Genomic DNA, 72,089 nt, shown 5'->3' on the forward strand with positions numbered 1-72,089 from the left:
AGGTGGATAACCAGACACGAGCCAAGCTCAATGGTACCCTTCCTTCCAAGAGCATCGCTCTTGTGACTGGCCCAGGTGGATCGAGCTCTAACGCTAACTCTGCTCTTGAATTTTCTCTTGCCTCTTTGCCTTCTGTTACAGATGAGCAGCTGGAGACGCTGGGCGACGACGACTTGTGCCTCATCATCAGTAAGTTCCAGCGCGTCTACCACAACAGACAGAGGAAGAAGAACCCCGGGTGCTACAACTGCGGTGATTTGAACCACTTCATCGCCGATTGCCCCAAGAAGTCCGGCGGTGGCCAGAACAACCACTTCGACTACTACTACCACCGCAACCGCGACGAGGGAGGCTCCAACAAGGAGCGTCGGCGCCACAAGCATCGCAGTCGTGATCGTGGAGGACGCTTCGACAAGGAGTCGCTCAAAAAGCGCTTCCAGTACAAGGCCAAGAAGCGGGAGAATGCCTTTCTGGCGCAATTCAGCGACATCGACAAGAGCTCCGACACTGACCGCTCTTCTTCACTGACCTCCGATGACGACGACAAGAAGAAGAAGAAGCGGGACAAGGAAGCCACCGGCTTCATCGGCCTGTGCTTGGCGGCCGGTCGGCGCAAGGGTTTCTGCACCATGGCGGGCGAAACTGATGGTTCTCGTGCGTCTTCAGGTGGACATGCTACACCGACGCACACCGACTCTTCTTCTGGATCCGAGAGTGATTCAGAGTTAAACTCCACGATTGACCTGCTAGATACAGAGGTTAGGGAGTTGTACGCCGCTCTCGACAACCAGAAAAGGCTGCTTAAGGAAGCAGCTAGAGAGTGTAGAAAGCTTAGGGCTGAGCTGGCTTGTGCTAGGGAAAAATCTAGTGAGGATGAGTGCGCTAGCTGCATATCTCACATGAATGATCTTGTTGCTCTCCGTGCCAAGCATGATGAGAACATTGCGAACTTAGATGTTGCTAAGACTTCACTTGCTGATGTGTCTCATGATCTCGCTAAGGCTAAGCATGAACTTGAACTGGTTAAGGATGCTTCCATTGTTAGTGATGTGCTTGAATGTGATGAGTGTCGTATCTTTAAGGCTGATCTAGCTTCTTTACAGTTAAAGTTTGCTACTATTGTGTGTGAACTAGAGGAGCTTAGGTCTAGGCCTGTTCTGCTTGGTGCTTGTAAGCTTTGTCCCACGCTAAGGTCGGAGCTAGATGAGAAGAACGCCTTGATTAAGTCTTTGGGGAAGACTAAGGTCGTGGAGTCTAGTCCACCTATTGACTGCTCTGTTTGCCCTGGTTTGATCTCTGATTTGGATAATCTTGCGGTAGAGAAAGCCAACTTGGAGAATAAGAATACCTATCTTAGGGCGATTCTTAGTTGGGTTTCTCCTAGTGAGCCGCAGTTGGGCATGATAATTAAGCAGTTCAAGCGTGGTGATGGTTTTGGGGTCGGTTATACCTACACGAAGTCAGACTTTGACAGGTTGTATGTTAAGATTGGCAAGGCTGCTGGAGTTCAGAGTGCTCTAAACACTGCTAGTTCGAGCACGCAGCCTTTGCTTGTTGACCCCGTGGATGGTGTGCTGAAAGAACCACAAAAGGCACCTCCACAGAAGCAGGTTTGAGTTCCAAAGCCCAATGAGCTGAGGAATCCCCTCGACACGCTCCTTGCTGCCGCAGCTCAGGTTGCCCAGAAGAAGAGGGCTGCTCCTTCCCGTCCGCAGGCTAGGCCTCCACCTCCCAAGAGAGAGGTGAGGTACCACTGCGAGTTCTGTGACAGAGAAGGTCACCTGGAGGAGTTTTGCTTCAGAAGGAAGCGAGCTGTGAGGCGTGAGCAGGAGAGACGGAATGCGGACATGTACTCTGCTCGGGTGCATGGTCCTCCTCGGCGTGGTGATAGACAAGATGCTAGGGCACGCCGTGTAGGTGGAGGTCAGGGAGACGGTGGTGCTTACCGTGCTCCAGCGGGTGGTCGCTTTGCCGGTCGTGCTCCTGATCGTTCTCAGTACGGCTATGGACCACAAGACCGAGGCTTTGGAGGAGGTTACGATGCACCACTCTTTCCTCGCGGTGGTGGTCGTCAGCCTCGCGGTAGACAGGATAGGGGACACGTTTTTGATCTTACTAACCCTTTGTAGAGCAAATGGCTCGACACTGGTTTGCTTCTCACTTTGCTAACCCCAGTGTTGAGACATTTACTCACCCTTTGTCTCACTACTGATGTGCAGATTGGAGGCTTGGAGAACAAGTGGATCATGGACTCCGGTTGTTCGCGCCACATGACCGGAAATGACAAATGGTTCTCCAGCCTCACCCCGATGCGCGCAAAGGAGTACATTATGTTCGGGGATAATGGAAGAGGAAAGGTACGTGGACTTGGCGCTGTTCGAGTTTCTGATCGCTTTACCCTGAGAGAGGTTGCTTTGGTTTCAAACCTTGGGTTCAATTTACTCTCTGTTTCGCAACTTCTTGATGAGGGGTTTGAGGTTCGCGTCAAGGAGGGTTGTTCGCGTGTTTTGGATTCCAGGGGAGATTTGGTTTGCCGGATTACACCTTGCGATCGGGTTTTCTTGGTTGACTTTTCTGGAACTCCTCTTGGCCCTTCTCGTTGCTTGTTGGCTGGTCCTTCTTCTGATTTGTGGAAGTGGCATAGGAGACTTGGACATTTGAGCTTCGATTTGTTGTCCAGACTTAGCTCACTTGGCCTAATCCGAGGATTGCCCAAATTGAAGTTTGAAAAGGACCTTGTTTGCCATCCGTGTCGCCACGGGAAGATGATTGCCGCTTCTCATCCGCCTGTTAATCAGGTGATGACCGCTCATCTTGGAGAGTTGCTACACATGGACACAGTAGGTCCTTGGGTGATGTCAGTTGGTGGGAAGTGGTATGTTCTTGTGATCGTGGACGATTTTTCTCGCTATTCTTGGGTCTTTTTCATGAGAACCAAGGATGAGACTTTCGAGTTTGTTCGAGACTTGATCTTGAGGTTGAAAAATGAGCTACCCCAGGCCATGCGAGCGATTCGCAGTGATAATGGCACAGAATTCAAAAACGCTCATTTTGACGCCTTTTGCAGTGATCAAGGGCTTGAACACCAGTATTCTTCTCCCTACACTCCACAGCAGAATGAAGTTGTAGAGAGGAAGAATCGGACGCTGGTTGAGATGGCGAGGACGATGCTCGATGAGCATAGGCCTCCTCGCAAATACTGGGCTGAGGCGGTTAACACCGCTTGTTACGTGTCCAACCGCATTTTCTTGCGTGCTTTCATGCACATGACTTCTTATGAGTTGCGATTTGGACGCCAGCCCCGTGTTGACCATCTCAGAGTTTTTGGATGCCGGTGCTTTATGCTGAAATATGGAAATCTTGATAAGTTTGAGTCTTGCTCGTCTGACAGCATTTTTCTCGGTTATGCTTCTCACTCTAGAGCGTACCATGTGCTGATTATTGATACTAATATCGTCAGAGAGACTTGTGAAGTCACTTTCGACGAGACTGCACCGTGCAATTCTTCTCTCTTTGAAGTTGCAGGAGATGATGAGCTTGGCACCTCCATCTTTGAAGATGAGGAGGAAGAAGCTGTGGAGGGTGATGCTGAGGCTACCACACGTGCTGTGGACCCAGTCGCCTCCGCCACGAGTTCGGACGATGATGACGGCCCCGATCCGACTACGTCTACATCACGGGGGCCGATCGAGTAGGTGACTCAGGCTTCACCAGTTGCACCTGAGGAGACACCAGATTTGGTTGAGGAGGAGGCGACTTCGACAAGGGAAGCACCGCGACACATTCAACGTCGTCATCCACCTCAACAGATGCTAGGTGATCTCAATGAGCGAGTCACACGGTCCAAGGTAACAAGTATCGCTGGCTTTGCTCATTCAGCGTTTGTGCCTCTTTTGAGCCCAAGGATATTGGACACGCTCTTTTTGATTCTAATTGGGTCAATGCCATGCATGAGGAACTCGAAATTTTTGAAAGAAACCAAGTTTGGGTTTTAGTCGAGCCTCCACCTGCTTGTAATCCCATCGGAACGAAGTGGGTTTTCAAAAATAAGTAGGGAGAGGATGGTTTGGTTGTTCGAAACAAGGCCCGTCTTGTCGCCCAGGGGTTTTGACAAAAAGAAGGAGTTGATTTTGAGGAAACTTTTGCCCCAGTTGCTCGTTTGGAAGCGATTCGCATTTTTCTTGCATTTGCTGCTTCTAAGGGTTTTAAAGTTTTCCAAATGGACGTTAAATCTGCCTTCTTAAATAGTTTTATCGAAGAAGAGGTTTATGTGAAACAACCCCCTGGTTTCGAAAATACCAAGTTTCCAAACCGCGTTTACAAACTTCAGAAAGCACTTTATGGTTTGAAACAGGCACTGTAACACCCTAATTTGAATTCCAGCATTTATTAATAAATTTAATTGGCTTTATTTAAATTTCTAAGGTTTATTGTGTTTAGTATGGCATTTAATCCAATTTTTGATCCTCAAGTAATTAAAATTTTATCATAGGTTAAACTTCGTTGCTGCATTCATGCTGGAGCATTTATTTTATTTGCTTGTGTGCATAAGGTTGTTGAATTCAAATTTTGAATTTGAATTCGAATAGATATAATTTGAGTTGAGTTTGAATAGGGAAAAGAAAAAGAGAGAGGAAATAGAAATAGAAAAGGAAAACCCAGCCCAGCACCCAAAACCACAGCCTAACCCGCGGGCCCAGTTCACTCCTCCCACACCCCCGCACGGCCCACACTCCCGCGCCAGCAACCCAGTCGCGCGGCCCAGCGCACGCCCTCCTCCCATTTCGGCTCGCGACTGCGCTCTCCCGCACCGCTCGGCCCAAATCCTTCCACCGGCGCGTTGCCCACCCCGTCACGCACGCACGGCCCACCTGCCAGCTTGCGTCGCCCGCGCGCCACTGACACCGTGGCCCCGCTCGTCAGCGGCCTCCCCTCCACCTTCCTTCTTCCACCTCGCGCCCGAACTCCTCTATTCCGCTCTGCCCGCACCCCCCGCTGCCCGTGGCCCCGCTCCGCCCCGCGCGCGCGCCCGAGGTCCACTGGCCAGCCCCTCCGAGCGCCCTTCTGTTCTAGAAGTTTCCCCCACACGAGCCGGATTGAGCCAGAACCGTTGCCGCGATCCCTGCCCGTAAACCTCGCCGGTTTCCTACCTTGGCACGCACGCCGAGATCCCGCCCGGCCTTTAATTGGCCCCCACGGAACCCCTGCACCCTCACCCTCCACGCCAGTGCCGCCACTAAACCCTAGCCGCCCGCTGCCTTGCTCCGCCACGCAGCACACCCTACGCCGCCGCGGTTAAGTCGATCCCCACCGTAATTCTTCGCCACCGGCGTATCTCGAGCCAATCTAACCCCAGGCACACCTCCACAGGACCGCAAGAAGTCGAACTGAGAGGGCAAGAAGTCGAACTGAGAGGACCAGAAGGCCGGAGCTCCACCCCAGCGACCCCGTCATCGCGCTCCGCCCGTGCGACGCCGCCGGACTTCGACATCGGCGCCACTACATTGCGTCCCTACCCGACATGAACCCTCGGTGAGCACTAGTAGCGCCCTCCCTACCTACTGCACTAGATCCTAGAGTCCGTGGGCCATCCCGGTGGCCGGGACGAGGCTCGACGCCGTTCCGCCGCCGCGCGTGGTGCAGCTCCGCCGTGGCGGACCCGCTGCAACACCACCCCGCCTCGCATAGGCCTTGCTTAGGCTCGCTTTTGGCTTGCACACACACACACGCCCTTGCTGCGCCCCGAACCCGAGCCCAGAACCGAGTACACGGGCTCGCGACGGTGAGTGCCGCCGAGCAGGACCACCCCCACGGCTGCGCACCCCGCTCCGGCCATCCCTGACCCGCGCAAAAGGCACTAGTGGATCACGCATGAAGCGCTGGTCCTCCCAGGCCAAAGCCCCGCTCGGATTGACCCCCGGAGCGCCGGATTGGGTAACTCCGGCGAGCTCGCCACCGCGGAGACCACTGCTCCGGCGACAGCGCCACCCCGCACGCCCCTTTCACCCTGAGCCGCCAGATCTTGAATCAACGCGCATGATTAGTTTGAGTCCCCATCCAATCCGAGCCATCCGATCCAGATCCAAGCACCCAAATTCAATGATACCGCTTCGGCCTATAACTTTTGCTAAAGAGACCCTGCCCTTTCTGGATATCAACCCGCCATCCCTCTGTATGCAAAAGTAATTACAGTTAGGCCCCGGTTTTTACCAAAACCCCCCTGACCTTCCTAGTTTTAGCGCCCGCAGTCCAGAGACTTTGGTTTTGCACGTTAGCCCTTGGATCTAGCCGTTAATTACGTTTAGGCCCTCGGTTTTTGCAGAAAACCCCCAGGAACCTTAGTTTTCTTGCAGTTTAGTCCCTGAACCTTGTTTTTAGCCTAGAATATGCGTTTTAGCTCCGTTTTAGGTATTCTTTATATCCATGCGATCGTTGTAACGCATAGAATAGTTTTAGACTAGTTTAGTGTGCTGTTTCTATGTATTGATGTACTATTTCTTAGTTTTTGTTAGTGTTTGCTTGTATGCTTATTGTTGTGTATTGTTTTGGGCCATGTGTTCGTGAGTAGACGCTGATCCAGTTGAGGAGCCCCAGTACCAGTACCCGGAGCAGCCGTCTTCCGACCAGTTTGAGCAGCAACAGGAGCAGTACGAGGAAGACAAGTATAACATGAACACCACCTATCACTTTAAATACATTTTCATACTGCATTTTAATTCTGTATGCCTATAAGGATTTTCCTAGTCACTTTATTATCTTATATATATATCCTTTGGGTTGCATTTTGGTTAGTTGTGCTAGGTGCCGCGCTATAACACATAATGGTCCTTTTTAATTAATTTGATTAATGGTATATGCAACTTAATTCTGGGAGTGGCCCTCTGTGCTTCGTGCTTGGGTGGGTCTCGTCTCGTTAAAATATGTTTTGTTAGAAACTTGGTTTAGGGGCCAGCACGGTGCTTAGTGCTTGGTTGGCCACTCTCCATAAGGACATGTTCATAGAGCGACAACCTGGGACAACAACGCTACCACAAGACTGGAATGGGGCGGTCTTGGCGTAATAATTAGGTTTTTTTGGTTTGGAGTAACTTACCTGCGGGGCAGGGGCGGTAAGCTTCTATGGCCCTCGTGCTGAGTGGCCTCGTCTGTGCTTCGTGTCTTGACACCCACTAGACCTGCTCCATAGTCGCCGATCCACCCTCGCGGTTACTCATTACCAACGAGATTCTTTGTAAAGGCCTCGTAGTGAGTTTGCTAGTCATCTCACCTAAGGAAGTGTGATGAACAACTAGCGTAGCTCATGACTTGTGGGTAAAGATGTGCAACCTCTGCAGAGTGTAAAACTGGTATACTAGCCGTGCTCACGGTCATGAGCGGCCCAGATCCTCCTTTTGATTAGTGGGGTTATCTCCTTCCGACGAGGGAGGTGCCTCTCGGGGTTACCTTGGTGGTTTTGGTTTGGTTCTCAGTAGTAACATGATTAATCTTGATTAATTATTATGTAACTGGGTTTATGGTAATTCATCAACTCGTAGTAAATAGCTTTAATAAAATTTTGCCAACACTTAAAAGCTAATGCAGTTGAGTCAGCCAACCTTAGAGCCTCATAGTTTGTGTTATACTTGTTGAGTACAAGTTGTGTACTCACTCTTGCCTCTTCTCTACTTTTCCTCTTGGATATGCTACTGCTGCTCAGTTCCTGCCGACGTGAGGGAGTTCGCTCAGCGCTACCAGGACTACGAGGACTTCTAGGCGTTCGTCTCCCAGTCGACGTCCCTGTGGCGCCCTGCTCAGCTTCGGAGAGTTTTTATCATATTTGTACTTCGCTTCCACTGTATCAGATATTTTTGTCATTAATGTAATAAATAACATTCGTATTCGCTTTATTATATCTTTTTACGTGATATGTGCTGTGATATACTGTTCATTCTGTTGTATATACGTGTGACTTGATCCTGGCACGTATATGATTGCTCGGTTTATGTCCTTTTATAAACCGGATGTTACAGAGTGCCACCCAGAGCTTGGTATGATAGATTGAAAATATTTTTGCTGGCTCAGGGTTTTAAAATGGGATGTGCGGATAAAACTTTGTTCCTCATGCAGTCTGGCAACGACTTTCTATTAGTTCAGATATACGTGGATGATATTATCTTTGGTGGCTCTTCTCACGCTCTTGTCTCCAAGTTTTCTGAGCAGATGTCCAGGGAGTTCGAGATGAGTATGATGGGTGAGCTGCAGTTCTTCCTCGGGCTGCAGATCAAGCAAACTCCTCAGGACACGTTCGTCCATCAAGCGAAGTACACCAAGGACTTGCTGCGGAAGTTCGACATGAGTGACTTGTCTCCTCAGCCGACTCCGATCAGCACATCGACGTCGCTTGATGAGGACTTGGACGGCGAGGCGGTGGACCAGAAGGAGTACAGGAGCATGATCGGCTCTCTCCTGTACTTGACGGCGACGCGGCTGGATATTTAGTTCGGCGTTGGCCTCTGTGCGCAGTATCAGGCTTCGCCGCGCACCTCCCACAGGCAGGTGGTGAAACGCATCTTCAGGTATCTAAAATTCACCCTTGAGTTTGGTCTCTGGTACTCTACAGATTCTTCTCTGGTTTTGGTTGGCTTTTCTGATGCCGATTTCGGTGGGTGTCGGTTGGATCGCAAGTCGACATCCGGCACTTGTCAATTTCTCGGTACATCTTTGGTGTCTTGGTCCTCTCGCAAGCAGGCTAGTGTAGCGCTTTCTTCCACAGAAGCCGAGTATGTTGCCGATGCTAGCTGCTGCTCCCAGATCCTATGGATGAGACAAACCTTGCAGGATTATGGACTGAGTTATGATAGGGTTCCCATTTTTATAGACAACATGTCTGCCATTAGCATTGCAAAGAATCCTGTCCTACACTCCAGAACCAAACACATAGATATCCGGTTCCACTTCCTGCGAGACAATCATGAGAGAGGCCACATAGACTTGATCCATGTCCCGTCAGAGAGGCAAACCGCAGATATCCTAACCAAACCTCTTGAGCAGGACACCTTTGCTCACTTGCGAGGGGAGCTTGGGGTTTGTTACCCCTTTTGATCGCTGACTTTTCTTTGGTTAGCTTTGTAGATCTTGGTTGATTTTCTCTTAGTTTTCTAGGTTTGGTAGTTGCATTGTGCATATGCATTGTACATTTATGCATTTTGCATTGCTTCACTTGCACTAGCATTCTTGTATACATTGCTATGATCTCCTTGTGCTTGCTAGTGTGAGTTTATAAATTTGATCATGTATAGCTTGCTCCACTGTGTATATGACATCATCTGAGTTAAGCTACTTTGATTTTAAAATCTGAAAACACGATCACCCTCTCTTGGCTACTAGCATGTTAGGGCGTGTTGATATGCTTTGCTATCTCATTCATGCTAGTGTAGCCTTTTCGTTCAGCAGTTCATATTTGACATGATCTAAATTTGATAAAATTGCTTGAATTGTACTTGAAATGGAATGGAAAGATCCAGGTGGGATTGCTTGTCGCACTGATCGAGATTTCGGGACGGCTCACTTTGCACTTGTGAGAACCCGGGCAAGGCTGTGCATGACTGAAACGAGTGTCTTAAGCTTCTGATTGCCTTTGGCATAGGCTTGGCCTCGTTGCAAAGTAAAGCATGACAAGCTTTCAACCCCTGGCATTCATAATTGCTTAATTTGATTTGATTGAAAAATGAATGTTTACAACATGCTTTGGCTGAGATTGGCTCACCTGTATGAGTTTGATTAGCACTGATTTCCATTCCCTACATGCTAGTGCTAGATCAAGGGTGATGCTTTTATTTCTCCTAAACTGAACTTGCCTAGCTCTAGACTGATTTGATATACCCAGTTGAGCTAGATGCAGGTCTTGTTTATGGATGCACACAAGCTTGTGACTAGTTGATGCTCATATCATTGTATCCCTGAATGCTTTCACTTACACCTCCTGCATTGTATTCATTGCATACCATATGTTCAGGGGGAGTCTCTTTTTTAGGGGGTGTTTTAGGTTTGTTTAGCCTTGATGTGTGCATGTGCCAACAAGGGGGAGAAGTTTAGTGATCGAACAAGAGGGAAATTGTTTGATTTTTGAGAGAACCAAAACCAAAAACTTGTTGTGCACATGGCTTTGAGAGTGCATACATGTGGTGAGAGTTGCACTGGTAAGGGGGAAATGCATTCAGTGGGAGTTTCTGCTTTGTTTAGCTCCTGGTTTTCCCTTCGTTTCTGGCATGACTGTGTCGAGCCCTGCCTCTGTCTTTGAGGAGTCATGCTTGAGTTTGATCGATTGCGTCGAGCCATTGCCCTTGTCTGAGGGAATCGATCTTTGCTTGATCAAGTGACTTGTTCTTGCTTCTTTCGAGTTTTTGTCACTTGTTCAAGTTCTCTCTTGCTTCTTTGTTCTTCACTGTTTTTGTTTCATTCTTGGTTTATTTGGGGTGTGTTGACAATGCACTCATCAAGGGGGAGATTGAGAAATGTTGAGTACTATATCCTGCTTGTGATGAGTGAATTGTCAACCGTGCGGTGTGATTGTGCGCTTGGTCTTTGGATTGCAGGTACACGGGCGTCGAGTGTCGACGGAGAGTTGCCGAGGAGGAGCTCCGTCCGGGCGGCAGCTGTGGCGTCCACTCCTGGATCGAGGGCGCAAGCGGCGACGGAAGGCGGGTTTCTTGGTTTGCGTCACAAAACCAAGGAGGCGGACGACGGTTGAAGACGCTAAGTCGTGGAGGCACGGGCGTCGACGGCGTCGAGGGCCTCGCTGCGGGCGAGGAAGTGATGGGTGTCGGGCGGCGTCTAGGGCCGTCAGAAGGCCGAGGCGGGAACGGCGTCTAGGGCCACGACGTGGAGGCGGGAATCTTCCCGTGCGTGGAGTTTTGGAGGTTTTCTCAAAACCGGCCACATACCCGGGTTTCGCCGACCCCCAAAAACCGCGAACCGGATCTTCATCCACACGGCGGCATCGCGGAGAAGACTTCGACTTGAAGAAAGAACCTCGACCGTCGGATGAGTCCCTGTATCTTTTTCCAGTTTTGCCCCTACGGGCTTTCTAGTGTTTAATTGAGTCTAGGGGTAGTTCAGTCTTTTTGGGTGAGAGTTGTTGGGGTTAAAACCCCCCCTCACCCCCTCCCTCTCTCTCGCTCCTTTTCCCTGGCTTGGACAGCATGCAGCTCTCTCTCTCCCGTGACTCTCTCCCTCACGGTTCTCTCCCTCCTTCCTCTCTAGGCTTAGGATTTTAGGGATTGATTCTTGAAGTCTTTGTACTGAGATTGTGTGGGAAAGGAGGCCCAATCCTCCTTGTGCCCTCCGGGGTTTTGAAATCATTTCAATCTCATACGATTTGAGCTTGTTTTGGACGAATTTTGATTTTCCCTTGTCGATTTTTTTTGCACAAGATCGTGATGGTTCTTTGAGCTCCTTGAAGTGATTCTAATCCCTCTTGCCTAGTGCAAAACCTCTGGGAATCACGAGCTTTTTAGGATCGAAGATCTTGAAGTTTTCACATTCTTGAGAAAACCCCGTTCTAGCTCGGTTTTTCCTCGATTCCTCTCAAACAATGGAGTGATTCGTTGATTCTTTCCGTGGATGTGTTCACAAGTCCTTTGTGACCATGCCCTCAAAATTTAGTAAGATTTGGACTTGATTTGATCCCTCGAACATCGAATTTTTGACGAGGCGCGGGCTGAAAAACAGGGTTTTTGCGTCGGGCTGAGATTTTACTTATCACCGGTTAAACCGATGCTTTAAACATGGTGCGTCGGTTCAACCGGTGAGTAGGCTGTTCTGCGTTAGGGTTTTCGACCTTGGTTTTTGGTTGCACCGGTGCATTAGTAACTACATGCACCGGATCAACCGACGTTACTGAGGTGCTTGCTGTTTTGCCCGTTCAACCGACGTGAAGATTTTCCTTAACGTCGGTTTAACCGGTGATAAACCCTTTTCGATTTGACGCTCCTCTGGACAATTGCACCGGTGTTGCATTTGGATTTTGTCGGATCATCCGGTGCGTATCGCCGGTTGAACCGACGGTGTTCAAACCTGAACGTCGGATCAACCGGTGAACGTTTCTGTAGTGTTGCCGGCTCTGTGCACCAGTTAAACCGACGAGGTCCCCCTGTGCACGTGGGTTCAACCGGTGTATATACCGTGTGTGTTTTTCAGCAGCTTCGTCTCGCTGTTTGCTTCCGCATTACTTCGCGATTGTTCTTAGGGCTGTTTTGTGTTAGTGTAGCTCCTCTCTATAGCTACTCTACACTTCACCTAGGACTTGAGGATTGGGTACGAACTTGGGATCATAGGCCGATCTTTCGTTGCGAGAATTTTCAATCGGCTCCCATTCACCCCTTTGATCGTGAATTCGGTCCCTCAGTATCTTCGTGTCGCATCCGCCGCTCGTCGCGGCATTCCTTGTGCTTTTCCTCGGCCAAATCGTGCAATCCCTGTTCCATCAGCGGTGAGGCGCCTTGGTGTGCAGACGCTCGACGGAGCTCAGTAGGGGAGGTGTTCCTATGGCTTGAGTTTGCTGCCAGTTTTCCCTAACGTGTCGATATGATTCTGTTCTCTGCAGTTGATCAACCATTTTTTGTTATGAAGACCACGAAAAGCCTTGTCCGTCCATCTTGCAGTGATTCTGAAACTTTACCATCGATTCCCAGCACCTCCCGCTCCAAGTTGATTTTGTCTAGTAGCTCATGGCACCCTTTTTTGTTCGTCACCATTTTCAGTTCCGCCAACAGTTGCTAAAGAAAGCACAATGCTTTCCGTTGCCACACGAGGAAAATATATATGCCATAAATCAACTAAGAGCGCTGCATTTTTTTTTTGGTTTGTGTGTGGTGAGACTGTTGCTACAATAAAGTGCTTTCAACCAGCACACGGTACCTCTATCAAATGCCTGTATACGCCCATCCAAACAGTATTCAATTTCCTGCATATGTATAGTAGGTGTATGCGTAAATGATACTAAATGTATCTTTTTTTTTTGACTGGGTCGTCTTCCAGTTCCAACCTGAACAACATTGTTACATTGTTAACCCTGTTTTCTTGTTTGTAAAAATTTGGCATATCTCTGAATTAGTAGTAGGATTCAAAGACGAGTACTCACAGTCTCACTACAGATTGTATGCATGCGGCAAATAATCTATTCTCTATATCAGATGCCCAGATTTGATTGGATGTTTATTTCATAATATTTGTGGAGATTAATGGTTCGCAGACAAATTTCTCAAAACTCCGATGGATGTGGCTACTGCTTCTTCATGCATCTTTGGTAATAAAAAAGTTACCACTAATTTTGCTTATGCTCACAATGGATTGCTACAAAATTTTGCAGATCTCTTGAGAAGTGCACCACGGTATTGGAAGTGCTAGCTTCGCCACTCCTGTTAATCCAAGTTGATTTCTGGATCCTGATCAAATCCTGAGAACTCTTCTGCACAAGAGTGTCGGTCGTGATCTCCTCGTCCGCTTGTTTTTGGTACGCTCCAGCTTCTGTGTGATATGGTGGTTTATTTACAATTCCTGACGCCTCCAATTTCAACTTGATGTTATTGCTTATTATCCGAGAGAAAATCAGCCAATGGTCTCCGGGCATACACTTGTCTTCAATATTTCGTTCTACTACCAAACTCAAACACCTTCTCTTGGCTTTGGAATGCGAAGCTTCGAAGTTTGCTATGCCCTTTTTATCAGTGTGTGAGGCAATGGGCTATGCTCTTACCAATATTTGACAGACCACCAGCACGTTGTATTCAAGTCCTTAGAGGGGCATGTGCACAAGCATGCACTTCTGACTGAACAGGCAGAGGAGCAGCAACGGCCCCTCATTTTGTTTGTCAGTCCCAGATTGAATGCATCAGTCTTTATACTGAAATGCAGTTTGTAACACTGGGTCTGACGGCATGAATGTGCTAATCATCACATGTTCATATCTCTCCAATTAAAGTAAAAGAGTGCGAAATTGCTTGATAAAACTAAAAACATAACATATACATCAGCATCATATCAGATGAAGTGAATGCGCATCAACACTAGCTACAACAGAACGGGCCTGTCGTTTCCTAATGCCTGTCAGGACTCAGGATTCTCCTACTCATTGTCCTAGCAATTCAAGCCAACGGGAGCTCCATGAATTCCTGATGGTTTAACGGTCCGGCAATATGTCAGCCGGAACTGTCTCCGGCAGCCGGACAGAACTCCGGCGAACTCTCACAACTCTCCGGTGAACTGGTAGACAGTGATTTGGTGCCGAGCCAATTGCCTCGACGTTTTCTGTTTATAGCTTCTACTTATATACACAAGCTAAGAAAGGAAGTTGCAGAAACTAAGGAGCGGCGGAGCTAGTCTCGCGCCCTCCGGCATGCATGCCATGCGCGCCACAACCCTCAACGCGTGCGCCATCCCGCACGCCAGGCCATGCCGTGCAGCTAGCGGCAGAACTCGCCACGACGCGAAACAAACGCACGTCGTGGCCACGAATACAGGACGCTGGGGAGGATAGGAACGTCCAAGCCGAGCCCAACAAACTAACTAACAGAATCCAAAACCGAGCAAGAACACAGGATTACAACGCATGCTCACACAATATAGCTCCAGTTCTTTTATTATAGACAACAGGAGATGAATGGCTCTTCTAGAATCACGATGTTGCTTTTGCGATAAGCTAAGAGTGTCTCTACTATTCAGATAAGCTAAGAGGATTCGTCTCTAGGAGGACCACCGGAGTGAATTGCCTTTTCTGTAATCTTTCACTCTACTAGAACATAAAGGCGCGCTCTATCCACATGTTTCTTTTATTATCTATGAAAATTAAGTATGGTGCAATTGAAGAAATATTAAAATAAATATTAGAAATGGTAAATTTATAACAACGTCTTATGCAAATATCTCAACAACATTTGCACTGCTGACTGAATGACATATGCAGACTTTAAATTTTGTCATCTATTCCATTTAATGATCAGTACTGGTAGCTACTAAATATTTTTGTAGATAGTTTAGAATACCGGCTCAAATAAGAGTGGAGTACCAACTACCAAGACACTAAAGAGGAAGTAGGAAATAACACAAATTGCAGTAACGAGGTATTGAAAAAAGAGTTAATTGATGCTGAAAACATTAGGTTACAAAAGGGTTGAACAGGATAGCATAAAGCAGCAAGTATTCACATGTAGGTCGAGGTGTGTCTGCAACTGTGTAAACACAAAATGAGCTAGAGCAAAGAAAATATATAAGTGCACTTCAGCCACAGCAAAGAAGTTAATTTTAGACATGCTAAATTCTAAGAAATGTGTCCGATAGCTTAATGTTAAGTTCTTTTTTATAAGAAACAAAACAATTCCAAGCTATATTTCATAAAATAGAGAGCAAAGACTTTGCTGCAATTATTATAAGATCCCCAAACACTCTTACTCATAATTATTTGGTTGAACTACATCAATCTAGTTATGTGTGTCCAGAAGTTGCCTACTTAATTATCTTTCATTTCCATATGTATAGGCAACTGATTTAGAATGAATGCCTCATACATGGGCAAAGGTTTACGTATGCACTTTCAGTGAGCTACCTACCTGATCAGTATGCTATAAACAATAAGGGCAGCATGGAACGTACGCACATACGGGAGTTGCGCTATGCCGCACCGCCGGCGCTCTGTTCCGTGAGATTGAACGCTCCGGTGCAGCAGAGTACAATCCAACGACGAGCACTGTCTACTGAGAGACTCCGTGACCCTAGCTATGGCCTATCCAGCGGGAACGTCTATACGTAGTGAATGCATCTGCAGCTATCATCGTCGCAGAAAATCAGCCCACTACTTGGGTGTGTGCATGCACCGCCAAAAAGCAAGGCTGTCTAAATTCATGATAAAACTATTTGAGAACATAAAGTGTTATTCCAGAAATATTATTTCTAAGAAGAAACGCTCATCACATAGAAATGGTTCTGAATATAAAACAAAATTTGCAAAAAAAATGTTCTAAGAATAAAGAAAAGAGGTCTAGAAAAATATTTAAATATTTTTTAAATATAGACAAGTGTGATGTAGTTTCGAAGATCTCAACGTAAGGATTATTACGGTCACTGTTGGAGAAACGCACATTGGTACCAGCATGTTAGTGCCGGTCAAATAGGAGCCGGCACTAACGTGCATGAACCGTACAAAGCGGGTACGTTAGTGCCGGCTAGAAACTCCAGCCGGCACTAACGTGCCATCCCCCAACGGTCAGCCCGTCTGCCACAACGGTCAAAAGACACGTTAGTGCCGGCTAGTGATTCTAGCCGGCACTAACTTGGTCAATTGCATGTTAGTGCCGGCTAGTAAATCTAGCCGGCACTAAATGTCCACACTTAGTGCCAGCTAAATCCACTAGCCGGCACTAACTTGCCCCGTATAAGCCAGGCACTCCTTCTTCCCCAGCCCGACCATTTCATTTGGCCGAGCTCCTCCTCTCTCTCATGGCGTGTTAGAGGGGAGGTGCTGCCCATTTCCCCCCAAATTTGTGAGGATTTCACCCATCCAAGTGCACCAAAGGTTAGTAGCTTCTTCCACTCTTCTTTCACGGTGTTTATTCTTTGTTTCATGCTTTCTAGATAAAGAAAATAGTGATATTAAGGTTGAGGAAAAATGAGCATAATTTTCCAATTTATTCATTAATTTGAGTAAAATAGAATCGATTTGTTACTTTTTAGAGAAGTTTTCTAGATAGTTTAACTATGACACATTTAGAGTAATTTTTTTGAATTATTTCACGGGGACATGTGTATATGTTATTATGCAAAATTTTAAGGATTTTAAGGATGAGGAAAAATGAGCATGATTTATTAATTTGTTCATTAATTTGAGCAAGGTAGAATTGATTTGTTGCTTTTTAGAGAATGATTACTATATAGTTTGACTATCACACATTTAGAATGAGTTTTTTTGAATTATTTCATGGTGACATGTCTATATGTTATTGTGCCAATTTATTTTGCTATTTAGTTTAAATTTACTAGATAGGTGGTCTATGACACATTTACATTTTTTTTGAATTACTTCATAGTAACCTGTTTTTAGGGATAATGAGCATGATTTTTTTTTAATTTGTACAGATGGACCGGCAATGGATGCACGGAAGCCGGAGCACCTCGGCATGGATTCAGGGTTTAGATTCTTTTCTCAAAGCGGCAATGGCAAATAGGTCGCCAAAGGGTTTAATGTGTTGTCCATGCAGTGTTTGCAAAAATAAAAAGGAATTCCAAAAAAGAGATACTCTATGGAATCACCTGGCCTTGAATGGTTTCATGAGTAACTATAGTCTTTGGACTAAGCACGGCGAAGTTGGAGTTATGATGGAAGATAATGAAGAAGATGACGATGGTGATAACAATCTTCCAGATTGGGCATGGGTTCATGAAGCAGGTGGCTTTCAAGATGAACCAATGGACGAGGGTGAAGCAAATGTTGCACAAGAGGAGCCACCTGACGAGCTAGGTCAGGCGTTACTTGATGCACAGAAAGACAGTGAGACTGTGAAGGAGGCATTAAAGTTCGAGAAGATGTTGGAGGATCACAAAAGGCCGTTGTTCCCTAATTGCAAACCGGAGCAAAAGAAGTTGGGTACCACGCTGGAGATGCTGAAATGGAAGGCAACTAATGGTGTAACCGATAAGGGATTTGGTGAGCTATTAAAGATTGTAAAGAACATACTTCCTGAGGGTAATGAACTGCCGTCAACAACATACGAAGCTAAAAAGATGGTTTGCCCTCTTGGATTGGACGTGCAGAAGATTCACGCATGTCCTAACGACTGCATCCTGTATCGCGGTGAATACGAGAACTTGGAAGCTTGTCCTGTTTGCAGTGCATTGCGGTATAAGATTAGGCGAGATGATCCAGGTGATGTTGATGGGCAGCCAGTAAAGAAGAGAGTTCCCGCAAAGTTGGTGTGGTACTTCCCTATAATACCACGTCTGAAGCGCTTTTTCAAAAACAAGGATAACGCTAAGTTGATGCGGTGGCACAAAGAAGACCGTAAGGAGGATCACATGATCAGACACCCAGCAGATGGGTCCCAGTGGAGAAATCTTAACCGAGAGTATCCTCAATTTGACAACGACCCAAGAAATATAAGATTTGCTCTAAGTACTGATGGAATGAATCCGTACGGTGAGTTTGGCAGCGCTCATAGTACATGGCCTGTGACCCTATGTATGTTCAACCTTCCTCCTTGGTTGTGCCTGAAGCGTAAGTTCATCATGATGCCGGTGCTTATAGAAGGGCCAAAAGAACCTGGCAACGACATTGATGTGTTCCTGCAACCCTTGATGGATGATCTATTACTACTCTGGAAATAAGAAGGTGTACGTGTGTGGGATGAGTATAAACAGGAGTCCTTCAACCTCCGAGCTTTGCTTTTTGTATGCATCAATGATTGGCCTGCACTTGCAAAACTTTCGGGACAGTCGAACATGGGATACATGGCCTGCACCCACTATTATGATGAGACCGATAGCATTTATTTGAAACACTGTAAGAAGTGCGTATACATGGGCCATCGTCGATTTCTTCCAACCGATCACCCCCTAAGAACCGAAGGTAAGCATTTCAAAGGAGAGCCCGAAACTCGTCCTAAGTCTCTATTTCGTAATGGAAAGCGTGTGTTCTCGATGATCAAGGATGTGAAGGTAGTATTTGGAAAGGGTCCCGGTAGGCAACCTGTTCCCAAGGATGACCAGGGACATGTTCCAATGTGGAAGAAGAAGTCTATATTGTGGAACCTACCTTATTGGCAAGTCTTACAGGTTCGCAACGCAATTGATGTGATGCATCTGTCGAAGAATCTTTGCGTAAACCTACTAGGATTCCTGGGAGTGTATGGTAAGTCAAAAGACACATTGGAAGCAAGGCGCGACATGCAACAGCTAGCTGGACGAAAAGGCTTGCAACCCGAAAAGAGAGACAAAGGATGCCACTATTTAAAACCTGCCAGCTATAATCTGAGCAAAGAGGAGAAGGAAAGTATGTTCGATTGCTTGAACAGTATCAAGGTCCCGTCTGGGTACTCCTCAAATATACAGGGCATAATAAATGTGAAAGAGAAGAAAATCCAAAACTTGAAGTCACATGACTGCCACGTCCTGATGACACAACTACTTCCGGTTATACTGAGGGGTGTTCTACCGGAAAATGTGAGATTGGCAGTTGTAAAGCTTTGTGCGTTCATGAATGAAATTTCGCAAAAAGCAATTAATCCAAATAATCTAATAAAGCTGCAGAAAGACATTGTCGAATGTCTTGTCAGCTTCGAGATGGTCTTCCCACCTTCCTTCTTCAATATTATGACACACCTTCTAGTTCATATTGTGACAGAAATAACTATCCTGGGTCCTGTTTTTCTACACAATATGTTCCCTTTCGAGAGGTTCATGGCCGTATTGAAGAAGTACGTGCGCAAACGTTCTCGCCCAGAAGGATGCATTGCTAAGGGCTATGGAACAGAGGAGGTCATTGAGTTTTGCGTTGACTATCTTCCTGATCTCAATCCGATTGGGCTCCCCGTGTCACACCATGAGGGGCGACTAAAGGGAAAAGGCACACTAGGAAAGAAATGTAATATGAACATCTCTTGTAGTGAATTCAGCCAAGCAAACTTCACGGTTCTTCAGAATTCATCCAAGGTGGCTCCCTATATTGATGAGCACATGAATATTATACGGTCCGAAAATCCACAGAAGAATTTTGCTTGGATTACACGGCAACATATAAAAACTTTTGACGGCTGGTTCAGACGAAAATTATTGGGCAACAACACAGTTGATCAAGAACTTCAATGGATGGCCAGGGGACCATCAATAACCGTCCAGCAATACCAAGGGTACGAAATCAATGGGTATACATTTTACACGAGAGCTCAAGATAAAAAAAGCACCAACCAAAATAGTGGTGTCCGTATGTGTATAGTAAACAGTAATGGAGAAAAAAACAACTACTATGGTGTCATAGAGGAGATATGGGAACTTGAATATGGACCCATAGTTGTCCCTCTGTTTCGTTGCGAATGGGTGGCTGGAGGAGGCGTAACGAAGGACCGGTATGGGATGACCATAGTCGATTTTAAAAAGATTGGATATAAAGATGAGCCATTCGTTCTAGCCAAGGATGTGACACAAGTGTTCTATGTGAAGGACATGTCGAGCAAACCGAAGAAAAAGTCGGATAAGACGTCTCAAGCAGACAAGGCTGGAAATGAGCCGAAATGGCACATAGTTCTTCCAGGTAAAAGAAAAGTTGTTGGAGTCGAGAATATTTCGGACAATTCGGGAGATTATGACCAGATTGATGACCTTCCTCCATTCTCAGTTGACGTTGACCCCAGCATCCTCTTATCCAAAGAGGACACGCCTTACTTACGCCGTGATCATGTCCAAGGCACTTTCATCAAAAGGAAGATTATCAATGTTCCAGTAGATAATGATGATGAGTAGTACTTTTATATAAATTATATATTATATTTTCTCATTAAGTGATGTAATGTAACGCACCGCGTCGTATTTGTCTCAATTCTCGATACTATTCATCCAATTAGGACACAATATCATCTTCAAATAATATTATATTTTTGCATGGTATAACTATTATTTACTTTCACTAATTTTGCATTACTAGGAGGGTTGAAACATTAAATTACAAACAAATAATCAAGTAATTTGCGAATTGATTACATCATTGTATTGGCTATTACTGAAAAGACTTTTGAATATTTTTGCATGGATCAATCTGAAATTTTTTCGATTTATTACAAATAATAGAAGTATACTAACATATAAACCCTATAAGCTACACATAATTGATAATAGTAGCATATTTGTTAATTTACTTCAATTGCTATTGTTATTGTGTAGATATAATTACTATAATTATTGTGTAGCTAAAAAACTTAAGATATAAATTTTTGTTTTATTATTTTAATTATTAAGCCTATTATGAATAAATTTATGAATATTAAAAATTTATTGTAAATGGTAACTGGCGTGGCGAATTTACAATTCCCACCAGATGGGACACGTTAGTGCCGGCTGGTAGTTCTAGCCGGCACTAATGTGAGAACGTTAGTGCCGGCTAGAACTACCAGCCGGCACTAATGTGTCACATCTGACGTCACGGGGGCACGTTAGTGCCGGCTGGTAATACCAGCCGGCACTAACAGAGCCACGTTAGTGCCGGCTGGTAATACCAGCCGACACTAACCGAGCCACCCCCAACAAATTACTCCCTTCGCCGCCCAATTCAGATCGACGTTGCCCGCCGCCCCGACTTCTTCTTGCCGCCCCTGGCTCGCTCGCCCGCGTGCGCCGCCGCGTTCTTCCCCGGCCGTGCGTGGGTCCCCGGCCGGCGCTCGACCGTGGCCGCCCTCGAGGTCCTCCCCAGCCCGCCGTCCCTCCTCGTCGTCCCTAGGCCGGCCGCCCCCACGCCTCGTCGTCATCCTCGCCGGCCCGGCCCGTGCCGCCGCGTACCTCGGCGTCCTCGCCCGGCCCGCGCCGCCGCGCACCTCGGCGTCCTCGCCCGGTCCGTGGAGCCGCCCGTCGAGTCATCAGCGCCATCGCGGCCGCTCGGCTGCCCCCACGCCGCCCCGGCCCCGACCACGCCGCCCCTGCTTCCACGCCGCCCCGGTACCTCTTACAGTTTTTTACCTTAATGTTATTTCCTTGTTCACTTCTTATGCCAAAATCTACTTTGATGCTATGGCCAGACATTTCTGTAAAAGTTTTAGGATCCGCATACATACAGCCAATACACCAAAATTTGCCTCAGAATACTCGTTTTGTTTTCAACGATCAACAAGTATAACCTGTTCTGGATTGTAAAATACTTCAACAAATGGATATTCATTCCTTTGCCTTGTGAGGCAAAACCCTGGATACTTTGGGCACTCGACCTGACAGCAGAGAAGAAGAATGTTCACTGCCTATTTTGGAAGCAAGCATAATTTGTATTGTGACCACAAGATCCAACATATATTTGGAGGAAACAAAAAGTTGATAGACTGGTTTGATAAGAAATGCAGCCTTATGAAAATATAAGTAATCACTCATTTCTACCTTAATCGAGCATGTTTTTGTCAATCCTAATACAGAAGTACCAAAATGAACTATGCTATCTGCATGCCCAAGCTTTCCATCAAGCTGCTTGTCTAAGTAAAGCAGAGAAGAACATATGAAGAGAAATTTGCAAACATAGACAATGATGAATTTCCACAAATGAAGCTGAAAAGAACAAGTGCAATCATTAATAAATGATAGAGGCATCGAATCAGTTACACAGTATGGTAGACAATCAGGAAAAAATCTGAGAGTTTATTATCAGATAAATCATGGTTTTAATTCACCAATAAAAATATTGCAGGTTAGGCATAATAAGCTAAAAAAAATACAGTGTTAATACAGGCATTACGTAGTTATTGAAGCATCACAAGTTTACAGCCTTTTTCAGATAGTTCAGCAACTAGAAGTGATCTGCCAAGAATGCAAAATGGAAATTTTCGTGTAAACATAAATCAATAGTAGCTTACTCTGACAAACTTGATATGTGGATAAAATTTGGCAGCAGCCTCTTCCAGTACTTTATCAAGATGCTGTGTATAAGTGCACCTAAAAAGGTAATTTTTAGGATTGAAGTGAGTGAATACTGTCCTATGCGAGGATTTACTATTCTACTTAGTGTTTCAGAACGACATTACAGCAGAGTTTGTATACTTAATAGTAAAGGCAACAACTACAGGCCTTCCTTCATGCAATAGCTGCACAAACTGTCCCTCAGATGTAAATGGTATAATTCTTGATGGCCCTAGGTCCTTGGGATATCCAGTGTAGTACCTGTAATTATAAGTTTAGTATACGCTTACACCTTACACATGTATTACACCTTACATTCTCTTTTCCCTTTTCCCTTCCATTCTCTGCATGTACACTTATGCTCTCTCTTTTTATTATTTTGTTTCTCAACAGGTACTGAAAATTCTCGTATTTGGTTGAGATCTAAACTAGGCATAAGGTTAGTTTTTTACGTTTCTTAATCCAAGTAATTTCATAATCCAAGTAATCTCTGTATTGATCAGACAAGATATGCATTCTTAGAGTACATGTTACTGAGTATTTACAGTACTCGAGACTTCACATACATGATTTTTATTACCCATAATTTCATAACTAGGCATAAGGCATTTTGAAGTCTTTTACCAGAATCCGCTCGACCGCATCATCAATCCGAGACATAGGTACCTCCCCTGTCTCCACCAAGAACACTAGATCCTCAAGAAACTCCTCAAATCTGTAAGGTATCATATTCTGTAGATTGTTCAGTCTAGGCAGTATGATATAGTATGTGGCTTTAATAGATGCTTTGTAACCGCATATAGTATGTGGCTCCAGTATGATATAGTATGATATCATAACATGATATAGGAATCATAAGGAACAAACAAGATAACCTTTGATTTAATAGATGCTTTGTAACCTCATATAGTATGTGGCTTGCTGTTTTTTTATCGTTTCAGGTAGTGGAAATGGATCCTACGGACAACCAAGACGAGTTAATGCACGAGCTCATTCGTGGTAGTACTGGGCACATAGCTCCAGAGTTTGATGAGGACGAGAACGATGGCAGCCAATTTTTAAACTTGCATTATCATGGCGACGAGGAGCAAGATATTAGTGGGGAGGAAGAAGGAAATGTCGAGGAAGCCGAGGTATAAAAGTTTAGTGATTCTTTCAGGCATCAGGATAAACGTTTTGTCAATATATATGTTAGGAGCAAGATATTGTTTGTGACACATGCGACCCAGCTGCGAACTATTTGTGTTATGTTGCTAGCTTTGTTGATGATTTCAGTCCTTGTGTAAGGAGTCGTGCTCCAGCTAAAAATTCTTATGAATGTTTCAGTCAATAAGTTACCTAATATCATGATAATTTTCGATCTGGAACCCTTGCTTGCGGGTTATGAAGGTTACGCATACCTGCCGCGACGTCCACTAGTTGCTAGCAACCCGCTTGATAAATTTGCGATTCTTTCAGGCATCAAGATCGACGAAGCCTAAACGGAAACGTGGCTCCAAGAAGAAGATGGTAGGATGTACGACCATCACGGAGATCAACGAAGCAACCGGCGAGCCACTAGCTCCTGGTCAAATTAAGACAACATTTGTAAATCAATTGGGATATCTTGTTAGGGAATCCGTCCCCATAAAGTATAAGCTTTGGAAGAGAAATAAAGTCTCTGATCGACCTGAAGATATCGTGCCAGATTCAGAGAAAGATTTGTTATGGAAAGAGGTGTCGTTGCACTTCAACTTTCCCCCAGGCAAAGCTGACAAAATAAAGGGATGGGCATTTAAGAAGATGGCAATTCAGTTCGCCTCATTCAAGAAAAAATTGGTGGCAAACTTTGTCAACAAGGGCCTCACACCAGATTTTGATAAAGTCTGGAAGAAGCAACGAGAGTGGTGGAATGAATTCGTGAATTACAAGCACAGTGCTGACAGCATGGCAGCCTCGATTCAAGGCAAAATGAATGCTAGCAAAAAGAAAAACTTTCATAGACTTGGGCCCGGAGGTTATAAGGTTGCCATTCCGAAATGGGAAAAGATGGAAAATAATTTAATTGTAAAAGGAATCGTACCGCAAACCTTGAGTTGGTCTAAACGAGCAAGGTATTACTTCTATGCTCATGGAGGCACACTAGACCCCGACACTGGAATATTTGTGACTAGCGATGTACTAAGAGAGGCTGCCCAAAGACTCGAGGACGCAATGAGGCGTACCGAAGAAGGAACCTTCCAGCCCAACAGAGAGAATGACGAGCTGACTTACGCTCTTGGGAATGCGGAACACACTGGACGGACCCGAGGTGTGGGCGTAGTTCCATGGAAATATGGCTTTTCCGGAGATCTCGAAACCTACAGAAGCCAATGCAGAAGCAAGGCAGTAGTGGCTGAGAAGATTCATAGCCTAGAAAACCGGATAATGTCACTTGAGGCAGCAGTTGGGCAACGCTCGGACCAACCAGCTGCCAATGTGGAGATCAGCCCCTCTTCTCAGCGTCGTAGCAGTGTTGCTTCCACGGAGCACCCTAATTTGGGTGCCGACAGGCCGAGGGACCCCATTGACGACATCACCGTTAGGACCCAATGTGAGCTTCTGGTTCTTTATGGGAAAAAGCTTAAAGTTTGTGCTGAGGGTTATGCGGAAGTCCAAGAACAGGGCGGGACAATACATTGCCAGCCGATTCCTGAAGGATTCTCCAGAGTCTTTGTTGACCGAATTACTGAAGAATGCTGGGAAGACATGGACCTCCCGATCCCTATAAGTCCTGAAGAAACAGAACTACAACATGCCGTACACACATGGATCGCGTGGCCAAAGCGCGACATAAGATTGGTGCAAGCAGACACAGATTCCGCTCGGTGCTCAAGGCAAAGATCACCAACGCCAGCTGATAGGAATCCTAGTGTTGGCCCACCTTCTCCACCGCCTGCACGGGACCCCAGCATGGATCCGCCATCACCAGCCGCACAAAGCGAGCCAATTCTGGCATCATCACCAGCCGCACAACAGAATCAGAGTCAGCGACAGAAGTCATACACGGTACCTTCGGTCCAGCCATCTCATAAGCAGCAAAGAAAGAAGAAAAAGAAGGCACCAGAAGAGGAAGAGGCAGAAGAATCGTTTCAAACCTTCTTGCTGAAGCGCAAGCTACTGAGGGAGGCTGCGAACAAGAAGCCAGAAATAGATCCGGTTGCAAAGGCACACTTTGTGAAACACTTCATTAAAGATCCCACCAAGGAGAAAGAAAGAGAGTCGGATTATGATCGGCAGATTAGAAAGTGCTACAGCAACCCCAAGAATCGCCTGATTAATGCAAAGACCGTTCCCCAGCTCGGAGAGCAGTCCAAACAATCGATCCCTCCGTTGATAGTGCCGCATGAAGACTGTCCCGATGAATCAAGAGATCCGTTGACCATGGTTGGGATGATATTGCAAACTGATCTAACAAGGGCTCAATTGCTTGGGGAGGCCCTACAGAATGCCCGCGGCAGGAAAAAGTTTGTACTTGGTGAACCTTTGATATGGCCAGAGTTGCTACCATTCCTACCAACGAGAATTGCCGAGTTACACAAATGGTATGCCGTGCAATCTAAAGCTAGTAAATTAGAGATGTTCCTAGCTCGGATTAAAGATGAGCATTTCTGGCGGGGGGCAGATGATGTATATATCGAGTTTGCATCACTCTACGATTTATACCATCAAGATGCCCTTCACAAGTCACTCGTCAGTGTATGGTGCATGTAAGTATTGTCTCTCATTTCATTATTTTAGCCTTGAATGTTGATTGATCCCCGTTTTTCTTGTGTCCCGTAGGTCAAAAATTCAAATTTGCCGAAAGAAGAACTTTCATAACGTCGGGTTCTTCGACCCCGATATTATACACGAGAAATCGCTAGCGCTAAATTCTGGAGACATAGTCAATGTTATATACAGGGGGTTGCGTAAAAATAGCATATGTCCCTTCATTCTCTTGCCATACAACCATCAGTGAGTCGTTCTTTGTTAGACTTTTTTTTCAATCCCTTCGTATTAATAATACCATTTAATAACTATTATAATCAACATTAATTGGTTATGCGTATGTATATGCACAGTTTTCATTGGATATTGCTTTGTATTCGGATTGAGGAGCACAAGGTCTTGGTGTACGACTCGTTAAGGCAAGATAAATCAAAGTACCAAGATATCATCGAGGTGGTAAATACTGCATGGAGTCGCTACCTCCACAAACACATAGGCTTGCCCATAGGTGAAATCGAGCCTCTTCATTGGGTGACTGATTTTCCGGTATGAATATACTCTCGCTACTAATGTCATTCGCAATAAAACATCAAAAAAATTCTATATCGTAACCCACATTTGTCCATAGTGTTGAAGACAGGGCCAAGGAAACAACTTATGTGGATACTACGTATGCGAGTGGATCAACTCTTTTGCAAGTGAAAAAGGGCAAATGACAGTGGAGACATTCAATGTACGTGAGCACAATCACATCTGCTCATTATTTTAATTCATTATTTTTTATTCTCATGTTTTTATCGAAAAATGTGACAGCGTTGGCGGATGAAAGAAGAACTCATTGAAATCGCTCGGATCAGGGCAATTCAAGAAGCTATATGTGGATTTCTACTCGATGAAGTCATAAATCCTAAGGGCGAATTTCATGGCGATCTCCGTCTAAGCGTCGCCCAAGAAGATCCGACGACGAGGAAGCTGATACATTATTATAGTTGATGTAATATCTCATGTACTTTTGAACTCCTAAGTGTTCCATACATGACATATAATATATATATAAATATATAATGTTAGTGTAATATGCTGTTCTAATAATACTATGCAATGCAAAGAGTACGACTATGTAGTCACATACGCTAGAAATACGCATAGCCATACGTATAAAAACGAAAAGAAAAGAAACATAAAGAAGAAAAAACATTTAGTGCCGGCTAGTTATATCAGCCGGCACTAACCTTGCTGTCAGAACTCGGGCGGGGGCGGGCACGTTAGTGCCGGCTGGTATTACGGACCGGCACTAACATACGCACGTTAGTGCCGGTCAGAGTAGCCGGCACTAACGTTTGTCACGTTAGTGCCGGCCATTTAGTGCCGGCCACAGGGACCGGCACTAAGCCGTCCTGTGACCGGCACTAATGTGCCTTTCTCCAACAGTGGGTGTAATCAAAACTTGATTTGGATAACTAGTTTGCAAACTATAGTATTTTCAGTTTGAATATACATTACACGAAACTTGAGACATGTCAACCTCATCACCCTATCCACCACCGGCCTCTCCTTTTTTTTTTTTTGAAAAAGCACAAACACAACCGTTTGCGGCCGCAAGGCTTATCTGGACCGCTCACACGTGCCTTGATATTCGCACTAGTCAACCCAGCCTCATTCCTGCATTCCTTTCCCGCTTCCCTCATTTCCATTCCCGCCGTTCGTTTTCCCCAGCCGCTCATTCCGAGCTCTTTGCTTTTTCGACGCCAGCCGCGCAGCTGCTCCCCTACGGTCTCCTCCCATCCCCTGCCGCCTGTCTTCCTCAACCCCGGCCAGCTCTGGCCGACAGGAGCATGTACCAGACATAAACACAAGCATGTACCAGACATAAACTTGACTTTACAAACTTATTTCAAGAAACATGTACTGGCATCTCAAGAGACAGGAGCACTGTAAAATATAATGCACACAAAGAACTAGGACTTATCAATATATCATGCTTCCAGTGCAGCAGACATAAGCTTGTAAATAAAAATTTTAGTTTCATAAAGATATACTCGCATGGTCATAAGAAAGTGGAACCATATCGATGCAGATCCAGCTACTATGATTCACTAGCACACAACCTAAGAAACTTGGGCACTGCAAAGAAACAAGAACACTACAGGGTCAGAGGAGTGATAAAACAACGCACCTTCGAGGCTGCACGGCTGCCTCCAGCAACAGATGCGCCGCACCATCGTCCTCGATGGGTTCGGATTTGTAAAGAAACTTGGAAGCGCAGGGACGCTGCCGCCACCGCCATCATCAGAGAGAGAGATGACCGTCGCAACGAGTTGGACAAGTGGATGCAGAAACAGTTGCACCGGTGTAATCGATGACCAAGCACCGGTCTAACCGGAGGACTCCGGATAAACCGACGCACAGCCATCGGTGCATTGGACAGAGCGCATGAAAACCATGTCAAGAAATCTTGGTAGCACCAGTTGAACCAACGGTCAAAGAAATAAGTGTCGATGCATTCACCGTACTATATTGACCAGAGAGCATGTCAAGCGGCCAGGAAGCAGGTCTTCAGCACCGGTTGAACCGACGGTGCATCGGATCGAGGCGTCGGTGCAATGATGTCAGCACTATGGGAAGCTAAGAAGAAAAAGCTCAGCACCGGTTGAACCGACGAGGCATCGATGCAATGGACCGGTTTAAGCGGTGGCTACCACGTCAGCAATCAGAAGGCCAATGGCTAGTTTAAAGCTGTGTGTGTGACCAGTTGAACCGACAGTACCCCACCGGTTTAACCGGTGCCCTCACAGAAAAAAGAGTAATGGCTCCAAACGGCTAGTTCAACTTGGAGGTCTATATATATGACATCCCCCGGTCATTTGAAGTTTGCTGGAGTTCCTAGAAGTCACACTTATACCCAAGAACATCTCCAAGCCATCCAAGAGCATAGTGATCAAATCTTTAGTCCTTAGCACAACTTTGTGAGTGTTGTGCTAGGTTAGCTCTTAAGTGAGTGAGAGAGCAAGGTGTTGTGTCTTGTGCTGTGGTTCTAGAGTGAACCAACATTGCATCTCGGTGCGCCGGCCCCTTGGATTGGTGGCTCGCCGGCACGTCAACGACCCTCCGACTTGGTGTGGAGCGGCGTCAACAAATTTGTGCGGGGGATGTGGAGACCCCACCCTTCTTGGTGAAGCTCCTTAGTGGAAAGCAGGATCATGATGACCGTGATTGTATTCACGGAAGAGACTTGATTGCCGTGAAACGATACTCTTTGTGAGTGCTTCAACAATGTGGATGTAGGTGTGCCTTTGTGGCTAGCCGAACCACGGGATAAATCCTCGTGTCAAAGAGTTTGCTTCCTCTTATTCCTCCTTTAAGCTTCCAAATTTCATACTAGCAACCTTTATGTGCTTTTACTTTCATAGAGTAGCATCTTTGGCTATAGGTTGATAAACTCTTTTTGGATGGGAGTTTCACACTAGAAGAAATATAGTTGCACATTTAGATAGTATGTTATAGTTTATATTTTGTGCAAACTACACTACTACAGAACAGACTTTTGTTCCAAGCCATTTGTCCCGGCTGCCTTTGGGTCCGGGACAAAAGGTGGCTTTTGTCCCGGGTCCAACGGCTAGCCGGGCCAGCGGGGGGGGGGGGGGGGGGGACAGAGGTCTTTTGTCTCGGTTGGAGGCACCAACCGGGACAAAAGGACCCCTTTTGTCCCGGTTGGTGGCTCCATCCGGGATAAAAGGCCCAACCCTTTTGTCCCGGTTGGTAACACTAACCCGGACTAAAGGGTGACCCTTTTGTCCCGGTTGGTGTTACCAACCTGGACTAAAGGCCCCTCCACGTGATAGTTCAAAAAGAAATTATTCTTTACTGAGTCATATGTCCTACTTAGATTAGTTGGCAAGGAAGCCATGCGCCAGGCAATAGGTCTTGGGTTTGAATCCCGCAGGGCGCAAATTTTTTTTTAGCGTGAGGGACATTTTGTCTCGGTTCTAGCACCCGGGACAAAAGCCTCCAGAGCTTTTGTCCCGGCAGCCGAATCCCGGTTTCAAAACTGGGACAAATGGCCCTTTGGAACCGGGACAAATGGTCCGATCTGTAGTAGTGCTAGTTGGAGCCATAGGTTAAGATTTTTAGTTTGCCTAATTCACCATCTCCTCCTCTTAGGCTAGAGCATCCGATCACTTTCAGAGGTGAAAGTGGATTATTTTTATACATTATTCTATGGGCATCTCTGGTCCATCGAATAGCCATCCTTGGCATTGTATAATTTAAATACTAGTCCTGGAGCAGAATGTCAGCACGGCAAGCTCCTTATTATTCCGGATAATTAAACATTATGTAACTGAACTGCATATTAATTGGTGCTATATTCCCTTCAAATTTGGCTTGAACTTTTGGTCACAATGATTTCTTTAAAAGAAGGAATCAATTTTTTTAATAGCATATCTGCAGACATGCCATTGCTTGATTCGTGCACCAAACGACGTTGCACAGATAAGTGCTCCTAGCCGATGTTGGTGTTCTACGCATGTGCATCGGAGTTGTTGTTGAATCTGACTATCCTAACTCCATGCGCTATTTCACATGCAATGTTTGAGCCCTATAAAATTTTAGGTAATACCCATCTTGATGGACACATGTATGTGTGTGATGCACACATCTTTTCCATGGCAATGACAATACAGCCGCGTTTCTGGGCTATTCTGGGGTGTTGTGCTGTGCTGAGATGAGATAGCAAAGCATGGTTCCCTGGATCTGCTATGGCCAATTTCAATGCATAGTTTCATCACACGGTTATTTAGATAAAAAACTAGATAAGCGAGCCGGATGAGTTTTATAGGAATGAAACTCCTCTCACATCTCATGAAACTCTTCATTCTCTTTCCTCATAAATATCATACCACATCAGTAAAATTAAATGCCATGAAACTCTCATGAAACTCCGCTGAGACTGGCCTAATGAATCTCGAGTTTGAGCTGAACAATGCCCCTGTTCTGCAACTACCCTGCACTGCACCCGTTAGCTACGTACGCCACTATTTCAGTTGTTTATAATGACCTTACTGGCGTGAGTTGAAAGTCTGCATGTTGAGGTTTCCCATATTGGCCGCCGCCATGCAATTTGTGTATTCCCTAGATATGGCTGTGGGTACTCCAAACATTTTGAGTTGAATTCGACTGAAACCAGCTGCCCAAATTGTGCATTATTAGCCATTCTTTTTTTTTTTAACCCTGTAACTATGATAGGTCGACACATTCAGAGTCACGGCCGTAGTGATCGTGAGCCATCTACGGGTGATGAGCACAGAGGAGCTGGAATGAAGCTCGGCTAGTTCTTTTTTGGGATCGAGCGGAATTCTCGGATCGTGTGGCTGGGCGATTCCAAGGCGATTCTGAGGCCTCCGGCGACCATTCCTCCTAGCACGCCGGCGAGCAGGTCGCCTTCCGTCCATCCTCCTCCTTCACCAATCCAAAACCTCGCCGGCAAGTTTTGGCGCGCCTCCGGAAGTTCAGACTCGGAGAGCGACGTTGAAGATTTGGGAGATGTTGAGACTAATGGTAAATCCGTTCTCATTCCTTCGGCTCCGCCCATGAATACCTCGGTTGTTCAAGCTTCCGCAGGGTGGACGGAGGTGAAGAAGGCTCAGAAGAAAAGTTCGGCTCCAAAATGGCCATGGAACATTTCTTCGTGGCGTGGTCCCCTTCCGAAGCCAAGACAATCACCACACCTGACGCTAGGTGATTTCCTTCAGCCTGCAATGTCATCTCGTGGTGATGCTTCGTCGAAGTCCGCCGGCAAGCGATCCCGTCCGGCTCCGCACAAAAGCTCCAGTCCGGGATTTGTGAGTGTTGCTGATCAGATGGGCCGGAATACCGCTAATGGGCTTTCTCAGGCTGGGCCGCAGGAGCCCATACGGCCAAATCAGAAGGCGGAAAACCTATACATCTTCCGAAAATTAGTTTGCTATAGAACTTTCACTTTAAAATGCGTGCAGAAAAAAGCAAGTGGCTGAGATTCCTACAGGCCGAAGAGAGGAGCGGATCAGCGTGGACTGCTTCAACATTGGGGCAACAAGTGTCACAACAGAGTTGGTTGAGCGGGTGGAGGTTTAGTTGATTTGCTGTTTTAAAATGTATTTATCTCTTAAATCGTGAGTCTGTTTTCGATTCCGTTTGATCCATCGTGTTGCTTAGAATTAATGCAACAAAATAAAACCCCATATGAATATACTTTTTATTTTTTTTTAAATCAACATTTGGAATATATACATTCAACATTTTTTATATACAACTTCAACATCTCAACATAAAATGTTGAATTAGTTTATTGGATATTGTTGAACTAAGTCCGAATTATTGTTGAATCTTGTATATTAATATATTGAATCTGTTAATATAATATTCCACATATAATAGGTTATATGATATTTATAAAAATTATTGGCATAGATTAAAAGAAAAATAAAAAAAGAGCATACTTACCACCTTTGTTACACTGTGCTGTGTCTGCGCTGTCCATGCATGGCCTGTTGCGCCCTCTCGCTCCTTGCTTTGCTGAGGTGTCAGTTTTCACATGAGCTAGTAACATAACGTAGAGCAGGTGGATCATCATGGGCCGTGCGACGTTTGGCTTAACCATCTTCCGTGAAACATATAGGATGCCCCATCAGAAGGAGCCATCGGGAGCCAGGTAGCAGGCATCGGTGCTTCCGAAACAGAAGCTGTCGTACGCCGCAACAGTTGCGGAAACCTTTCGATCCAAGCTTTTCCGATCCAAACCGAAGACCTATCTCGAAGCTGCCTCCATGGCCGGCGGTGGTGGCATGCGAGCAGGCGGCTCTGGCGGCGGGCGAGGTCCTACTGGACTGAAGAATGGAGGTAGCCGCGGATACTGTGGCCCTTTTCGTCCCCGGTGTCGTGGCGGCGGCCGCAGTCGTGGCCGATCTTCCTCACCGGCGAATGACCTCGGTGGTCGCGAACCTGGACGGGGACGAGGAGGTCAGCATGGTGGTGGGACTGACCGGGGCCGGACCGACGTCCCGCCTTCCCCTCAACGTGATGCAGTCCCGGTTCTGAAGCAAGGTGCAACTACGTCTGATGCTACAAGGCTCACTCAGAATCAGGATACGGGTGACAAGAAGCATAAGGGTTCTGCTCTCGTGGAGGAGCCGAGGCTTAAGAAGAAAAAGAAACTCAAACTCCTTCGGTGTGAATTGTGTGCAGAAGAACATCACACGGCAAGTTGTGCCCTGCTTAATGCTCCTAAACCAACTGCAATTTTCGGTGGCTTAGCAGGGGAAGGTCTGGGCATTTTCCACATCGCTCATGACGGTGCAGCGAAGCCGGTGGTGCCGATGCGTGCATCGGCTACTGCCTTGGTTAAGGTAGTACAAGGGTCTGTCCCGCCCGAGTTAATCAAGTCTGAACTTGCTCATTTAATTCCTATTTAATGAGATTGGGTGGTGCGGGGGCATGGCAAGGATACTTTTATTGTCCCTTTTCCCAGCCAAGTTGAATTGCAGCAGATTGTGGCTTTTAAAACAGTCACAACTAAAAATAAAGAAGGAGTGTTGGAGTTTGATGAGTGGAACCATGAGATTAAGCCCAAGCGGAAGTTAGATAAGGTCTGGGTGCAAGTTTATGGAGTGCCACATGAGATAAGATCTTATTTATCTTTGTGGGCTGTGGGGTCGATCCTGGGTGCCACTCAAAAAGTAGATATGAAATATCTACGGAAGTCTGGGGTTGTGCGGTTGCTGGTGGCAGTGCTTGATGTTAATGTTGGAATAATGGGCTTGGCCCATTTATTCTAAAGCAATAAAAGAATTTAAAGCCCACTATTAATGCTAGGGAATCAATGTTTAATTCCGTACCGGGAATTGAGGAGGATCTCAACCGACTTAAAAGGTGGACTTCTTGTACACCACTTGTGAAGCCGGTAAGAGGAGGACGGTGAACCACACGCGCGCGCGCTCGCTCGCCTCGCCGGGCCGGGCCGTGGCCGAGGCGAGGCGCGGCGGGATGTGATGGCTATTTTGCCGTTGACAGCAATTAATCGTGCGATTAAACGTGCAATTAAATCTGTAATTAATGGCCATAACCGCATCACCTAAATGACTCTGATGGTGTCCAGGTTCAACGAACCTGAGCACCTGAGTCACTATATAAGGAGTGCCATGCCCCTCATCCATCCTGCACCAGAGCACTGAGGCAACTCGGCTCCTCTCTTCTCCCTCTCCAGTTGCAACAACTGAGTTCCCCAACGCTAATCTCTGCGCGCACAGAATTAGCGTGAGCAGGCCTCCGAAACCTTGCCGCCTTGAGATCCTGCACGGGATAGGCGGGCAATCAGGTTTTTGGGTAACGCTTTAGCGTGACTGCTCAAAAATACTAAGGCTTTGCCCGATTGTACGACTACTTCCTGGTGGACGAGCCGAACAACTACGTCGACTACATTCTGGTGGCCGAACGACTACGTCGACTACATCTTGGTGACCGTTCGTGGGACTGCACTGCGAACATCTTACTGCACCGATTTAGTTCGACTACTTCGACTGAGGCCAACCGAGTAGATATCTACTCCAGTTGGTAACAGCGCAGCCAATGCCTCCGGCAACGGCCCCGCTTTAGGGTACTCCCTAAAACTTTGGTTATTTATATTGTTTATGCTTATATGTGTGATAAGTATAAACATGTTCACATGTTTTCTTTTACTCCTTAAAGTCATAGAAATATTGCTAGTTTATACATCTAATTTTGGAATTAAAATATACCGAAAATTGCCTAGATTTCTAACAGTTAATTCTATACCTGATGATGTTGATATAGTTGTGGATGATTGCCTCTATGACATCTTCTTCCATGTCGAGTCTGTAGTCAAAGGTGATGATGAGCAACCTAGGAGTTTCTTTGGGTAGAGATGATAGTGAATATTTAAATTCTGTTGTTTCTCTTAAGAACATAGAAATTAATAGGAGGACAATCTTTTAATGAATTTGAGGAGGACAATCTCGATGCAGGCCTCAACCACTTTTGTGGTGATTTAAATGAGGAGGCATATGAACAGGGACTTGATCACATTTGCTGTGATCTAAATGTCACCCCCTAAAGAAAAAGTCCAACTCAAAGAAGAAAAATATGATGGATCACGCAAGAAAACCCATCACCCCGTCCAAACTGTGTCTCCAATGAAAGGAGTTTTTTGGAATAGCAATGGTCTTGCCGACCTGGCTAAACACAGATACTTGGCGGATTTGGTGCGAGAGGAGCAAATTGAGTTTATTGCCCTCATGGAAACTGGCCGGGATTCGTTCCCAGATGCCACTCTAAAACATCTGTGTGCGGGTAAAGATTACCTTTGGCACAGTATGGCTCCACATGGACGATCAGGTGGCATGCCGTTGGGTGTCGATTTGTCCACTTTTGATATTGGAGCTATTTCGGAGGGAGACTACTATGTCAAATTTACCCTTCATAATAAGTGTGATGGATTCAAGTGGGTGTTGTACGCGGTCTATGGCCCTGGACAACAAGAACATAAAGAATCCTTCCTTATTGAGTTAGCGAACTCATGCTCTCGTGAAACCTTACCATATGTCATTGGAGGGGATTTTAACATCATGAGACGCCCTGAGGACAAAAGCACCGACAACTTCGATTTTAAATGGCCTAATATTTTTAACCAGGTCATTGAAGTACTTGATCTCAAAGAAATTGAGATGTCGGGCCGCCAATTTACTTGGGCCAGTTACGGAGATAACCCAATTTTCGAGAAACTCGATAGGGTGTTGGTTACCACTGAATGGGAGGAAAATTTTCCTATTTCCAGTGTTCAATCGAGGGACGGGGGTATATCTGATCATACCCCAATTGTTCTAAATACTGGCGCATCTACTCACATGAATAACCAACCTCTATTCAAACTTGAAAGAGGTTGGTTCCTTAGAGATGGTTTCTTTGATATGGTAGCCAATATCTAGCAATCAGAAATCAAAGGTGATACCAACATGGAGAGATGGCAAAATAAAATTAGGGCCCTTCGCAAACATATTCGGGGAAGGGCCCGACATACGACTGGTCACTACAAAAAAGAGAAAAAAGAAGTTACTTTCTTTGATTGATTCTCTTGACAAGAAAGCCGAAGCCACTCCATTCTCTGATAATGAGATTACCATGAAACACTATCTCAAGGAGAGACTTGTCGTCTTACTCCGAGAGGAGGAGATGAAATGGTATGAAAGAGCAAAAGTGAATACTCTCCTTCAAGGAGATGAAAACACCCAGTTCTTTCACCTGGTGGCTAATGGCAAACATAGAAAGCAATACATCTACCAATTGGAACGGGAAGATGGTATTATAGTAGGAGACGAGCAGTTAAAGTCCTTTATTACAGACTATTATAAAGGTTTGTTTGGACCATCAGAAGACAATACCATCTCCCTGCAGAAAAATCTCACCGATGACATCCCACAAGTTAGTTCAGCAGAGAATGATATTTTAATATCACCGTTTTCTGAGCAGGAAATTAGAGAAGCTGTGTTCCAGACGGAGCATAATAAAGCTCCGGGACCGGATGGCTTCCCTGCTGAATTCTATCAAGTTTTTTGGGAGGTTATTAAGAAGGATTTGCTAGCCCTCTTCTATGATTTTTATGATGAGAAACTGCCACTCTTTTGTCTTAATTTCTCTAATATCAAAGACAAATGATGCAAAAAAAATTTACAGCAGTATAGATCCATTTGTGTTCTTAATGTCAGCTTTAAAATTTTTACCAAGGTTGGCACTAATAGAATTAATAAAATGGCGCAATCAATCATACAACTTTCTCAGACAGCATTTATACCAGGGAGGAATATCATGGAGGGTGTAATTATTCTACATGAGACTATCCATGAACTTCATACAAAAAAACTTAACGGGGTCATATTCAAAGTAGACTTTGAGAAGGCCTATGATAAAGTTAAGTGGCATTTCATCCAACAGACGTTACAGATGAAAGGTTTTTCCCCCAAGTGGTGTAGGTGGGTTGAAAACTTTATTTCAGGAGGAAGTGTTGGCATCAAAGTTAATGATGACATTGGACATTACTTCCAAACAAAGAAAGGGGTTCGGCAGGGGGACCCCTTATCTCCTGTTTTATTTAACATTGTAGCAGATATGCTTGCTTTGCTAATTAAAAGAGCAAAGAATGATGGACATATAAAGGGGATTATACCACATCTTGTGGAAGATGGGCTGTCAATCCTATAATATGCGGATGATACCATTTTGTTTATGGACCATGACATTGAACAAGCAAAAAATTTGAAACTTTTGCTTAGTATGTTTGAACAATTGTCAGGTCTCAAAATAAACTTCCACAAAAGTGAACTCTTCTGCTATGGAGAGGCAAAAGGATTGGAAGATCAATATGCGGAAATTTTTAGATGCAAGATTGGGGATTATCCTTTCCGTTACTTAGGAATTCCCATGCACCACAGAAAACTCCGTAATAGTGATTGGAAAATTATTGAAGAAAGATTTGAACGGAAGCTGAACTGTTGGAAAGCGAAATATCTATCTTATGGAGGCAGACTTGTTCTTATCAATTCAGTTCTAAGTAGTCTTCCCATATTCATGATGTCTTTCTTCGAATTACCGAAAGGCGTCCTCAAAAAGCTTGATTTTTGTCGGTCCAGATTTTTTGGCAAGGCAATGCATCTAAGAAAAAGTATCGTCTGGCTAGATGGGACCTTATATGTCGCCCAAAAGATCAAGGAGGGCTCGGTATAATTGATCTGGAGATCCAGAACAAATGCCTTCTTAGTAAATGGTTGTTCATACTGTTTAACGAAGATGGTATTTGGCAATCCCTGCTCAGCAAGAAGTATTTAGGCTCAAAGATGTTGTCTCAAGGGAGTGCTAAACCAACGGACTCTCATTTCTGGAAGGGTCTCCTCAATGTTAAGCATACTTTTCTCTCCTACACATCCTACAATATCAAAGATGGTTCCCAGATTAGCTTATGGGAAGATGTTTGGAGAGGAAATCGTCCATTCAGTGAGCGGTTCCCAAATTTATAACATGTTGTGTATAATAAGCGTGATACTGTGGAACAAGTAGTGTCTACCAACCCCTTGAATCTCTCTTTCTGAAGAACGTTGGTAGGGGTTAAGCTAACTGAATATATTAATCTTGTGGCTTATTTAAGGGATTTTAACTTCGCGATGGAAGGGACACTATTTCTTGAAAATTACATAATAATGGACAATTTTCAGTTTGTTCTATGTACCAAAAATTGATTAATCAACAGGTCCTGTTCCGACATAAATATATCTGGAAGTTGAAAATCCCGCTAAAAATTAAGATCTTCCTTTGGTACCTCTTGAAGGGGGTGTTGTTGACAAAGGATAACTTAGCTAAAAAGAATTGGGATGGTAGTCACAAATGTTACTTTTGTAATTGTAACGAGACGATCCAACACCTTTTCTTTGATTGTCATCATGCCAAAAATCTTTGGAGAGTGGTGGCAGTAGCCACAGGCTTTACCTCCTCCTAGTTCAGTTGCGCATATGTCGTCTACCTGGTTGTTAGACATATAGATGCTAAACAGCGCAAACTTATCTTAGTGGGGGTTGTTGCCCTTTGTTGGGCAATTTGGTGCTGCAGGAATGACATTTGTTTTAATAATGTTAGATATACTTCTTTTCTGCAGGCTTTATTCAGAGGGACATACTGGTTGCGGTTCTGGGCACTGTTGCAACCGACAGGAACACATGAGTTACTCCGATCTGTGAGCAAAAATTTAAAGACGACGGCGTTGGAGTTGTTTTCTAGATTTGGTTGGAAATTTAATAACAGACTGGGTTCCTAGTAGTCTTTTTTTTTTATTTGCTCCTTTGGTGTCAGTCGGTAGACTGACGTTTATGTAATAAGATGAAAATACTGGCTGTGTGCGCTTGTAGAGGCCGGAACGTGGTTTCCATTATCTAAAAAAAACTATGAATGATAGGCCATAAGACATTGCCGTTTATGGAATCAGAACAAGTCATCACTTGCATGTAATTTAGCATCAATGCAACCCATTTCAAGTAGTATATTTACAGATTTCATCCAACACATGATGAAGACACGGAGGATTGAAATTCAGTCTCCTAAACATGTTAACAGGTACGGAACCTCGAGGAGACAGAATCTATGGAAGTGTCTGGTTCCATCAAATCCATGTCCCAACTAGACCAGCAAACTACAGTTTAGAACCTTTACCTGTCTTACGACTTACAAGAAACTATACTGAGGATAGGGATAACTGACCGTTACCTTGATTTATTGTTTGCCAGGGCAGCTAAATCTGCACAACTTTCAAACCTTCTTTGTTTTATCGGATGACAATTGTAAACCAGCAACAGGAAAACTTCAGAAACAACATGCGACAATGATTTACGTGGAAAAAGATCCCCAAATCGAGAAGTAAAAAACCACAGGACCTAAATGGCCGACTGCCAAAATTTCCACTATAATGATAATCAATACAAGTAATCTTCTCTACAATACCTAGAGGTTACACGAGCTGGTCAACAATTCTTTCATGCCCCTAGAGAACTCGTCACTTGAGCAGAAGAAGATAGAATTCTTCAATGCTCATCTGGAGAGGCCAACATGATGCTGAAATAACCTTAAATTTGGCGGAAATGTACACCAAAAAGTCAAACTGCTGATCAGACAATCTCAAGTAGCCATTGATAGACACTTCAGGAAGCTGAATTCACTGCCACAGACCAAACTGACAAAATGCCTCTGCCAACCAATTTCTTGCATAATCATCACTCCAACTATGGAGATTAGTGAGCAAAGAGTTAAACAGTACAGACCTGGAAATCAAACCAACAAAATAACCATTCCTGAACCATGAATTCAACAAGAACAGCATACTTGCAAAATTCATAATGAACACAATTGAGCAGGACTGAAGGAGTGACTTACACAGGATGGATGAAATTCATGCGGCTGCAAAATTGGCCCTTCACTGAAACGGATCAACTCAGTGCAGTTGCAACATTGGATTTCTATTATCCTGGTACAAGAATACATGAACTGCTCAGAGCAAATTGCTTACTGAAATAAATGAAGAGAACAAGTTGAAGGAAAAGCGATCACTAATCTTGCATACTGAAGAACATGTCACATACATAAGTAGCATATGTTATCATGTTGCTGACTTGCTAAAATTTATTTAGTCGAATGGTAAATCAGCTCTCCCTTTGTTATCTTCAAATCTGATTCGAAGTTACTGACAACGCTGTGGGTTGATTCAGCTACTATTTTTTTCAAACAAGAGATATTCACATTCACTGTTCTGTTTAAGAAAAGAAGTCCTTATATAACAAACAAGTGTTTCTTATTAGCAACAAATTTCTGAATGCCTTAAAAATGGTTGGTTTCAATTCTAGAGGGAGATCTGTTCGAGTGAGACTTCACAATTCGAAAACAATGGACAGAAAAGTGTATTATATAATTAGGTAAAATATAAGTGAAAGTTCATGAATAATCTAAGATAAAAAAAAGGGCAAGGAAACAAAAAGTTGAAAACAACAAACACCATATCTGCATACCATGGATTCAATTTTGTTTTTCCCTTTTTAGAATGATAGTGGATTGAATTGCTAAACTGCATGGGCATGCGATGATTTGCATACAGCTGGTTCACACAAGTATGTTGTTCAGATAAAGCAGCAACTAATGTATCTGAAAATAAGCTAACTACTTTACATTCACAAGGGCAGATAATGAAGAGGGGCAAGTGGCGGGTGGATATTGGGGGAGAGTAAATGCAAGGAAGTTTCGGTTACCTTGGATTGCTCTAAGCCATGATTATTGGAATTGTTCCTCGAAGCTTGTGGCACTGCCTCTTCAGCTCCTGATTGTTGTCGTCATCATGGACATCCAACGTTTGCAATGAACTCGGGAGGCTGCCCTTAGGCAGTGACCGGATGGCTGGGCAGTTGGTGATCTCTAACTCTGTCAGCGAACTTGGAAGGCCGTCCTTGGGCCACAACCGTATGGCTTTACAGTAGCTGATCTCTAATCTCTTGAGGTTGGGAAGTCGACTTAGCCCTGCAGGCATGCCCTGCAGCTTATCGCAGGATGATATTTCAAGCCCCTGAAGGGAGGTGAGGATCTGAAGGGCCTGTTCTTGCTCCTTTGTGAAGTGCTCCATATCATCGTTGCCATAAAATTCTAATTTGGTGAGGGACGCAGAGAGGGGGGCACAGAGAGGCACAGCAAGGATTCCTGCTTTGCCATCCGTTACGAGCTCCTGCAGTCCATAGGGATGGGGATGGTTCTGTTCATCCAGCCGTGGTGGCTCTGAACCAAATAAGTTCGGGCATCCTTTGATGGTTAATCTGGTGAGGTGGCCATGCGCCAGGAGAGGCCATAGGACCTCGCCTCTGAGATCGCCACAATTAGATATGTACAAATCCGTCAGGTTTGAGAGAGGCGCAAACGCGAATATGCCCTCCACATCCACGAGCACGAGATATTGCAGGGACGTCGGGAAAGGGCAATAAGTCGAGGATGAACAGGAGGAGAGCAAGTTGGGGCAAAAAAAAGTGACAAACGATATGAGGGAGCCCAGACCTTGGAGCCTTTGGCTAGACGCTGTGCCTTCATCGAGTGAACCAGAGAAGAGCCTCAGATCTGGGCAATCATCAATCCTCAACTCCTTTATTTGGGGAGGCAAAAGCAGCAGTCCTTCCACTGCACTTTCAATTTCGTCCGCTCCACTTGCCTGTTGTTGCAGCTGTTTGATTTGTTCATCCCCTGTTTTCTCATCTGAAGCTGATGGTGATGGCGTAGGTGCTGATGTGATCTGCTTCTCCGCCACACCCAATCCCGTTACCATTTTACAATTACGTACATCCAACTCTGAGAGGTTAGGAAAATATGAGATGAACTGTGTCAATTCCTTCCCAGTAGCAACACAATTCCAGATGCTGAGATATTCAATTGGAAACTTGTAACAGGAATTGTTTTCACCTTCAACTGGCCACAAGACATTACTGCAATTCTGAATATAGAGTCTCTTCAGAAATTCTAGCGGTTGCATGCGAGCAAGAGGAACAGGAGGGCAGTTCTCCATCCTGAACGACTCTATATCCCTCAGATTATTAAAAGCCAGCATATTCCAGAGTTCACTATCATGGGCATCCTTTCCCATTTCGACACTGACATCTTTGCCCCACCGTTTGTTGTTGCTGTAAGATAACCATTCAATACTAGTACCCGTTTGCCACATTTTAGCTTTGCACAGAGTGTCAGACCAAGGAATAGGTGGCAATGGAGATAGTTTAGGGCAATTTCTAATTTCTATTTCCCGAAGCATGGGAAACATAGTCACTATTTCTTCTTTTTCAGCTGGGCAGCTAGTGCAATGTGAAAATGGCAACTCTATAAGCTCAGGGCAATTTTGAACAACCAGTTCCACTAGAACAGGGAATGAATGAGTGCCATTTTCACGCCATCTCTTCAGGGTTTCAATGTTACGCAGTTCAATTCTTTTTAGTTTCTGAAATGTTTGGCCTCCGATATAGGGTTGGCACTCTTCACCATGCTCATGAACTGTCCACAACTCCCCTAGAAGTGGAAGACTTTTCCATGCTACACCATCTAGACAAAGATGTACCAAATTTGTAATGTACAGATCACGAAGCCAAGAGGGGTAAGTAGTACCTCCATGCCCTCTTATGCATACTTCTTGAACATTACTGTTTGGTTTAAGTTTTTCGAGGACATCATCTTCTTTTTTCAGGTCCTTGATAGACCCGTTAGTTCCCCATTTCAATTCTAACCCCGTTAAGTAGTTCATGTCTACTAGTTTTGCTTCATCTGCTTCCTTCGTTTCTTCTATCTTTTCAAGATTACATACTGCCAATGATCCTCGGAGATTTAGCAATTTCCCCAACTGCTTCAACTCAAATCCACTGATATCTTTTTTCACTTCAAATCTCCTTAACTCTTGTAAAGATTGTAGTTTTCCCACCTCAGAAATTTCAGAGTGACAATCTCCATCTTCAACAAGAAAATGGCGAATTTTCACAAGGTTGCTCATCTCTGTTACAGAAGCCAAGCGAATGTTGGATTGGCATAGATCTAGGACCAACAAGTGATAAAATCTGGAGATGTAGCTGGGCAGAGTTGTTGCAGGTCCCTTGATCCTCAAGTAACGAAGATGGACAAGCTTTGGAAAGTTCGGCAATAGATCCTCCAAGTTACTGGGTACTTCGGATAAGAACAGAACGCGAAGAGCTTTTGCCTTATCAAATAATTCACTGAACGTCTTGGAAAAGCTTCCATGCTTATCTCCAAATAACATCAAAGTACGTAAATTTTCAGCTTTCACTCTTTTACCTAGTACACCTAGGTTTGTTTTGAAGTTTTCAAAGGTGGTTCTATCCTTGACATCTGTGGTATCTACAATGATTGTCAAGTGACGTATGGATGCAGGAATTTGTTTGGACTTCACATTAGAACCATCTATACTGAGACATTCGTATTCTGAAACTTTTACCGCCAGCTCATGTAGCAGGTCGTGGATCATATAGCAAGGATTATTATCCTCTTTTTCACTCTTTTGGAAGAAACCATGATCAACCAAGTCATCTATATAATCCAATCCAATATCCTCAACTCTCTTGTTCTGATTACTTGCACCTAGTAATCCTAAACCTATCCACAAGTGAATCAACTCTGTGTTACCAAATTCATAATCTTCGGGAAACAAGGCACAATATGAAAAGCACTGCTGTAGATCGAAAGGAAGATAGCTGTAGCTAAGCTTTAATGCTGGCATGATATCATCATCACCAGTTTGGTCTTCCCATTCTTTACTGTTCAAAACACTTGTCCAGTGGTCGACAGTGCGTCTCTTTCTCAGAATTCTTCCAACAGTTTTAACTGCAAGAGGGAAACCCTTTAGTCTCTTCACTATGTTCTGCCCGACCTCATACAAATTAGAATGGTTTTCCCAGGATTGTTGGTCATCAAACACCAATTCTTTCAATAAATGCATACAATCTTCATCATTTAGACGCTCAAGTCTTCTAAAACAACCCTTTGTTGCAACATGTTCTGCTACGTTTGGACGTCGTGTGGTGACTATGATCATATTGCCTTTTATTCCTGTGTTTTCAAATGGAGCTAGAAGTTTTTTCCACTCATTCTCATCATATGTCCACATGTCATCCAAGACAAGCAAGAATCGTTTAAGCTGCAGCCGTTTCCGGATTTGTTCTTCAACATTACCTGTAATATCATTTTCATTGTCTCCTTTTGGTATCTTCGTTTTAATCTCTTCTAACAATCTACTTGCACTGAAATTCTGTGATACACATATCCATATGGAGACTTGAAAGTGCTTGTTTGCATCTTGGTCTTGAAAGTGCTTGTTTACATCTTGGTATATATGTTTTGTGAATTCTGTCTTGCCAATACCCCCTGGACCAAATAATGATAGAACAGTGAGTTCATTGGCCGAGTATTTACCTTGGGTAATGGCATCCACAAGTTCCTTTCTCAGGTTATCCCTGCCATAAAACTTAGGCTGTATAATCCGTGGGTCCGAAGTTCTGGGTCGGTTCAGAGTAGTGCTTTGATGTATACTGGTGCCATTTCCTCCCAAGAGCTCTAACTTATGAATTGCAGAGCCCACCAATTCCATGTCAAGAATGGTGGAGACCTTAGCGCAGACTGGCTTGAGCTGCTCTACAATGTCCACCATCTTTCTGGACAGCTCCACCCTATCAAACTTAAGTTTTGGTGCATGAACAGAACATTTTCTGTGTTGAGCCTTGGATGACCAAGAGCAACAGAGGAATGGCCGCCTACTACTCCGTGGCATGTCTGTGTTAGTATCACCTTGGACAGAGGGGACAGAGTAGCATGGAAGGCGCCTACCGACAGCAATGGCAGTGTTGCGAGCTGTTGAAGCCATCTTACGGAAGCATGTCCTTTCAGCCTCCTCCTGGATCTCATTGGCGTTTTCGCCACCACATGATGAGCAGCCCATTGGGAAACATCCTTTCTTGGAATCCTCGCTGGAATCACTGCGGATCACAGCAGCACACGAGCAGGAGCACTTGAGCTTGTGTGCGACGGCTCTTGACGTGTGACGAGCGTGGAGGACGACGCTGCCGACGAGACCCCGGTCCTCTGCATCGGTGGTCTCGTACGTCCCCTGCAGCTCGTCCTGGATGCGGAAGTACTCCAGCTCATCCAGCACGTCGTCGGCGCTGTACGCTTGGTGCTGGAGCTCCAGCAGGAGCTCCCCCAGCGCCGGGCTGCGGACGTCCCGGCCACGGGCGTTGTCGAGCAACCCCTTGGCGTACAGGAGCTCCAGCTTGAGGGCGCGGACGTTGGGGCCGAGCTCCGAGCTGGCCGTCCACGACTCGAGCAGGCCGTCCGTCACGGGGCTCAGCGCCCTGCCCACCACCAAACGCGCTGCGCTGATGGCAAAATCCATGGATCCTCACGATGGAAGACGTGGAAGATGTCTGAGAACAAGCACTGCTGCAAATAAACCACACAGTTCGGTTGCGCTAGTTATTATACATCTAGATCTGCACGAGGAAGAAACTAGATCGAGGAAGGGAGAGCTACTTACACAAGCGAGTTACAGTGTAGCAGAGGAGTGCAGAGAGGTTGGAGATGCGCAACGTGTTGATGATAAAGGAGGAAGAAACACAGCTAAAAGACTGGGAGCATCACATGGAGCACCACCCAGCATGCCGCGCTGATGGCGAAATCCATTGTCACGTCACAAGGTATCCGATCACGATGCTGCAGGAGGATCAAGTATTTACAGAGCAATTAATCATGAGTTATTCAGTCGTTTCAAAGAAAGAGATCAATCTGCAGGAGGAAGATATAAGGTCCACCTGCTGGCAGCCCTCAATGGCTGGAGGCATTAGGTTGAGGATATCTTTTGTGATCAATCATGCTCCATGGATCTGACGACAAGCAGCGCTGCAAACAATTCACAGTTGGGTTGCCTCAAGTTGTACATCTACAAACAAAAATATTCGATCTGCCCGAGGAAGAAACTAGCTAGAGAAATTAATTAAAGGCAGACCAACGTACGCGAGGGGATGCTCCTGCCGGAGTCACAGAGGAACAGACGATGGTGCGTTGGAACGTGGCAGAGAACCGCAGAGAGGTTGGAGAGGCGCAATGTGTGGGTAAGCAAGGAGCATAGTGAAGGATGATACAAAGGTGCGAGCAGCTGCCCCCTAGCACAGCACGGTTTGATGATTGCGATAAAGGTTAGAATCCGAACAACTGGAAAAGCAAACACTATTTACGCGAAGCTGATTCTACAGTCGACCGTGACTTCTCTTCCGAGCGGTCGATTTATTCAACAGCTCCCACGTGGCGGGACCCACCACCCACTACCACCTCTTTGCTGGATCCCGCAGGGCACCTCCCCTCCTTCCTCCCGCAGCCCCCCATCTTCTCCTTCCTCCGTCCCTCTCTCAGATCCATCCCCGCGCCTCTTCCCCCTTCTCCTTCCTCCTGCAGCCCCCCTTCTCCTTCCTCCTACATCCTCGGCGCGGCGGCCGCGGCGGCCGCGACCACGAGTCCGCGACGCGGCGGCGGCGGGGCGGGGAGCTCCGCTCGCGAGCTCAGCGGCCACGAGTCCGCGGCGCGGCGCGTCGGCGGCGGACGTGGGGAGCTCTACACGCGGCACGGCGGCGGCGGCCTGCGGGGAGCCCCGCCTGCAGCGCGTCGACGGAGGACGCGGGGAGCCCCGCCGCAGTGCGTCGGCGGCGGACACGGGGAGATCCACCCACGAGCTCACCCCCGGCAGCGGCGGCGGCCGCGGGGAGGTCCGCTCGCGAGCTCACCCCCGGCGGCGGCGGCGGCGAGCCCCGGGGGTAGTAGCAGTGTTTTTTTCTTTTTTTTATGCAAAGTTTTAAAAAGAAAATTCCCAAATTAAAAAATTACCAAAGTTTTTTTGATTTTTGAATGCATTTTTTTTTACCTTGAGTTTGTTTCTGGATGCAAAAATATTTTAAATAATTTTTTTTTGTTTTGAAGCAAAATTTCCATCTTAAATTTTTTTCAATTTGTTTCCCAAATTTTTCTCTCTAAAATTTTTCTCGTCAAAATTTTCTGTCTTTTCTTTTCTCAAAATTTTTTTCTTGAAAAAATTTCTTGAAATCAGAAAACGACAAAAATCTTACTAAAATAGGAAAAAAACGAACGGTTGGAAAATCGACCGTATGGAGCTCCTCCGTAACGGTTGACCGTAAATTAGCAAAGCCCCACTATTCATGCACATGGACTGGGCCTATCACTCATTGTCTGTCCCTATTGAAGATTCTTGTCGAAACAGTCGCACTCGCACCGTGTTTGGTAAAATTTCACACAAAAAAGACAAATATCCGCATAGAGTATTAAACGAAGTTTATTTGCGAAACCTTTTCATAGATGAGTGTAACTTTTTGAGACGAATCTAATGAGCCAAGTTCCACTATAATTGGCTACATCGATGCTACAGTAACCACCCCAAATCATCCTCTAATCATGCAGTTAAAGACCTTATTAGCTACAGCACATGCTACAGTACCATAGTTGTGAAGATTATTTCATAATTAGTCTTCATATAATACCTCTAATTAGTGGTCAAAGGGGCGAAAAGTTTTCATGAAAACTTTTACACCCCCTAACCAAACACGGCCTCGATTGGAGGGGTCTGCAGCAATAGTGGATAACAGTAGCGACAGAGTCAGATGAGGGGCAAGTGAAAGGAACGTAGCATAAGAGGGAGAGGGAGTGAATTAGGCTAACTAAAAATTTTAATCTCAAGCTCCAACTAATTTGCACATAAATTAAACTAGAACATAGTGTTTAGATGTGCAACTAGTGTTCTTCTAGTGTGAAAACCCTCATTCCAAAAGAGTTTTGCAACCTATAGCCAATCTTAGCTTGATCTACACTAAGAATGTAAAGGCACACAAGTTACAATGAAATACGGAAACGTAAGTAGGAATGAGAGGAAGCAAACTCTTGACACGAGATTTATCCTGTGGTTCGGTTCGACACAAAGTCTCTCCTACTCCATGTTTTTGAATCACTCACGAAGAGTATCACTTCTCGGCCACCAAGTCTCTCCCGGGTCTCTTCTTGCGTCGCCACCAAGGCTTGCAAGCCACTATGGTCACTTTGGCCCCGGGTTCCACTAAGGAGCTTCTTCACAAAGGATGGGGTCTCCATGTCACCCACACAAAGATGTCGACACCGCTCCACATCATGCTAGAGGGTCATTGACGTTGCCGGTGAGCCACCAAAACTCCAAGGGCCAGCACACCGAGATACACTTGCGGTTCACTCTAGAACTAGCACACTAGGCTCTCAACTTTGCTCTCACACTAAAAAATGGGCAGTGATGATATTATCACAGATAGTTCTTCAGCTCAAACATTTAATCATGGGTAGGGAGGAGGCAAAGAACAGATGATGATCAGTGATATTTTTTCTTGTGATAATGCGCTTATCTGTGATGCACACATATCTTTTGTGTCAAGCTCAAACCTTTTTTTCGGTATGCTGGGCATGTAACCAACACCCATTAGAAGATTTGAAGTTGTTGATAATCCTACATACAGTACTTAAAGATAGGCATGATATTGTTTGTTTTATTTTCACTTTTTTCAGTGAAAGTTATTGCCAGTTTTATGTGCCTATAGTTATATGTCTGCAAGGTGGTCTTAGCATTACTCTGTGTTATTAGTGCATCATCGCTTACGGATGTTCTTGTCACCCAATCGCATCTCCTACAGGTAAAGATATATGCTTTGCAGCGAGGCATCAGCTGCAGTACGACGGAGGAAGTGGAATGAATCATTGTGGCAGTCATGATTGCGTGAGAAAAACAAAAGTCAGTAAAGAAAAAGAAGCTGCTGCCCGGCCGCATCATTGCATCAAATCAAAAAAGATAAAGGCAACCAGGACCCTCCATTTGTTTGCACCATAAGACTATCCGTACTCGTCATACTCTATTTCCATCCCCTAAAAAGAATATTTCATCCTGGTCATCAAGATTCTCTCCTCTATACTCAGTTTCTCTGCATCCGTCATACTCTAAATTATATCCTCTATACCAACTACCACGGATGGGACCCACATGTCAGCCTCCCTCCTTTTTTTTTAATTTCCCTGTGCCCCCCTCCCTCCCCGGTCTCTCTTCCTCCCCTACCTCCTCTGCTCCTCCGCCACCTCTTCTCCTCCGCCCGCAGGGCGCGCAACGCCGCTCCCCTTCTCCTCCACGCCCCCCCCCCCTCTTCGAGCCGGACACCGCGCGCTGCTCCTGCCTCCCCGCCACGTCCCTCCCTCCTCTCTCTCGCGGTGGTGGCGGGTGCAACCACAATGTAAGAACCGCCCTATAATGACACGCACAAAGGTGACACCACTATGTCGCGCGTCACTCTAATATGAAAGGTGACGCGTACAGATGAGGCGCATTACCTTTTATTCTTCGAGCCCCCCTCCCCGGAAAAAGTGGACCGTCAAAAGGTGACGCGGTTCATGAAGCCCGTCACCTATAATATAGGTGACGGGCTATATGTGTAACCCGTCACTTGTTTTCAAATAATAGGTGACGGGCATTGTTCTCGTAGGTGCAGGTGACGATCCATAATGAAGCCCGTCACCTTTTTAGAGCACACATGTCATCTAAACCCTTAACCTATGGTCCTTAAAAGGTGACGCATTACGTTTATGGTTCATCACCTATGTGTATGCCCTATCTTACCAGTGCACATGAAAATTACGAGCTAACAATGCTGAGATTATTGCGAGATATATAACAAGGCAAAAGCTAGTTTATCATATATATATATATATATATATATATATATAGAGAGAGAGAGAGAGAGAGAGATGCACACACACAAAGGACCTGCATACAGACTACGATATTACATAGTCATGGCAGCTCCCTGATAACTTCCGCCACCTTGAAGATTGGCGTACACATAGTCGGCAACGTTCTACACGACCGGCTGGTTCAATGGAGGTTTCCCAAGGCGGACGAGGTAGTCGTTCAACTCGTTGAACGAATCCTGCAGGACGCGGATAGCCCATTCATCGCCGAAGCCGAAGGGGTGGTCCGGATCGTCAGCCGCTGGAGCAGGGGCCGGCGCAGGAGCCGGGGCCGGAGGTGAGGGAGGAAGAAGCCAGGGGCGACGGCGGCGAGGGGGGGGGGTTGGGAGAGGAAGACAGCGACGAGGACGACGACGAGTTCCTGGGCGCGCGGCGACGACGACTGGAGCGGGAGCCGGAACCCAATATTGTCGATCGACGATGACGAGGACGAGAGTGTCCGTGCGAGAGGGTGTGAGGGGATGGCTACGGTGGCGACGAGGACGAAGAAGATGGGAGCCGAGAGCGGCCGGGAGGCACTATATAATGCGCGGGAGGGCGGGAGCCGAGAGGGCGGGCGCGGTTGCTGAGAGGGAGGGCGGGAGCTGAGAGGGCACCGGCGAGAGCGGAGAGGGCGGGCGCGGTTGCCGAGAGGAAGGGCGAGAGCCGAGAGGGCGCGCGCGAGAGGGTACCGGCAGTTGCGATTCCCAGAGCAGCACGTGATATAGGTGACGCGCTACATATATCGCGCGTCACTTATGTAAACATAAAGGTGACGGGCCATGATGACGCCCGTCCTCCTCCTCGCCGGCAGCGCGGGTGCAGCAGATCTGGGCGGCGACGTGCGGCGACAACAGCAGTTTCGGGCGGCGCCGCAGCCGGGCGGAGGCGAAGGCGGCGGTCGAGCCACGGCGGGGCGGAGGCGGTTCCGAGCACGGGAGAGCCGGGTCGTTGGGGCTACCAGCCTCGAGAGGCAGTACCGGACGCCTTGCTCCCCCGTGGGAATGGTGGACAGTGGCTCGTCCTGAACCGTAGTGGATGGGCTCCTAGTACCCGTTGCGGGGTTTTTCCGCTAAAGCGGTACTGGGAGATGGTGTAGCGTTTCATTTACAGTAGCCACTGTGGACAGCCTAAGACTAAAGAAAAAGAAAGACAAATGGACCATCCGCTACCTGCTATCGATCATGACTTTGAGAGCAGCGAGTAGGTGCTAGATGGCACCTCTACATATGGTGTCCATCCTCCTGCACATCGCACATCCTTCTGGACAGCCCGGCTGGCTACCACGGAAAAATTTCTGGACGAAAAAATTTCGAGAAAACCAATAATCATATTTATTGGTGGTGACAAATTTGATAAAAATTCTCGATAATTTTGAATTCGTACTCACCCCTTATCCCCTAAGCTACATATCTTCTCATTTCTAAGCATTGTGAGGTCTTATTTTCCATATTAAATTGTTTGGAGATCTTCTAGATTATTTTGTGTACAATTTGAGGAATTTTTTTTATAAATTTTGTCCGTAAGAAAAACGGCAAATCTGATAAATTTTCTAGAAATCCGATAAACACGTTTATGAGCCACCTCCGGTTTTTTTCCTTACCGATAAAGTTAACCCTGCTAACTACTAGGCTGTTTGGATTGCCGAGGCTAAAGTTTAGCCATGTTACATTGAATATTTTAATACCAATTAAAAGGACTAAATATGATTTAATTATAAAACTAATTTCAGAAGCTTAGGGTTCGTGAGATGAATCTATTAAACTTAATTTGTCCATAATTAGCCTATTGATTGTTGCATCACATGTGCTAATCATAGACTAATTAGATTTAGTAGATTCGTCTCACAAATTAGTCTAGGGGTTATGCAATAGATTTTGTTATAGGTTTATATTTAATACTCTAAATTAGTATCAAACATTCGATGTGACGGGACTAAAAATTAGCCCAAGGAACCAAACGGTGCCGCACACTTGCTCTGCCAGATTAAAAATTAGCCCAAGGAACCAAACGGGGCCGCACACTTGCTCTGCCAGATTCCAACGCACCGGCTAGCGACAGGGACTTCCCCTTGTTCACGTAAGATTGCCTTCTTTCTATAGCTTTCTACTGTAGTGCATTACAACCAGCATGGCTTTTAAGTGCTAATGCGTCGGTTCTACTGCTGACTTATGTAGCAGTGAGGTTGAACAGAAAAAAGTTAAAGGCATTGGTTCAAATTAGGAGGTGTTTGCATCCTGGGACTAAAAGTTAGTCACTGTCATATCGAATGTTTGATACTAATTAATTAGAAGTATTAAATATAAATTAATTACAAAAGTAATTGTATAAATGAAGGCTAATTTGCGAGATAAATCTATTAAACCTAATTAATTCATAATTAGTATTGTAGCATCACATGGATAAATTATAAATTAATTGGGCTTAATACATTCATCTCGCAAATTATCATTTATTTATGCAATTGGTTTTATAATTAGTCTATCTTTAATACTCCTAATTAATATCAAACATCCGATATGACAGAGACTAAAAATTAGTCCCTCGATCCACATGGGGCCTTAATAAAGCAAGATATTTCACATATAGATTAGGATTCGATATATAGCTCCATGCCCGAGCTTAGAAGAAAACATGTTGGCAATAGCATCTCAAATCATTTGAGATAGAGTTAAATGCACAGTAGGTCCATGAACTTGCACAGCTGTGTCAAATAGGTCCATCAACTACAAAACCAGATATCTGGCTCCTTAAACTTGTGAACCCGTTCACTTCAGGTCCAAATGCCAAATCAGCCCGGTTTTGCTGACGTGGCTTGTCCACCGTGGCCGCTGCTGCTCGTGAGCCGCTGGCCGCCGCTGGCAGTTTGCTTGCACGTTTGCTAGCCGCTGGCTTGCACGTTTGCTGCAACACTGCTTGCACGTTTGCTGGCCGCTGGCCACTGCTGCTCGCGTGCGAGGCGTCTCTGCCCTTGACCATCTCGCCTCATGCGCTACTGCTACCAGCCATACTGCTGGCTGCTGATGCTCGTTGCAGCCAAGCTCGACCGAGAGAGAGAGAGAGTGTTGCTGCTCTGCATGCCGAGCACTCAACCTGCTGTGCCGCGCATGTCTCGCTGCACCATCTAGCATCTCGCGCGCTTGCGTTCTCCCCATGGCCGCACCGTGAGCAGAGCTTCCACTCCTTCATCCCAAATCGCCGAGCTCGAGCTTCATAGTCCCAAATCGCCGAGCTCGAGCTTCATAGCTCATTCCCTCATACCAGTGAGTAGAATAGAAAGCTAACTAGAATTTAATTTTAGCTTGCCTTCCTTGCCTTGCGCGGGACGTCCACGGTGGACATGCCACGTCGTCGGCAAAACCAGCCTGGTTTTGGTATTTGGACCTGGAGTAAACGGGTTCGCAAGTTTGAGGGGCCAGATACATGGTTTGGTAGTTGATGGACCTATTTGACACAGCCATGCAAGTTTATGGGCCTACCGTGCATTTAACTCTTTGAGATATTTCACTCATAGAATTGGATTCTATATATAGCTCCCTGCCCTTGCTGAGAAGAAAGCTTGTGTTCGCAATAGCATTTCAAAGCATTTGTTATGTTTCAGTCGTATATTTGGATTCCATATATAGCCCTCTGCCCTTGCTGAAAAGAAAGCTTGTTCCCAGTAGCATTTGAAAGCATTTGATCACACCAAAAGCATCGAGTTCCAAATCATCCTGCTACTGGCTTTGCCTTTGAAAAAAAAATCATCAGATCGAAAGCAGTTTTTAGCCATAATAACCGCTGAAAAGTTATACACGTTTCCTAGACATCTGGCGACTGAAAACAACCCGTGCCACAGGCGACAGAGAAGGGAGAACTGTGCTAGAGGTTGAAGACAACCTGTAACAGTTTGATCTTGATCCTGCAGCTGCAAATAATCGCCTGAGAGTTGAGCTGTTTTCAAGAGCTTGATACTTAGCATCGCCCAAAGTTATATCAGCAGGTCGAAACATCACATGAATTGTTGCTTGCTTGCACATATTATCTCAAAAGAAAAAAAACGAAGAAGACATGCTGTTAGCCAAGGCCTTTAGATATTTCCATGTACAGTCGAAGAAACCTAAAATGGTCTACTTATAATCGCCCTAAGAAGCGAGCGTCCACAGTCATCCAGCACCCTGTGCGCGCTGCTGCGTGTCCCTGCCACGCTGCGCTATGTGTCTCCCGCTCTACCCCGTGCTACGCTCTGCGTCCCCCTCTTAGACAACGCTTTTGTACCGCCCAAAGTGATGCCCTCTCGTGCTTTGGCGCAAAGGAGGTGGGCCGCAGGGGCCGAAGTGGTGGCGCGCGGATGTGGAGGCAGGGTGTGCGGTGGTGGATGTGGCAGTGTGTTAATGGTTTCTGCAGAGTAGTGAATATTTGTTTTTCCCTGTTCCATGCACGTCTTGTACCGGTGTCCTTAATGTTTGAACGGAATTTGCATGTCTAAACATTAGCATAGTTATTTTTTTGAACGAACGAAACTCGACGAGTGCGTTTCTATTATATAGCAGAAAAAATACAAAATTATGTCCCTAGGAGGCCATAATTAGGAAAAAAAAAGCCACAGTAACAACACGAGCTGGTTGGAATGGGGTCTCAACACACGCCAAACTCAACTCAGGCTGGTCGGATTGGGACGTCGACACAAGCCACACCACATGTCTCAAATGAGACAACTCAGTCCGGTCAGATTGGGACATCGACGCGGACAATACACAAGGCAACGGAGACAGAAAAGAAGCATAGCTGCTGCAGCTAATAGCCTTTCTCATCTTCTGAAGTCGCCGTCGAGTCATGGCTCCAAGTCGATAGGGAAACAAGAGGAACGCATAGCACAGCACCGAGAAGACCACCGCCATGCGGGATCTGCCGCCGTAGTGTCGTTGCAACATCGTACATCATCTGGCAGGGTGGAACTGCCGAACCCGGACCGCACGCAGGCCGTCTCGCAGACACCACCACGAAAACACAACGCGCGGGGGCCTCGCCACATCCGCCGTTGGACTCCTCCTCGCTCTCGTTGCCTCGCCGAAGACACCGCACGCGGGGGCCTCGCCACTTCCGCCGCAGTACTCCGAGTTGCGGATTCGTTGATAATGTCGCCACCAGGATGAAGAACAATGATGACCCGCTTCCACGATCCCCGTCGACAGCCAAACCACGCCCTTCGGCGCGACAGCATCTCGTTGCGAAGCCAGCGCACCAGCCACCGCCGCCATGGTAGCAAACCAAGTTGTCGCAAGCAACGTCTTCTGACGATGTACCACACCGGAGTCGCCGAGCAAGGCTGAACGAACCGCCATAGTCCGCTGCAAGCCAAGTTGTCCCATGATGTTGGTGCCGCAAGCGCCGTCCTTCGACGCCGTCCCATACCGCAATGACGATTGCCAGGCAATGCTAGCCGCCGCGGTCCGCTGCAAGCAGCCCAAAACCAACGCCCATACGACAACCCCTGGCCTCCAACATGATTTCGATCGCCACCGCTGAATTCAACAACCCCCCTTCAAGTTTGCCACTTGCATCGAGCCGCCCCGCCAAGCCACCGTTAAGGCATCCACCGGCAGGTCAAGAAGGGTCTCCACCAACGACGCCTCCAAGAAGGTAGCGACGCCAATGGCGCCACCGTCGCTCATCCCACAAGTGGACAGGGTTTTCACCCAGAGAAACGACGCCGCGGGGATGGGCTCCAAGATGACGCCCACAACAGGGGAACGACGCCCTCGGGTGCCGTCGTCATCGCCGCCGGCAGACTTTCGCCCGGAGAATCCCGTCCCAGCTGCGTACCCACATCTCGGCAAAGCACAGTAGCTTATAGTTAGTCAAAAAGAAAAAAAAAACACCATTCTCCTGCCCTGGTCCTTTTCCCCCCAAATCAGCGCCATCTTCACCTCTTCCTCCCGAAGAGCAATGCAACATGCAGCAGCAGTAGCACCTCGTGATGACCCGCCGCATCGGTCGAATCCTCTGGTTGCATCGCTCGTCTCCACCACTCTTGGCTGTGCCGCCTGTGCCTGTGCCCCACCTGCGACGGACGGCAGCCTCCGCGTGAGCCTGCGCCAGCACTACGCGTGCGTACGTAGATACCTGTTCTGCTCTGTTCCGCGCTGGACTGTGCGGCCGTGGACCTAGCCGGGAGCGCGACGTTCTATCCGTGCACCCGGCTAGCTCGCGGCCTTGGACATCGTCGTTCCACTGGATTTGAAGCTTTGAACATGATGACAAAACCATCACCCTGGCTCCCCTGTTATGCCACCACCACCGTGCACCCGTTGGGTACCTTACGCCACTGATTCAGCTGTTTACTTATTTAGCATGACCTCAGTGGCGTCACAGCTGCTAGCCTGCGCGTTGAGGTTTCCCATCTTTGCCCGGCGGCCACTGCAGCTGTGTCCTCATAGTTACGGCTGTGGGTGTTCCAAATATTTTCACTACGAGCAAATCTCAGTTCTGCAGAGCCATGAGCGATGGGCCTTAAGGTACACTTTCTGGAGTCAGAACAAGCCATCACTTGTAATTTAGGATCAACTAGGCGTACGGCATGTGCATTTGCTCGGCTAGTATTGAAAATTTAAAAATTTATATATTTTTGTATTCATTTGCGCGGCTAGTATTGAAAATTTAAAAATTTATATATTTTTGTATTCTTACTATTTATCAAAAATTTCTACTAATTTTTGTCATATATCATCACCATCTTCGTTATCGTAAACTATACCTAAATAATAAAAACAATTCAAATAAAGCCTATCATAGTAACAATTTGCTTTATTGAGCTTCAATAATATTCTACGTATAAATATTTATATTTTCTTTTTTATTTTGATTGAATAATTGTTGTTCGCTTTAGTCTTTTATTAATAGTACATGTTTATTTGTAACTTATACATAGTTAAATGATATTTTAGATTTAATTTTCCATAATGGCAATATCGGGTTATTTTTATTTTAGTGTAAGGGTATTTTGGACTAATATTTATCATAATGGCAGTGATGGGTAATTTTTATTTTTCTTTTTTTCTCCGATTAACGTGGAAATTTCAAGACTTTGAGAGCGAACGTGGTGGCTCCTTTTGTTGGCCAAATACTAAGATAATAGAAGATAGATAGATGCATCCCATTTGAGGTTGTACATTTGCACATTTCGTCTGACACAAAGAAGCAGCAACAAATAGATAGGAAAATATCAACAAACAAATATGCACATTCTGACACAATGATTTTTTGGAAAAACTCCTCAAGTTGAAGAGTAAAAAGCCACGGGACCTAAATGGTCCACTGCGAGGTAATGGATACAAGGAATCTTTTCTATAGCACGTAGAGGCTACACTGGCAGGCCAACAATTCTGTCGTGCCCCTAGATCGGCACTTCAGCAGAAGCTAGAATTCTTTCATGCTCATTTGGACTTGGCCAACCAGATATTGAAATAACCTTGAATTTGGCACAAACGTACACCAAAATACCCAATTGCCACTATGTAAGAAAGGCTCATAGGAGCAGTGGCGGAGCTTGATCTTCAATTTCAGAAGAATGAGGGGGGGCCACCGTTTTGCTACAGTAATGAACAGTGTTAAAATCACTGTTCATTACGTGTAGAATTTGCAAAGCCAGGGGGGCCATGGCCCCCTTTGGCCCGCATGAAGCTCCGCCAGTGCATAGGAGACACGGGTTAACACACATAGGAGACGCGGTTTTTTTGCGTCTCAAAATTCGCGTCTCCGATGTGAAGCCATAGGAGACGTTGATGAAACACGTCTCATATAACCCACAAGATAAGAGACGCTTTGTAGACTGCGTCTCCAAAATGAGTTAACAAGAGTCTCACATACACTACATTGAAGACGCGTTTAACCGCGTCTCGTATTGTGCAAGTCATAGGAGACACGCGTCTCCCATATTGGTTCTTATAGGAGACGCATTTTTTAAACCCCACGTCTCCCATGTTGGTTGTTATAGGAGACTCGTGTTTGAAACAAGCGTCTCCTATCCAGATTTCATGGTAGATTCTTGTTTGTGAGCACGCGTCTCCTTTGATGGTTGTCATAGGAGATGCTGTTTTTGTCAACGCGTCTCCCTCTCTGGATGTTATAGGAGACGCTGATTGCTACCCTTCCGCGTCTTCCATGACCTTTGCCACACAAGCACAGAAATTCAAGCTGACACATCACACGACAAAGGCAGAAGATTCAACATTCAATATATACATCACATATAACTGATATAACTTCCAGTTCACAATTGCATCCAGTTCAACATTCAACATCACATAACATCCATCCAGTTCACAATTGCAGTTTAACATTCTTCCACACACTACAAGAGATTTGACTTTAGGTGACGTTCTATTTATGTCACAGAAATGGTTATTTTCGTTATGTTTTGCATTTTGTGACGTTCGGGTGATGAAAATGCGTTCTTCGCCTAATGTGGGTCATAAAATGTATACAACAACAACAATAATAACAACAACAACATAGCTTTTTGTCCCAAGCGAGTTGGGGTAGGCTAGAGATGAAACCCAAAAGACACAAAGGTCATGATTCAGGCACGTTGATAGCTAGTCTCCAAGCGCTCCTATCCAAAACTACCTCTTCAGAGATATTCCAATCCTTAAGGTTTCTCTTAACCGACTCGTCTCAAGTATGTTTAGGTCTACCTCTACCCCTCTTTACCTTATCGACACGCTTTAGAATCCCACTATGCACCGGCGCCACCCCTACCCTTTTCTGAATAACTTCGTTCCGGATTCTATCCCTTCTTGTGTGCCCGCAAAACCACCTGCAACATCCGCATCTCTACTACACTCAGTTGCTGGACATGTCGCCTTTTTGTAGGCCAACATTCAGCACTGTATAACATCGCCGGGCGAATGGCTGTCCTATAGAACTTACCTTTTAGCTTTTGTGGCACCCTCCTGTCACAGAGGACGCCAGAAGCTTGATGCCATTTCAATCAGTCAGCTGAGATTCTATGCCTAACATCTTCATCAATATCGTCATCCTTTTGTAGCATCGATCCTAAATACCGAAAAATATCTTTCTGGGTCACCACTTGCGCATCGAGACTAACATCTCCACCCTCATGCCTAGTCGCGCTGAAATCGCACATCACGTACTCGGTCTTGGTCCTACTAAGCCTGAACCCTTTCGACTCTAACGTACATCTCCACAGCTCTAACTTCATATTAACCCCTGCCCTACTCTCGTCAACTAGCACTACATCATCAGCAAAGAGCATACAGCAAGGGATATCACCTTGTATGTCCCTTGTGACCTCATCCATCACCAAAGAAAATAAATAAGGGCTCAATGCTGACCCTTGATGTAGGCCTATGTTAATAGGAAAGTCGGTGGTGTCGCCATCACATGTGCAGACAAACATCATCGCATCCTTGTACATATCCTTGATGAGGGTAATATACTTAGTTGGAACTTTGTGCTTCTCCAAGGCCCACCGCATGACATTTCTCGGTACTTTGTCATTCGCCTTTTCGAGGTCAATAAAGACCATGTGCAAGTCATTCTTCTGCTCCCTATAACTCTCCATCAATTGTCGTATTAAGAAAATCGCCTCCATGGTCGACCTACCAGGCATGAACCCAAACTGATTTTTGGGTCACACTTGTCACTCTTCTTAGGCGGTGCTCGATAACCCTCTCCCATAGCTTCATCGTATGGCTCATCAGCTTAATTCCACGGTAGTTAGTACAACTCTGAAATCTCGCTTGTTTTTGAAGATCGGTACTAATATACTTCTCCTCCATTCTTCAGGCATCTTGTTTGACCGAAAAATGAGGTTAAAAAGATTAGTTAACCAAACTATCGCTCTGTCACCTAGGCATCTCCACACCTCAATGGGGATACCATCAGGGCCCATCGCTTTATCTTCTTTCATCCTCTTCAAAGCCTCCCCGATCTCTGCCTCCTGAATTCTCCTCACAAAGCGCCTGTTGGTATCATCAAAGGAGTCATCTAACTCAAGGGTAGGCCCCTCATTTTCCCCATTAAACAACTTGTCGAAGTACTCTCGCCATCTGCCCTTGATCTCGTCATCCTTCACTAGAAGTCGATCCGTCCCATCCTTGATGCATTTGATTTGGTTGATGTCCCGTGTCTTCCGCTCGCGGATCCTATCCATCCTATAAATGTCCTTCTCCCCTTCCTTCGTGCTTAATCGCTGATACAGGTCATCGTATGCCTTACCCTTTGCTACACTTACAGCTCGCTTTGCAGCCCTTTTCACTAATTTATAGCCCTCGATGTTGGCTGCACTCTTGTCAAGGTGGAGGCGCTTGAAACATTCCTTCTTCTCCTTAATATCTCTTTGCACCTCGTCATTCCACCACCAGGTGTCTTTCCCTTCTTGTTTGCCTCCCCTACTCACGCTAAGCACCTCTCAGGCCAACTTCCGGACACATGTCGCCATCTTTAGCCACATGTCGTCAGCATCTTCTCCTTCTTCCCAAGGCCCCTCACCTAGCATCCTCTCCTTAAATGTTTGCGCCGCTTCCCCTCTATGCTTCCACCACTTCGTTCTCGCAATCTTGACATGTTTGTCCCGGTGGACACGTACCCGAAAACAAAAATCCGCCACCACAAGTTTGTGTTGAGGGACAACACACTCCCCAGAAAACACCTTACTGTCTAAGCAATCCCGTCTATCCTCCCTCCTAGCAAGGATATAGTCGACCTGGCTCGAGTGTTGTCCACTACGAAAGGTCACAAGATGGGATTCCCTCTTCCTAAAAAGGGTATTCGCTATCAACAAGTCATAGGCCAACGCGGAGTTCAAAACATCCTCCCCCTCTTGACTCCTGCTACCATACCCAAAACTCTCATGCACTCGCTCGAACCCTACATTAGTCGCACCCACATGGTCGTTGAGATCTCCTCCTATGAAAAGTTTCTCGCTGATAGGCACGGTACTGACCATACTATCCAGATCTTCCCAGAACTGCCTCTTGGTGCTGTCACTAAGGCCTACCTGAGGGGCATACGCACTGATCACATTCAGAGCCGAATCTCCAACTACCATCCGAACCAGAATAATCCGGTCGCCTCGCCTTCTAACCTCTACGACTCCATCCTTAAAGCTCCTATCGATCAAGATACCAATACCATTCCTACCCGATGTTGCCCCCATGTACCAAAGCTTGAAGCCAGTATTCTCAACCTCCTTCGCCTTCTGACCCTTCCATTTAGTCATAAAATGTATACTGTGATGCAAACATGTTTTTTTGTCACAAATTTTGTGACGATCATTACAATGTCACTAATTTGTGACGTTTGCTTTTCGTTATTACCGAGCTTGAAAAACATCACAAATTGGCGTTGAGCCCATGCAGCCCAGCTCAGGCCCAGTGTTTGTGACAAAAATAAACATCATAAAATTCAACACGGATTGATTAGTCAATTGACATGGATGGTGATGTGGATGCCAACGTGGCTAATGACATGGATAATGACATTGTGCTCATGATGATGTGTCTGCTGACATAGACATTGACTTTTCATTCATGGCACATTTATTAATTGGGCCAATTTATAAGTGGGCCACTTTTTGGCCCAAAATTTCATCACATACACATTTCAGCCCATAAATATAAAACAGCCCATGTAAACACAACATATTAAACATTTCATTATATGAAATAAGTTTTGATCCATCTCAGTATATACATGCAATAGCACAAGTAAAACTCAGCGTCAATGATAGTCTAACTTAAGTTTTAATCTAGCACAAAATCGTACAATAATAAAATATCATCTTTGTTCCTTGCATATGATCCTCAGCCTGAAAAGAGCACATTATCAAAATATCAAATACTTTCAATCGGCAATATTTGCAATAAAAAGAATTTTAAATCCAATGGACTACTATCAAATCATAACAACAAGTAATAGCTCTAAGTTACTACTGGAATTTAAAGTAGAATCAAATTTGAATAGGTTACTGTAATATCAACTTTACATGACAGAAAGTACTGGCAGATGCCATATGCTCATCATAGTATGACAAAATCATAGGCAAATGGATATGCTCAGAGTGGCATGACAAAATCATAGGCAAATCGAGGTGAGGGGCGAGAGGGAGAGACCTGACAGCGCGCTCCCACAGTCCTGGCCCCGCTGGATCTGAGAGAGGAAGGAGAGAGGGAGCGTTGGAACGAAAATGGAAGAGCGATCCCATCGCGCTCACCTGGATGCCGCGGAGCTCGCACTGTTTTTTCAAAACTTCGATATGGAACTGAAAAACCTCTGCAAATAAGTACACATTTTCAAGGAAATTTATAAGTATAGATGCATTGGCACATTCAGAGAATCAAGTAGGCATGTGGTTCGGAAAAAAAAAACATCTTGAACCATTGTATCAGCATGGTATAAATGGCAAGACAAATCGCTGTTTTACAGTTTATCAGGAAGGAAACAATATATTATTGAAACTAATTATAGAAGCAGTGGTGTAGTGCAGAAAATTAACTAGTCACATCATAGCATATTAGTCACATCAAGTATGCTTGCAGTACTAGCAGTGTAATGCCGTTAAAATTAAAGTGTCAGTAATCGTGTATTCTTCATAAAATATTTGGGTTGGTCTTATGATGATTAGTTGTCTATAATTAATAGACTGAACTTTTGAGCAAAAATACGCTTTCTATGGTAGAAAGTGTAAAAGGTGTACATGTTGACCGGGTATTTTAAGAAGGGGCAAAAAATTGACTTTTTGATCCATAGTACATTCAGAAAATCGGTGAGCGTGGATGCGTAGATCTTTTCGAAAGCAATCCGTTTGAGTACTCATGTGTAGTATTCGGATTTATGATCATGGAGTTATGTGCATCCGAAGAATGAAGGGATGAGAGGAATAAAAAAAAAAGAGAGGGCACTTAACCTAACTGCCCCACCCCCTTCTGCCGACATAACGCCGCCCCTTGCCCCCTCCTCACGAGCCCTCCCAGAATGCCTCCTCTCCTGCTCCTTTTCCCCTCTAGATCCCCTCTATTGCATCACCAATAATGGAAACGAAGCTGCAAATCGGATCGAGGAGGAAGAGAGGATCATGGAGATGTACTAGATTGGTGTTTTCCTAACCTTCCCTTGAGGATTCTCGTGGGGAAATCAAGGTGAGGCTTGATCTCCTTCTGTACACTTGTTTAGGGTTGCTTTGGTGTGGGAGTTCGTGGTAGGGAAGGGTTAGGTATGGAGTTTTAGCAGTAGACCTTGAATCGATTTGTTTCAGGGATTTTCAGATCAGGCAGATGTGATTTCGTGGCTTGTAGGATTTGTTTTTGATGGGTAAAAATACTAGAAAAATTATATTGTTGAAGTAGACTCGTGCATCTTTCTTCTGACGCAAGAATCATGTTCATAGCTGCTGTAAGTTGGGAGTTACGGTCGCTACATTGTGACCCAGATTTTTTTGACGATTTCTGGATAGTAATAGATCTATTCAAGTTCAGTGGCATAGGATGCAGAACCGGTTTATACAATGAATACCAAAGTCGTAGAATTTTTGGCAAGCTTTCTAGATTGTATTTATTTGCAATTTTTGGTGGATTAGAACTCGAGATATGGCCGGATCAATGTGACTGTTCGTGTGGCCTGGCAGATCTGGTCAGGTACGTTCATTGGTGATTTTCACCTTGTAAATGACTGAATTGGCTCTTCCATCTATGAAGACTTTTGTAGAGGGATAAAAGTTCTTCCTGCCAGCAAAATTTCATATTTTTTTATTGTATAGTTTAGGAGATATGGATTTCTCTATATTGGTGCATGGGCTGTTAGGCAGATTCAGAAGTGCTGTTTTAAGTGGTGTTTTACGTGACATTAGAGGCTTAACAAAATTATTGTTTGACTACCAAAGTTTTAGTTTATCCTCTGAAGTTTCCAAGTATGTATTTATTTGGTACCTAACCTGTTGTATAAAAATAGATACGAAAAAGAGAAGCAGTACTGCTCTTCTTTAATGATGGTGACAAGGCTCGATGTTTGTCGATTCTTGTTCATATTGGGGGTTTTGGTCATATGACCACTTTATGTCTCTATAGGAGAATACTGTTTGGAGTTCTTGTGCTGATATATGACTGGTTTAGCAGGTGGTGTTGCTATGAGGAGTCTATGCATAGCTACATTGTCGGTAAAGGCAAGTGAACGTAGTTGTTGCTTGCTACAACTTTAACATTCTATTTTTACTGCCTCCACTTATAAAATGTAGCACACATACTTATTTGTTTGATAATGTGAAAATTTATACATGACTTATAATTAATGGGCAAATAATGAATATGTTACTGCTAATATAGTTATACATTGGGTATATCAATTTATTTGTTTACTTCAACCTGGGTGGACCGATAAATATGGAATATTCTATGGATGATGGATTTTGAATTTATAATTGGGGCTAAAAGTATATTTTAGTAATTTGTCCTATGGCATATTTGACAGTAGTAATGTTTGTGGAATCCTCAGTGGTTCAATAGCTTATGAGTTTGTTATTGTAGAAGTATGTTAATCTTTATATTTGAGAAACTCTATGGTGTTTACGTTACTGTATATCTCCTAGTGCTATCATGTGTGGATGAATGGGAGATTGGGTTATAAATATGTTCCGAAGTAGTTTGCTAACATTCTTTGGTATATTTGTTCAAATATAAGGATTGACTCTTATGTTGACTAGCGCTATGTAGAAACGTTCCTTGATACGATAGATATGATTTGGGCTTGGATTATGGAATTAGTGCTCTCCTCTATGTTTAAATTAATAATGGCTGTATGCTATCCTATTTCTTTGGGTTGAGATTATGGAGACTATAGATATAATGGTATGAGTAACTGTTTGGTTGATGTTGGCAGATATGAGATTGTATTATCAAATCATGATTGATATGACTGATGTTAAAAAGGTTTGCTTGTATCTATCTATATTATTTGCTATGGACTAATCTCTTTTTCCATCATAGAGTACGTGGTATATGGATTTTGGAGCGTTTGGTATTTGGATTGTTTCTTTTTGGAGACGGCATATGTCCTTTGGCATTGCATCACATTGCATTGCATTGCATTGCATGGCATGGCATGGCATGGCATTTGGAGTTATGTCGCGAACCTATGGTTGCGACCGTACCGGTACAGCATTGTTTATTGGGCATAACGATGCGGCTTCATACCTTGTTGGGTATGAAGGCAGGAGTTCATATGCATCCATATGCATATATCATCATTGATTTGGCATTTCAATGCAACTTCATACCTTGATGGGTATGAAGGCAGGAGAGCATATGTATTGATATGCAGTCTTGGATGGTTGAATATTGGATGTGATGGAGTTAGGATGTCATACGGATATATTATGCTTTTATGCTAACATGCACTTTGATATGGCTTATGGGATTTTGGATACATCATATGCGTGCCTCTTGCATTCACTTGCTTTACCGTCAGGATATTTGGATATTAGTTTATATCATTGCATTGTAGGACTAATATGATAATGGTGCTCCTATATCGTGACGTGAATTTTGGTATGGCTTGTGGGATTGTGGAGATCTATGACTTGTTGCCTTGCATTCCTTTGCTCCTTGATTGGATTGCAATTGTTATTCCTTTTCTAATATGATATGATCTGCACATTGCTACATTTATTTTTGGTTGCTATGGTGATCTATATGTTTTAAATTTTAATGGTTGCTTATTATAGTTCGATTTGGGAATTATTTTATTCATTGTTAGTAGCTCTATATCAAATTTGATATTGTTATATCCTGACCATGCTCTTGTACTACTGGTGGATGGTGGAGCTACCTTTGATGCTTTCTACTTTGTCAAATGGTTAATTAATCTATTGCGGTTTAAATAGCTTGTTAAAGTAGTTCACTTGCTGAGATTATCCAATCTCACCCTTGTTTATCTCTCCCCAGGAAATCCTTTGAAGCTAGCATGAAGGGAAGTGGGTTAGTTGCACGCCATACACTTCTACGAGATCTCTTAATGATGTGGCGTACCATTTTGAGTTTGATAGATCTTATAGTGCTCTTTCTCATATTCATTAAGGATGTAGAGTTTCCTCGTTGGAGTATCATGCTTTACTTATTTATATATCTACCTGTCGTTGCTTCCGCGTTGTACTCGTTTCTAGGTTTATGCTGTCGAAATTTTCTATTTTGTTTTTTTTGTGCAGTTGTGTAGCATCCTAGGGTTGCGTGATTCCCGGGGTGTTACAAGCAGAGGGTTCGCACATTTCATAGAACATTTGGGGTGCAAGGGATAAGGACGTTAGCAGGAATGGAAAACAAGCAGGAGACCTAAATCCATAAAAATGCATCACAATCAATGAACATATGGAGAAATCGACAACAATCCAGCACAATCCAGCATGAGTCATCATTAGAACAGATTTGCTGACCTAGAATTTATTTCTTTTACTTATTATTAGGCTCCTAAGCTTGCATGCTAAACCATTCACTCTGCACTCTTAATTTACCTATTGCTGATGCTAAGAAATAGCTTTTTCATAAGAAATTAGCAGGCAATACTTTAACAAAAACTACTAAAATGCTCTAAGACATAGGTATCATACCATAGTAAACTGCATAAATGATTCAAGTATTCAGTGATAGCATACAACCTAAAGTTAACAATCCAATTTCAGATTAAATATACTGGAAAAATGGAACAAACAAGAGGATTTTTTTTCAAGAAAAAGAGAAATTACCTCTAAAATGGAACCACATTCTACAGATGAATTAGGTGATTAGCCATCCGTTAGGAAATGAAGCCAACAAGGCAGCAACTAGCATAATTTCTGCTTAGCTCAAATTCTTTTTTTCCTTATACCTGAAGGCCTTGGTGTTGCTATTCAAATATGATTGAAAGAAAAGAACAAACAGGTCATCATTGTAAAATTGGATGAATGCAATCAGCTGCAAATGTCATCGAAGTTACCAGAAAGTTACAGTTTTCAAATTTCTGATGCAGTTATCTTAGATGGAAGCTGAGTCGTCTTTCGTTCATTTCAGAAGACTCACATTCTAATCACATTTCAGAAAGGAAGCTAAGTTATTATTAGACTTCCAGAATCCCAACTCAAATTATGCTAAGTTTCAGGATGTTTTTCAGAATAAGAAGACTGACCTCATGTAAAAAAGAGGCATACTGGGATCATTCAGACTTCATATTAAACTAAGCTGATGTGTGTCTAGACAGAAGCAAACAATGATATCACATAAATGTAGATACCTTTGTATGTATGTATTGTCAGATGTTATTAAAAGGGCCATCATTAACTCCAGGTTGGTGAGCTATTTCGAACCTGCATTCTCACAGTATGAACTTCAGATGGTGGTTTGATCTGTATATAAAAGGTGCAGTCAGAAACAGGGCACATGCTTAGGAGTTTAGATGAGGTACACAAAAGCACAAACTTCACAGCAAAACAGTTTCAAGGCATGAAAGAAACAGAAAAAAAGGTAAAAGCTTAATTACACATATTTCTGTGTGGTGGGAGATAAGGCAGGGGATAGGGGATGTGAGCTAGATAGGGACACAGGTAACTCTCTGACGCTCATAAGGATCAGAAGAAGCACCTGGTAACTCTCCAAATAAGTTACTGTTAGACGAACCACAAAGAGCATCTTGTATCCTCTCTAGTTCAGAATACAGCTGTTTGCTACCAAAAAGGATTGGAACAAAATTTGATAATCCAAACATGTTTTCAACCTCCACAAGAAGTCCTATCAAGCCAATAAAATGCACAGGCGAAAAAAGAATCACTACTATAGCTATATTGCAAAAAAATAATGACAATCTATGGTGCTCATTTACCTTGTAGCTCAGCCGGCCTCTTCTGCAATCCCTCCGTGAGGAAGCCATACGACAACAAGCAATAACAGACATTTCAGCTGTAAAACTACGTTGTTGCAATTTTGCATCTGGAAGCAGGAGGCGTTGATGAACCTGAACGCAGCGACGGCGTGCCACGCCTCCAAGCCGGAGGGCTGCTTCCAGCCGCGTGCTGTGGCAAAGGCGACGAGCAGCGCGCCAGCTAGGAGCAGGCGCAACGCAGGGCCGAAGAAGGATCTGGTCACCTGGGATGCCCACTCCCAGACCTTCTCCCCCGCGGCCGTGGGGCAGGCGAAGACCGCCGCGTCGCCCTTCCCATCTCCGACCTTCAATGCGGCGGGCAAACGCGTGGGGAGGATAAGAGCCGCCCGGCGGTGAGTTGGGGAGAGGGCGCCGGCGTGCGCGCAGCTGCCCGGTGGTGGGCGGGGGCGAGGGCGCCGGCGTGCGCAGCCGCGTGGCGGTGGGCGGGGTTGAAGGCGCCGGCGCGCGCGCAGCAGCCTGGCGTTGGGTGGGGACGAGGGCGCCAGCGTGCGCAGCCACGCGGTGGTTGGGCGGGGGCGAGGGCGCAGGCGCACGGAGAAATGGCGGCGGCGGCAGTAGTGGGCAGATCTAGGGGAGAAGACTTCTCAAAAAAAAAAATCTAGGGGAGAAGAGATAGGGTTCGAGGAGGGAATAAAGGGTTTCTGATGGGCCACGAGGCCCACGACTTGAGTCGGGACTTTTGGGTGCCTGCCCGTTGGGCTCCTCTCGGGCTCAAACCTTCCGTTTTCTGGTAATGATAGTGTTTAGCATTCGAGTGGTTATAAACTTTTCCAGACCCATGCTTAGCAAATGTTGTTTCAGGTTATCGAGCAAGACCAAAAAAAAATTAGTTCTTAACATAAGCAAGCAACTGTTATACCAAAACGCTTTATTGTTCCTGATAATATGTAAGTGTACTCGCATTTTTATTTATTTCTATTTTTTGTTATTTTTTAAACTCAAGTCCGTTTCTAACTTAGGATATAAATATTTTAACCCTATTCATGATACTATAAGTGTACTATTCAGGATATAAACTCAAGCTCCTCTGCTTTGGATCTTCATCTTCATCTTCGCTGTATAATAAGGAACCATCATTGTGCCCTTTAGCTGCCTCAGAGGCGGACGCACAATTGCTCCTCCGTCCAGGTGCAGGGCTTGTGTTCCTAGAAAGTGTCACAATCTGCAATCCCTGTGATGCAAGCATTGATAGGATGTCCTGGGTCACCTCAGCTCTTAGTTCGTCCTTTATTGTTTGCAAGTCTGCTGAGCTAATTTTTCTCCTCTTCCTGTACATACCCAAGTGCCCAGGCCATGCTTCCTTCCAGCCATTGTAGTTGGAGACACCCCGCACGCGGCTGGGTTGCTCGGGGCCCAAGCATTGAGTTAGCACATCCATCCGAATGGAGCTTCTTCATGCGTTTCTCGCTTATATGACCGAGACGACAATGCCACATGTAGGTAGGATTCAAATCAGCAAGCCGAGGCCTTTTACAATTAATATTACAGATAGGTGAATCATCAAGATTTAAAACAAATTGCCCATTCACAATGGACGCAAAAGCCACAAACATATTATTCTTAGAGATAGCACAACCGTTGTTTTCACTCGCAAAAGAATAACCATCCTTCATCAAACATGAAGGAGACAGAATGTTTCGACTCAAACTAGGAACAAAATAACAATTACTAAGCTCCAAGACAAATCCTGATTGTAGGTGAAGTTGCATCGTCCCGACGGCCACAGCAGCAACTCTTGCATTATTGCTGACGCGGAAGTCAACTTCTCCTCTTTCAACACTTCTACTATCTATCATTCCCTCTATCGAATTGCATATATGAGCAACCGATCTGGTATCAAATACCCAAGAATTAACATAAGAGTCAGCGACAAATATTTCTGTAATATGAACAACAAGTGTACCCGAGGTGGAAGAACGATTCTTCTGTGTGGCTAGGTACAGCTTGCAGTTCCTCTTCCAGTGTCCTAGCTGGTGACAATGAAAGCACTCCTTGTCTGCAGCTAGTCCAGATTTAGCCTTGGGTGTAGGGTTTGGCTTGGAGTTCGCAACCTTAGCCTTGCCCTTCTTCTTTCAAGAAGAACCTTTCTTCTTGAAAGCAGGATTGTTCTGGACAGCCATCACATGGCCGCCGCTTGTGCTCTTCTTGATGTCACTCTCTGCTGTCTTGAGCATTCCACATAGTTCAGTCAGGCCCTTTTCAGCCCCATGCATATGGTAGTTCGAGATGAAGTTCCCATAGGTTGGCGGTAAAGAGGCGAGAATGAAATCAGTGGCCAACTCTTGGCCAAGTGGGAAGCCCAGCTTCTCCAACCTCTATGTGTAACCAACCATCTTGATTACATGCGGACCCACTGCAGCGCCTTCTGCCCGCTTGCTCACGACAAAGGCCTTGGACACATTGAACCTTTCAGTCCTGGCCTGAGTTTGAAACATGTCCTGAAGCGCCACGATCATATCGTGTGCCTCATGGTTTGTCTCGAACTGCATCTGTATGTCAGGTTCCATGCAAGCAAGCATAAGGCAGCTTATTTCAAGGTTGTTGTCACAAGCCTTTCTGTAAGCAGTCCTTTTCTCAGCAGGTGCATCATCAGCAGGCTCTTCTGGTAATGGGGTATCTAGAACATCTTCATTTTTCTCTGCCCTGAGAACAATTCTCAGGTTGCAGATCCAATCCACATAGTTAGTCCCATTCAGTTTGTCCTTCTCAAGGACCGAACGCAATGAAAAGGATTGGGTGTTATTGCGGACCATGATCTACAACAAAATAATAATGCAAAATACTAAGACAAATGTATTCATGATGGAGTAAATCATATTAAACAATTTAACAGAATCAACTCCCACTAAAATCAATATCCCTCCATTGATTCTTAGTGATTCAAGACCCACAACTATCAAGTCGACTAGTGAGCTTTAGCATCACCGCTAGAGGACAAGGTAGATCGGTAAGCAACTCTTTGCTAATCATATCTCATATGACTCTTGTTGTTGGGTAACATCTCATGTCTCGGCGCCCAACCTTTATGCCCCAAGGTCCTTAACCGTTAAGCTAACCTTGTCAAGCTAACCAACCCTTATGCGTGTAAGTATCCGATACGAACCTATCTAGCCAAGGAAAACTGGTGGCACCCTAATTTCATAGACCCACCACCAATCGTACAAGGCTTGGGACAATGCAAGGTTTAGTTGGTAGGGCATGATATTTTGAAATTTGTGAGGGATCAATCATTCTACTTCTACCGTATGCGTCGCACGTAGTAGTAGAACAACGTGAATAACATTTCACATGATACGGTACAACCATAATCACTAACAGATCTCCATCATCATGGGATCCATCTACCAGGCACCAAGATCTCCATCTCCATGCTGGTACATCTTTGTCATCCACGCCGTGATGATGTCCTCCATGACTAATACAAACTATTACTCTTAATAGCTAGTAAAAGATTACATCTTGGATCAAATCATCACATGTTGGCACATAGGCCATTACATCAAATGTAACAATTCATATGGCTCTTGCCGAATTGTTAAACTCACGACACGCAGGTCATGAAATAATTACACACATACATCACATACATATATGGGCCATACAAATCACAATATCCTGCAAAACAGAGTTAATCGATTCCGACGTCTAAACTTGAATCGCTTAAAACTCAATCTTCCCGGCTGAATTTCGCAAACCTAATTTCGGCGAAAACAGCAAATCTGTTTGAATTCATGTGTAAAATTTTCTGTAGATGAATTTTCATATAAAAATCGCCTCGATCCGAGTTCGTACGCAAAAGTTATGGCTGTTTTACCAAATAACATGTTTTTGCCTCTCTTTTCCAACTCGATTAGCAGATCCAATCTGCCCTATTGAAGCGTCCCCTCATAAGAGAAGACTTAAATGTGATATAAACATCAGTCCCAGGAGGCTGATGCCATATTTATTACATCAGA

At 45.0% G+C, this 72,089-nt stretch overlaps 1 protein-coding gene and 2 long non-coding RNA genes across 7 annotated transcripts; 1 reads left to right on the forward strand and 2 right to left on the reverse strand.

Annotated features, from left to right (window-relative positions):
- Positions 1-21,833: 21,833 nt before the first annotated feature.
- LOC120677393 lies at positions 21,834-22,808 on the reverse strand. The gene is made up of 3 exons (XR_005676304.1): positions 22,750-22,808; positions 22,566-22,644; positions 21,834-21,932 (listed from the first exon to the last, which is right to left on the reverse strand). It is a non-coding gene; the product is annotated as an uncharacterized LOC120677393 (long non-coding RNA).
- Positions 22,809-22,846: 38 nt separating this feature from the next.
- On the forward strand, positions 22,847-23,938 carry LOC120677394. Its single transcript, XR_005676305.1, has 3 exons — positions 22,847-23,047; positions 23,207-23,330; positions 23,550-23,938. It is a non-coding gene; the product is annotated as an uncharacterized LOC120677394 (long non-coding RNA).
- A 15,727-nt stretch (positions 23,939-39,665) lies between these two features.
- LOC120679433 (putative disease resistance protein RGA3) lies at positions 39,666-46,694 on the reverse strand. Of its 5 annotated transcripts, XR_005677186.1 has the most exons (7): positions 46,450-46,611; positions 46,248-46,335; positions 45,974-46,149; positions 41,163-45,879; positions 40,926-41,011; positions 40,297-40,387; positions 39,666-40,184 (listed from the first exon to the last, which is right to left on the reverse strand). XR_005677186.1 is itself a non-coding variant. In XM_039961017.1 (5 exons), the coding sequence occupies exon 4, from the start codon at positions 45,830-45,832 to the stop codon at positions 41,174-41,176; it is 4,659 nt and encodes a 1,552-aa protein (XP_039816951.1). In that variant the 5' UTR covers positions 45,833-45,879; positions 45,974-46,149; positions 46,248-46,335; positions 46,450-46,611; the 3' UTR covers positions 39,666-40,387; positions 41,163-41,173. The 5 variants fall into 5 exon arrangements, 1 of the variants encoding a protein (XP_039816951.1); XR_005677184.1 differs by lacking the exon at positions 40,926-41,011 and having other exon boundaries at positions 41,163-45,876; XR_005677183.1 differs by lacking the exon at positions 40,926-41,011.
- Positions 46,695-72,089: the final 25,395 nt, after the last annotated feature.

Source organism: Panicum virgatum, chromosome 6N (assembly GCF_016808335.1).
Source record: "Panicum virgatum strain AP13 chromosome 6N, P.virgatum_v5, whole genome shotgun sequence".
NCBI classification, from domain to species: Eukaryota; Viridiplantae; Streptophyta; class Magnoliopsida; order Poales; family Poaceae; genus Panicum; species Panicum virgatum.

Excerpts from the sequence above, each read along its gene's own strand:
- LOC120679433 (XM_039961017.1), bottom strand. The coding sequence starts at position 45,832 with ATGGATTTTGCCATCAGCGCAGCGCGTTTGGTGGTGGGCAGGGCGCTG.